We start from the raw sequence: 72,089 nt of genomic DNA, 5'->3' as shown, positions 1-72,089 counted from the left end.
GGCACTTGCAACATTCATCCAGCATTCAAGTAAACTCACCTGTGGTGGTGCATATGCTTGGCAGATGCATTGTGGGGAACTTAACATAGGAACAGGGTAATAATCTATAGCTTTTGACATCCATAAACTGGCAATCGTAAGATTGACTAATAGTCCTTGGGCACACAAGAAATCTGCACCGAGTAGAGGTCGAGCCACCTTAGCCACGACAAAGTCCCATGTGTAAGGCCACCCATTGAAGCATAGCGTCACCCATCGTGTCCTGTGAGAATGGATCCCACTGCCGCTGGCGGGCTCCAGTGAGGTTTTGTCACTCTTTGTCTTCTCATCAATAGGCCATGCCAGTGAGTAGCTATATCACGCCAGAAGGGTCACCCTGAAATGGTGTTTGTAATGAACAGTCGATGCCCCTAGCAATTGGAACCCATGGTGTCACAGATCTCTGATATCCCGATGTGCTGGCACTGTTGGAGTGCAAGGCGATTGGCAACTCCTCGCATTTGTTCCAAAGCAAGTGTGGTAAAAGCACAGACACGGTGTAGTCTATTTCCTGGTGTTGTGGCCTTGCTGACCGGGCTTATTGAGGTAGGGAAAGGAGGAGGAATGATGTACCACTGCCTAGATGACTGGAGATTATCAGCCATTTTAACAAGTTCCCGGTAATCCTTCATGGGTGCATCAGCGGGGGCTATGAGAACTTGGACAGAAATATGCTGCAGGAAGAGTTCTTTAAACATAGTATAAAGATGGTGATTTCGCAGGAGAGACAGGACATGATCCATTAGCCCGGAAGGTCTAACAATGCTCTGAGACTGGGTAGGGAGAGCAATTGTTTGGTGTGCTCGGACTCTGATAGTCCAAAAGTCTGTAAAAGTTGAGTTTTCAGCGATTGGTATTTATGGTGTACAGGTGGGGGTTCAGGCAGACTCACAACTTTCCCAGTCGTGGAATTGCTGAGTGACGCTACCACATCGTAAAATTTGGTGTCACTGGCAGTAATTTCTCACAGAATGAATTAGGCCTCTGCTTGTACAAACCAAGCGATAGCATTTTGCTCCAAAAACTTCGACAATTTCAAAGCAACTTTGATGGCCAACATGTTCAATAACTCTGGAATTGTCCTAGAGCATTGGGGTCACTAATGTAGGTTTCCACAAATAAAATGTAGTGAGGTGTTCTATATTTAATGAAACCCGTAACGCATTTTACTGAACTCCAAAACCTAAACACAAAAGTGCACTAAAAATCCTTACGTAACAATATTATCACCTCAGTGTGGTGAACTACATATACCTGTCTGGACACGCGCCCCCCCCCCCCCACCGCTGACTGCTCCTGTGGCTCCTCCCACTGACCCCGGTATAAAGGCGATTGGAGACACAGCCCCAGTCTTAGTCTCCAGGATGCAGTGTGGTGGTCAATTGCTGCTTGTTCTTTCTTCTAGCCAATAAAAGCCTATATCTCACCTCACGTCTCGGAGAGTTATTGATGGTGCATCAATTTTATTGGCTGGAAGTTTTAAAACATGGAAAGTATTTTACATCCAGAAAAATTAGACTTGGACCCCCAAGCCCCAGAAGCAGCTCTTGCCTTTGAACTCTGGCTTGCATGCTTCCAATCATACTTGGAAGCAATTCCAGTGACGGAGCCTGCCACAATGTACAAAATACTACTATCCAGAGTAAGTCCGAAAGTATTCTCCCTTATCAGAGACCTGCCGACCTACCAAGGGGCACTGGATGCCCTCAAAAGACAGTAACTACAGCCGGTGAATACCGTCAATGCAATACATCGCTTAGCGACGTGGCGACAGCGAACCAGTGAGTTGAGCGGGCAGTTTCTCCGAGCCCTACAGACACTCGTGCGAGCCTGCGACTGCAGAGGGCTGACGGTGGAACAGCATGCGGAGCTGCTAGTATGAGACGCCTTCGTTACAGGGATCAGGTCAGCGTACGAGAGCCAGCGGCTGCTGGAAAATACCGAACTTACCTTACGCTCAGCGATTGAGACGGCCAACACGCTGGAGGCTGCTCTGCACAACGCTGACGCTGTCCAGCCGCGCGATCCCCCGCCGGAATTCACCACCGCCGCTGCCAGTCATGAGTCCACGAACTCCCCGAAACCGACCACAGCTGCTGCCAGTCGCAAGTCCGCGCAGTGTTACTTCTGCAGGCTCGAAAAGCACCCCCAAAAACACTGCCCGGCCCGAGAAGCGACCTGCTCCAGCTGCGGGAAGAAGGGCCATTTCGCCAAGTCTGAATCACGAGCGGGGTCGGGCAGCGCTGCGTGTGAGGCATGGGGGCCGCCATCTTGCCTGCCCGGATGGGGGCGGCCATCTTTGTCGGCGCCACCTCACCCCACCCCTGACCCACCGGTGCTTACCGGGCACCAAGACGGCAGTTCAACTCTGGCCTCCGTAACCCTTGATCAAAGCGCCCCACACCAGCTTGCAAGGTCAATGATGGACATCCTGGTGGAGGGACACAGGACTAGCTGCCTGTTTGACACGGGCAGCACTGACAGTTTTATTGACACGGACACGGTGCAATGCTGCAGACTCATGACATGGCCGGTAAGCCAGAGAGTCACCATGGCTTCTGAGTCAGATTCCACAGACATCTGGGTGGGTTGTGTAGCGACATTGGTGATGCAGGGCACAGAATATCGGAACTTTGCACTACTGGTCATGCTTCAACTGTGTGCCCCTGTGCTATTGGGACTGGACTTCCAGAGCCACCTCAAAAGTGTGACTATGGCATATGACGGGCCCCTCCCACCACTCACTGTCAGGAATCATCAGTTTTGTGGGACTTCGTCATATACCCCGCTAGTGACCACACACACATACCGACCCACACATCCCACCCAGCAACATACTGACATCTGCGCTACTGACACCACTTGCAGCCTCTCCACCCTCAGGATCCCTCCCCCACCGCTGTTTGCCAACCTGACCCCCGACTGTAAACCTGTGGCAACTAAAAGCAGGCGGTACAGCGCGGGGGACAGGGCCTTCATTCAGTTGGAGGTGCAGCGGCTGCTCGGGGAGGGGATCAATGAGCCAAGCACAAGTCCTTGGAGGGCCCAGGTGGTCGTTGTTCAGACCGGGCAGAAAAATAGAATGGTCGTGGACTATAGCCAGACCATCAATAGGTTCACGCAGCTTGACGCGTACACCCTACCCCGCATCGCGGATATGGTCAACCAGATAGCTCAGTACAAGGTGTACTCTACAATAGATCTGAAATCTGTTTATTACCAGCTCCCCATCCACCCAGAGGACCGCCCCTACACCGCCTTCGAGGCGGGCGGCAGGCTCTATCACTTCCTGCGCGTCCCCTTCGGTGTCACAAATGGTGTCTCTGTCTTCCGGAGGGAAATGGACCGGATGGTGGACCAGTACCAACTGAAGGCCACATTTCCCTATCTGGATAACATCACTATCTGTGGTCACGACTGGTCAGATCACAACGCCAACCTCCAATGATTTTTCCAAGTGGCCGAAGCCCTGAACCTTACTTATAACAGGGACAAGTCTGTGTTTGGAACCACCCGACTCGCTATCCTTGGGTATGTCGTGGAGAACGGGGTCATTGGCCCTAATCCCGACCGTATGCGCCCCCTGTTGGAACTCCCTCTTCCCACCACCCTCAAAGCCCTCAGACAGTGCCTGGGCTTCTTTTCCTATTACGCCCAATGGGTTCCCCATTACGCAGATAAGGCCCGCTCCCCTGGTCAAGTCTACCACATTTCCCCTCTCAGCCGAGGCCTGCAGGGCCTTCAGCTGCATTAAAGGGGACATTGCCAAAGCAATGATGCATGCGGTTGGCGAGACTATTCCCTTCCAAGTAGAGAGTGATGTCTCCGATTTCGCGCTGGCTGCTGCCCTCAATCAGGCAGGCAGGCCAGTAGCATTCTTTTCTCGTACCCTTCAAGGCCCTGAAATTCGGCACTCCGTGGTGGAGAAAGAAGCCCAGGCCATAGTGGAAGCTATTAGGCACTGGAGGCACTATCTCGCCGGCAAAAGGTTCACCTTGCTGACTGACCAGCGCTCAGTTGCGTTCAAGTTCAGCAACCAACAGCGGGGCAAAATCAAAAATGATAAAATTTTGCGGTGGAGAATAGAACTCTCCACCTACAACTATGAAATCCTGTACCGACCTGGAAGGCTCAATGAGCCCCCTGATGCCCTATCCCGGGGAGCATGCGCCAGCGCTCAGCTCGACCAGCTATATGCCCTCCATGCGCATCTTTGCCACCCAGGGTCACCCGATTTTACCATTTCGTGAAAGCCCGGAACCTGCCGTACTCCCTTGAGGACATCAGGACGATGACCAGGGACTGTCAAGTCTGCGCTGAGTGCAAACTGCACTTCTACTGTCCTGAAAAGGCACAACTTATCAAGGCCACCCGCCCCTTTGAGCGACTGAGAGTCGACTTTAAGGGCCCCCTTCCCTCCACTGACCACAATGTCTACTTTCTCAACATTATCAACGAGTACTCATGGTTCCCCTTTGCCATCCCGTGCCCCGACACCACTGCCATGTCTGTCATAAAAGCCCTGTGTCAGCTCTTCACTCTGTTCGGATATCCCTGCTATAGCCACAGTGATAGAGGGTCCTCCTTTATGAGTGATGAGCTGCGCCAATACCTGCTGGCTAGGGGCATTGCTACTAGTTGGACCACGAGCTATAATCTCTGGGGAAATGGACAGGTGGAGAGGGAGAATGCCACAGTGTGGAAGGCCACACTTTTAGCCCTTAAGTCAAAAGGGTTGTCAGTCTCTCGATGGCAGGAGGTCCTCCCCGAGGCATTCCACTCTATCCGCTCCCTGTTATGTACGTCCACCAATGCCACCCCTCACGAGCACCCATTTTCTTTTCCCAGGAAGTCTGCCACTGGGACCACCCTACCGGCTTGGCTGACATCCCCAGGGCCAGTGCTGCTCCGGAAACATGCGAGGAGCAATAAATACTCCCCGCTGGTCGAGAGGGTTCACCTACTTCATGCGAACCCCCAGTACGCTTACGTGGTCTTACCTGATGGGCAGGAGGACACGGTCTCCATCCGCGACCTGGCGCCCGCAGGAGCAGCAGACCACTACCCCAAACACTCCACGGTAACTATGAACCTTGTACCCGAGCTGACACCACGCACACCAAGCCCTACACAGACTCCTCATGCCACTCCTATACCGGGCGTCTTGCACGCGCATATACCAGGCGCCTCGCACACACATGAGGGATCACTGACGCCTAGTGGGCTGACACCTCCAGTTAGGCCGGAACCAGCACAACCATCGTCTCTGGCGCGATCACCACCAGCACCTGTGCAATCACAGCCGGTGCTACGTAAATCGCAGCGACAGATTTGACCACCTGATAGACTTAACCTGTAAATATACTTGTAAGAAACTTTGCCCCATGGGGACTCTCTTTTAGAACAAGGTGGGGGGGTGAATGTGGTGAACTACATATATCTGTCTGGACACGCCCCCACCTCCCCGCTGACTGCTCCTGTGCCTCCTCCCACTGACCCCGGTATAAAGGCGATTCGAGACACAGCCCTGGCCTCAGTCTCCAGGATGTAGTATGGTGGTCAACTGCTGCTTGTTCTTTCTTCCAGCCAATAAAAGCCTATATCTCGCCTCACGTCTCGGAGAGTTATTGATGGTGCATCACTGAGACCAGCCTCTTAAACCAAAACCCCAGTGCAATGTCGGTGGTTCTGAATTTTGTACATTCCTCCTAATTACATTACCCCACAATCATACCCGTTATGTGCAATGGCAGCGTTGACACACTGTACTCCATTTTCAAAGCAAAATTCTAATAAATTCCACAGAACTGAACTTTGAAAGTGAAGATCAGCACAGATTTGCTGCTGTCTCCTACACAGGTGTGGACGGATAATCTCCAACTCACTACATCATTGTTTTATAGTCAAAGATTCATATTCCAGGATTCAATGTCAGCACAGAAATCCTTCAATTGGTCCCATCAGCTTTACAGCACCAGGTGCTCCTAGTTTTATTGTGAACTTTCAACAGAGGTTGTATGTTGCACCCTAAAGACCCGATTTACGGGGAAAAACATGGCTCTGAGAAGTATGTGAATGATGTCTGGAACACATTTGTCATATGAAGGTGAATTGTGTACAGAATTGCTAGGGTCATTGTCCCAATGAGTGCCATTTCACCCAGAAATGATCACTATTATAAACTGGCCCAGGTACAGGTGCAAATTTCTCAGCAAATTGTGAATGAGGAATGTCCAGAGAGCTGAAGTACTAAACTCTCCAGCACTTTAAACTTGTTCTGAATCTGTAACGGAATTTATACTGCAATTCCCCTGAACCCCTTTAGCTTGTTTGAAAAACAAATTTCCAACACTCTGGTGTCCAGCTCACAGCAGAAATATAGAGATACCGTAAACAGTCAAACTGAATAAACTAAATGACAGATCCACTGCCCAAGTTCTCACTCTAGGTTACCAGCTGATGGGAAAGAGCTGTAAGCTGAGACCTGACCGAATACCTTGGATCCTCAAATGCAATGGTTCACTCTGTGGTTGCACATCCCCTGTGAAGAGCTGGAAACAAAGCAGCGCCTGGCCGACAGTAAAAATCACACGGGAGTGAATGAGGATTTTGTCCACGCTGTGAGTTGTGATCATCGAGAATGCACTGTTTGAAACTGAGGCTTGTAATGGATTGCTGGTTAGTTTCAAAAGAGAATCATATATCTGCATGAAAAAGAAATGACATTTGCACTCTCGGGGTAAAACATGATCGAAGGTTTCGGAGATATGGAGATGAAGTAGGAGTAGGGGTTGGCAAAGTTGACTGGCAGTGGTGTAGTAATAAAGCTTCCATCACAGCATATGAAATACATTCATATTTTGATTCACCAATGTCCAAGAATAAACAAATCTATAAAATGCTGCCCAAGAGTCTACAAAAATTTGTACTCTTTTGTTGTTTGGCTGGAATTCTTTGCTCCCCTTATGACAATATTGTTGATCATTTCCAAAGCTTTCCTCTGCTTCCCAAATCAGTGTATTGAAGTACGTGCTCAGAGCTATGACTGAAAAAATGTTATATTTTACTAATTTCTATTGTTAGGGTTGATGCACCATCAATAACTCACTCTGAGACGTAAGGCGAGATATCGGCTTTTATTGACTGGAAGAAGGAACCAGCAGTGAGTGACCATCATACTACGTCCTGGAGACTGAGGCCGAGCATTAGGCCTCGATCGCCTTTATACAGGGGCCTGTGGGAGGAGCCACAGGAGCAGTCAGCAGGGGGTGTGTCCAGACAGGCACACGTAGTTCACCACAAGCGTGTATGTTGTGTCGTCAGAGGGTAGTGCCTCTGGTGAAGAGGCTTGCTGTGTCCATTCTGAGGCAGTTCTCTCACCTTAGGTCTCCATTCAGCTCTCAGCACTCACCTGTGGCACCAGGTAGATGTCTGCATGTTCTATACACCTCAGTACATCGCTTCGACGGGCAGACTAAACCAGGTGAGGGCAGCCGGTGGGCCTCATACCCCATCAGATTAAAATCATACCTGTCCAAGCATGCACAGTCTGCTCCAGCAGACAGGACATATGAAATTAATTGAGCGATCAAATGTCCAGGAAGGCAGTTCTGCAGCATGTTGTGGAGAACGAGGAGCATGACGAGGCACAGAAGGAGTCACATTCCCAAGGCACATCATGATATTCTCTGCTTGGCTGGATGAGTGGAGTTCCAACATCTCTCAATAAGTTTAACTCTATCAAAGCATTTTTCTTGGTTGGCAGATTAGCAATCGTCTGAAATGTTCATTCAAAGCTTTGATACATAGTGGTTACAGTGTGTATCATCGACAAAAACACACTGCAGGTACTTGCCCAGGCTGCTCTGATAATATTTCCCAAAGGACAGGGGAACATTTCCATCTGTAGCTTCCCCTCTACATCTCTTAGCTCACTGATTTGGAAACCTATCACTTGTCCTTCATCGCCACTGGGTTTAAATCCTGAAACTCCCTGCCAACAGCTTTGTTGGAGAACGTCACTAGATTGCAGGGATTTGGAAAACTGTTCACCTCCATTTTCTCTAGGGTAGTCAGGGATGGGTATTAAATGCTGGCCTTGCCAATAACACTAAGTCATGAGAAAAGAATACATTTTTAAAAAGTTATTGAATCATCGAAGTGTACAGTGAAATGCATCATTTGCGACAGCAACCAACACAGTCCGAGGATGTGCTGTGGTCTGTCTGCAAACGTTATCATGCTTCCAGTGCCAGCATAGCATGCCCACAACGTACTCACCTGTAGGTCTTTGGAATGTGGGAGGAACCCAGAGAACCAGGAGGAAACCACGATAATGAGAATATACAAGTTTGTTAAAACAGCATGGGTATTGAACCTGAATCACTGGTGCTGTATTGCATTACACTAACACCTATGCTACTGTGCTGCCCCAGAATCTGCAGCTGGATACTAAAAGAAATTTTGTTGAAACATCTCTATGACAGACACAATCTCCCGGTCCCTGCAGAGAGCCCGATTCAAAAGCTCAGGCGTTTGCACCTCCTCTCTCCTCTCTCATCGGTTTCCTCTGGCTGCCTTCATTTCCTCCCACATCACAAAACTGTGCAGATTGGTAAATTGCAAATTGTCCCTGACGTGTAAATTTTGGTAAAACTCAGGACTTATCTTGGGACTACAACTTTTCGAAACTCTAGAATGATCCTTAGTATGGAATGTAAAAGGCTGATTTACTGCTTTGTACAATTAAATTGTCCGCTGTAAAAGAAAAACAATCACTTGGTCACTGACAAGTCTCGTATCCTCAGGTGCTTTTTCAGCATTCACGGGACATATATTGTTTTCTGCTGACCTCAGGTTTGCATCATTTACATTACAAAGGCCTTGCTGGAAAAGTCTTTCTGTCCAGTATATAAATACCCAGTTACAGTTCCATGTAGTCAGTTGGTTATCGACCGTACACTACAATGGGAAAGGCAAGACCACTTCTCATTTTGTGAATTATATTATAAGCATCATTCATCCTCAGTCTGATTTAAGCAATTTATTTCCTCCCACAGATCACCTTCTATGAGGACAGGAACTTCCAGGGTCGGCACTATGAGTGCAGCTCCGACTGTGCCGACCTCTCCCCTTACTTCAGCCGCTGTAACTCCATCCGTGTTGAGAGTGACTGGTGGGTGTTGTACGAGAGACCCAACTACATGGGATACCAGTATGTCCTGAGCAGGGGAGAGTATCCTGACTACCAGCGCTGGATGGGATTCAAAGACTGTGTCAAGTCCTGTCGCAGCTTCCCTTCGGTAAGTTGCTGTTGGTGACTGAGATATTCCAAGTCACTTGACATACTACTAGAAAATGGCTGACGTTTGCAATAATTACACTTGTGCGCATGCTCTTTCTCTGAAATGTTATACCGATGTGAATGCTAGAGTTAGCTGCTGACATTTGGAGCCAAGTTTGGAGACAGTAGATATTTGTTAAAGGAGTCAACAGAGATGAAGCTGTTACAGGAAATGAGTGAATCTGGTGTGAGGGATGCATGTCTGATTGCATTTGACAGAAGGAGCTGTATCTGTGATTGTGAGGGGACTGGATAAAGAATCGGAATCAGAATTAGGTTTATCATCACTGATGTATGTATCACTGGCTTCTTATGCTGAACTGACGTCTACACATGAGATGGTGGAGGAACTCAGCCAGTCAGGCAGCATTTGCCAGTCCTGATAAACAGCCTCAAACTGAAATGTTGTCTCTGTGGATACTGCCTGACCCCTTGAGATCCTCCAGCATCTTGTGTGTTGATCCAGCTTCCAGAAACTGGCCTGCTCTGTGTCTCCTTTATTAAAGTGTATTTGGCCACAGAAAATATTTGGTCAGTTTGTGCTAGTTTTATCGAACATTATGTAGCAGCTGGACGCTGATGACTCAGACCTCAGTAAAACAAAAGTCACAAAATTTGAAAAATGGATCGGAGGGATATGTGTTAAACATAGGAAAATGAGAGATGGACACCTTGGTCAGCATGGACCAGTTGGTGTGAGGAGTCTCTTTCCATGCTGTGTTAGTCTATGATTCACTTCATGTACAGTATTGTAACCCACCAAGAGCAAGGAACATGGAACATAGATTGTGAACATGCACTGCACAGTACAGGTCCTTCAGCCCATGATTTGGTGCCAGTCTTTTAAACTTATCAAATGCTAACCTAATTCTTCCCTCCCACATAGCCCTTCATTTTTCTTTCAATCATGTGTCCATCGAAAAGTCACTTAAATGCCCCTAATCCATCAGCCTCTACCACCAGCCCTGGTAGTGTTGCACCTGCTTACAACTCTCTGTTTAAAGATCCTGTCTGTGACATCCTCGCCCCCCGCATGTCTCCCCAGATTCTTTAAAATTATATGCCCTCTTGTTTGCCATTTCCTTCCTGGGAAGAAGTCTCTGACTGTCCACTTTGTCTATTCCTCTTATCATTTCGTGGTAATAGGGTTTGGACAGAAAAGAATTCCATCTATCAAACCTTCAATGGGACAAATAGCTTCTTTTCATGAATTATGTGATAATTGATTAATAATAAAACAATTATAACAAACCAGGTTTCCTGTGGGCTGCTTTACAAAAATCTGCCTGATATTGCATGATTTCAGAGAACCACAGTGAGGTTAAAGCGTGGAGTGAGGCTGTTTGGCCCATTGAATCCATGTTAGCTCAATGTTGAAACAATCTGCCCTCTTCCATAAGTTAAAAATTCTTTCAAGATCATCTGGTTCACTTTTGTCAGGTAATGAGTTCCAATAAAGTAAGTCAGACTCCAGGTGGTTGAACTGAGAGATGGTGGTGCAATTGTTTCCAACAATCACACACTATGTAGAGTTTTTATGGTTCTGACAGACAGGGAGTGAGGAATGAAGAACTTTAAAATGCTCAGATCAGTTTGTATTATTTTTACATTAGCAAGTCAACTGATTTACAGACACAGACCAGCACCTACTTACTGTAAGTTCATTTACCATGATGCTTTTACACAAGTTTTACGTTAATCACATCATGTTATCTCCAGTGGAACTAAGTCCTGTTAACTGTAGAAACAATGAACTACATCAATCTTAAACATGATTGTCTAACTGCCCTCAATGTAGAGATAAATGTTCTTCTTATTATTTCATTAGGGATAGTCTGGAAATATAATTAATTATCATCATTGCTGAGATTTGGTACTGCTGCATCTATATTTAAAATATACTTTAATTAGATACATTTTTGACGTGATTTTACTATAAAATAAGCAATAAAATCCTCTATTCCAGTACCAAGGAGGCACCTACAGGATGAGAATTTACGAGAGGCCTGATTTTGGAGGGCAGATGATGGAATTCATGGATGACTGTCCCTCTCTCTACGATCGTTTCTGTTACCGTGACATCCACTCCTGTCAGGTGATGGATGGTTACTGGATCTACTATGAACATCCCAACTACAGAGGCCGACAGTACTTCCTGAGACCTGGGGAATACAGGAGATACAGTGACTGGGGAGGCTACAACTCAACCGTTGGGTCCTTCAGGCGAATGAGGGACTTCTAGTTGACTCTCAATAATCAGCATATTATTCTGAGAAGATACTTAAGAAAATAAATAAGCTTTGCAAGACTTTGTCATTGTAATTCATTTATTTTCATGTTGCTAGAACATTATGTTAACTATACAAAATAGCATTAGTACCTGAGTCCTGTGTGGGGACTTTGACCCATATTGACCTTAACTCAGGGCTATTTATCATCTTTTCTGCTATCATTGTGGAGATAATTTTTATCCAGAGGCATGCTGAATATGTAATTCATTATTGATCAGGTCATCTTCTCCTATTGAGAGGATAGTGATAAATTGTCACACCTCTGTGGATTCCTGCTCTTATACAGAGATACAACATGGAAACAGGCCCTTTGGCCCACTGAGTCAGGGCTGAACATTAACTCCCCACTTATACTAATCCTTCATTGATCCCATTTTTACAATCTCCACATATTCTCATCATTTCTCCAAACTGAAGTCACCTACACACAAGGGACAACTTACAGCTCACTGCTCAGATATAGAAGAAAACTAGAACACCTAGAAAGAAAACCCTGGGCTTAAAATGAGAATGTGCAAACCCACATAATCATCACTTTAGGTGCTGACGTTGTGAGACAGTGGTTCCACTAGATGCACCATTGCACTGCCTCTTCCCGCCTGTTGCACAGTAAATGCATACCCTCCATTTTTGCATCAGTGTTTTTAATTTGCAATTTTTAATGAGAATTTTGTCCTAATCTACTAATCAGAGAGACTCCCTTTTCCCTAAAAATGTTTCCTTCCAAACAATTTCCGACCATGTTGCAGGGATAGTTCCAACTCCAAGCAATTTTATTTGGATTACGATTTGTGAGGGATAAATGCAGCTTGGAAGCTTACATTGACAGCTGTCTGTCATGCAAATGACCTTGAACTGTAAGATAGAGGGTATGTAGCCAGTATACAAAAAAGGGGAAGAAGGGATGCAAGATAGATCTATTGAAGGGATGTGAAAGTCTCAAGGACTTCGAGCATTTTGGTGATGGTGAGTTTTTAAAGGAAGTCAGTAAGTTAAAGAGTAAGAAATATAGTTATAGTGATATGGGTAAGATCAGAGTGTGAAAAGGGTAGACCTCCAACCAGAGCAGGGAAAAATGGAAAAAAATGCAAAATTGAAGGTCTGTTATCGGAACGCATAAAATATCTCACCATCATCCCTTGCTTCTCTCCTTTCTTCCACTTCAGGTTCTAGCAGCTGCAGACTTTTGTATCTCCACGTATCACATTTCATCCTCTGTCTCTCCCTCCTGAATCCACATTCCATTACTTGCCTTCTCTCCTTATCTGTTTATATGTTTCACCCACCAGCCACTGTCTCACAGCCTCCACCCTGACCTTCCCCATACATGATTCCATCTACCCATCATCCCTTTTACCACCTGGTTTGTCCTGTTGCCTGCCAGCCCCTGCCTCACCTGTCCCCATCGCATCTATTATTTGCTACCTGTCCTTTACACTCGCTTTACTGGTGCAGTGTCTCGACCCAAAAAACTGGCTACTCTTCTACCTCCACAGGAAAGCCCCAACACCCAACCAGTTAGTGCTAAATCATCCACTTTCCTCTATGAATGTCTAGGTGTTGGACAGGAATTGTGACAGTATTGAATGGACATAGGTGGGTGTACTGGAGACCTGATTACTGTGTCAGTATTTAATGTGAAGACAGAACTAACACGCAGCCTTCACATGCTGAACTACGCAAACCAATTTGCCAGTTCATCAACTAAACCAAGATTCGCCCTACAGAAATCAGTGGACAGAAAGCGAATATATTTATATAGTACAGTAACTGAAGACTCTCATGACCAGCAATCAAATTGCAAATTGTGAAAAACATCATTTCTTTGTCTCTACAGATGCTGCCTGACCGTTTGAGTTCCTTCAGCAATTTGTTGTTCAATGAAGAAAGTGAATGAGTTTGGGAGAAGCGAAGAAAGAGCAGAAACATTGGTGGGAGTCATTTCCAGACCAGTAAATAATAATAACAATGAAAGGCACAGTCTGTCAGAAACACACGGGAAATACAGCAACCATAGGCCACTCTCATCTACAAAGACAGAGAAAATCGAGTTAGCTATTATAGCAGAGAAGCAGAATTTATGGAGAGTAAGTCAGAAGGTTTTCAAGACCAGTACGTGGGGAAACCAATGAGAATGTAGGCTGTTTCAGATCAAAGGTTACAAATCTTGCAGAAAGCTCCCTTCTTGAACTGCTGGAGTTCTTGGGATGTGGGTGTGCTCACTGTGTTATTAAGAGAGAGAGTTCCCAGCTTTTGACCCAGTGACAGTGAAGGAATGGGGATATATTTCCAAGTCAAGACGGTGTGTGGCTTGGAGGGTAACCCCAGTCAGTGTCCTTAAGGTAGAAAGGGAGCAGAACCAATTCACAAGGATGATACTGGGTCTCGAATGTTGAGCTATGAGAAGTGACAGGATTGTTTTCCCCAGAGTGCAGGAAGCTGATGTGTGATATTATAGTGATTATTAAAGTCATCAGGGGCATATGGATTAGGTAGAGGGCCACAATATTTTCCCAGGGTAGAGGAGTCTAAAATTAGAGGGCATGCACAGATTTAGGGTGAGGCAGGAAAGACTTAAAGGCCCTTGTGGGACATGGTGAGAGGGCATGCTTTTGCTGCCCTTGTCCTTTTGAAGGTACTGTACTGTCTAAGGAGTAATACAGTCATAGAATTCTGCAGCTCAGAAACAGTCCCTTCAGTCCAACTCAATTATGTTAACCAACTTTTTCACCGGCACTACTCCAACTCGACTGCATTTGTCCCATATCCCTCCAATCATTTCCTATCCATGTACTTGTCTAGATCATTTTTAAACATTTTAATTGACAGCTGTCCAGTCCAGTTTTACTGCTTCCTCTGGCAGCTCATTCTATATAGCCATTATAAAAATTTGCCCCTCAGGTCCCCTCTTTAAATCTTTCTCCTGTCATCCCAAATCTATGCAAGTCCTTTGATTTCAGGCTCCTGTACTCTGGGAAAAATATTGTGATGCTCCACCTTATCCATTCCCCTCACGATGACTAATCAAGGACAAGTAAGACTTGCTTAGAAAGGGACCTTGGTTGTCATGGACATTGGCTGAATATGCCATTTCTATGTTGTTTTCACCTATACCCTTTGACGCTTTGGCTTTATGTTTAATGATGTTACATCTGAGCTCACTGATTGGTTAGCACTAGGTACTAAAGTGACAACATGTTCTTGGATCTGTATTCACTAGGTATTAAATAGCTCCTTTTTTGTTAAATTTTCTTAGAAAAATACTACAGCTTGAAATCCTTCCACATGGACTTCAACTCAAGTTCCACCCTTCACATTTGGACTCAGTCAGATTTCTATCTGTGTCTTCTTGTTGTGGACCTCTTCTGGGACCAACTTAGGTGACATTCATCATGTTGTATTGATGCACCATCAGTAACTCACTCTGAGACGTAAGGCGAGATATCGGCTTTTATTGATTGAAAGAAGGAACAAGCAGTGAGTGACCACCATACTATATCCTGGAGACTGAGAGGCCGGGCTCAGGCCTCAATCGCCTTTATACCGGGGTCTGTGGGAGGAGCCACAGGAGCAGTCAGCAGGGGGCGTGTCCAGACAGGTATATGTAGTTCACCACATGTATAAATTATTCGACTGATACAGGATAACAAATGGAGGGATAAGGGCTAAACGAGGGCCCATAGGATTAGCTTAGACATGTCTCTCATTCAGCATGGATGAATTGGGTTGTATATGAGAAGTAATTTCAGAAAACTATCAGAACCACTGAGATCATAAATATTGACATTTGTCCTCAGTAGATTGATTGGAAATGAATTTCAGTAAAGGAGCCCTGTGCCACACAATGGACACAGTAACTCTAGAGGCAAACAACTAATTTTCTCATATTTTAGAGGAGGCAACTCACAGGTCAGACAGTGAGATTTAAAAAGGAATGTTTGTGGGCCTTCTCAGAGTTTTCCCGGCAGGTCAATCAAATTATAATTCATTAGCAAGGGTAAGTAAAATTAAGGCATGGACAAGCAGAGAGGCTATTGCATGAGTGGACCAGTGTTAGAGTGGGGAGGCTGTGGATTATCAAGCTTCGGTGACAACAGGCTTGGGCAGGGTTTGTATCTGCAAAGTTTCTTCTTCTTCATTCTTTGTCTTTCAGTACATTGTCAGAGCAGTGAAGTTGGCTCCAGGGCCTTCATTGTCTGCTTTGTGAGAGATGTGGGAAGTCTAGCTTTACGAATAACCAACACTGCACCAGCTGCACCGAACTGCAGCTCCTCAGAGAAAGTCTTGAGGAACTGGAGCTACAGCTCAGTGACCTTTGGCTCCTTCGGGAAACTATGGAGATGGTAGATAGGAGCTACAGTAAGGTAGTCACCCCTAAGACGCGGGATGCAGTTACCTGAGCGGCTTTCAGGAGAGGGAAAGGAAATGGGCAGCCAGTGCAGAGCACCCCTCTGGCATTTCCCCTCAATAGTAAGTATACTATTTTGAATACTGTTGGGGGGATGATTTACCAAGACATGACACAGATAGCACTCCTGAGATCACAACCATAGAGGTCCTGTCCTTTAACTTATCAACTTCCTCCCTGAACTCACTTTGCTGGACCTCATTACCCTTCCTACCCATGTCATTGATACCAATGTGGACCACCACCTCTGACTGCTCACCCTCCCACTTAAGAATTCTGTGGACTCGATATGAGAAGACCCTAACCCCAGCACCCAGGAGACAATAAACCCAGCCTCCTTTCTGTTCCCCTAACCGATGAATCCCCTATCACTACAGCTCACCTGTTCTGCCCCCTTCCCTTTTGAGCAACAGAGCCAGACTCAGTGCCAGAGACCCGACTGCTGATGTTCTGCTCTGCTAAGTCATCAAGAGTATCCAAACTTGTCGTTGAGGGAAACGGCCACAGGGTTACATTACACTGGCTGTATAACCCCTTTCCTCCTCTTCCTAGTCACCCAGGTACCTGTGTCCTGCATCTTGGGTGTAACTATCTCCGTGTATGTCCTGTTTACCAACCCCTCGGCCTCCCAAATGATTCAGAGTTCATTTATTCTGGTCCCAACTACTTAACGCAGTCTTTTAGAAGCTGCAGCTAGGTGCATCTGTTACTGATATAGTTGTCAGGGACCTTCCCACATCCTGTGAAAGGAGCATTCCACTATCCCACCTGGCATCCCCCTTGCTCAAAAATGTGCAATAAGAAAGAAGGAATAAATAATGAAAAAAATCCACCTATGGCCTATGCATCCCCTCTCAAAGCCTAAGCTGCCCACTCTCACAATGGCTGCTCCCACAATGGCCTCTCCACATAACTTCTTTTTATTGGCCCTTGCCAAGTGCCTAATTATGCACAATCCACTGTCTCCTTGGGAACTGTGGTGCGGAAAAAGTGCCGAGTGACCTCCCTCATTTCTTTTAAACTCTCTCTTGCTATGTAATCCGATGTCTCCTCAAGAACACGAGCACACTAAATGTGCTGACTGCATAATAGCAGTGAGAGATTGTGCATTTGATATCCTTTGGGCACCTGCTGAGCAAACGCTCTGTCCATAGAGCTGCAATGTACACAGCATACAAAAGACTAAACCTACAGAGAAAAAAGATAGGAACGTACGTAAGGGAAGCTGCGACAGGACCTGATTGTGTCATTGAATCCCATCCAGCGCTGGTAGTCAGGATACTCTCCCCTGCTCAGGACATACTGGTATCCCATGTAGTTGGGTCTCTCGTACAACACCCACCAGTCACTCTCAACACGGATGGAGTTACAGCGGCTGAAGTAAGGGGAGAGGTCGGCACAGTCGGAGCTGCGCTCATAGTGCCGACCCTGGAAGTTCCTGTCCTCATAGAAAATAATCTGTGGAGAAAACAGACTTTCCATTAAATAATTTTGAAAATCAGTGATTATACAATGTAAAATTCTAATGCAACATATAAATTCTGAGTTGTCCTTGCCTTTCCCATTTTACCCTCAGGGTTATCTTGTTAACAAATGATTCGCGGCATTGTTTAGCTTGGTATTTATGTGCTGGGTAGGAATGCCTTGCTGAATTTTCTTTTGTTACGTTAATGATCCAGGACTAAAAATCAGCAGAAGTCTAAAAACCTATTGTTCTCTACATTGTAGACACTCAGCAGAAAAAGGCCTGATGATGTCATTGGCTCTTACCTTTTTTTGCATTAGTGTCTTTCTACTTTTGTTAGAAAATAGTGAAGTCAACTGTGCATTCAGTTTCAGAAAAATGGAATTGTTCATATGTTTAAGTGCTAGGATTTCTCACCCTGCTCTGCTGGGGGAGAAGCTGACAGTGATGCAGGTGGATGCTTCCCTGGTGTCATGGATTATTGATTACCTGACTGGCAGACCACAGTACATGTGCTTGCAACACTGTGCATCAGACAGAGCGGTCAGCAACACTGGGACTCCACAGGGGACTGTCCTGTTTCCTTTTCTCTTCACCATCTACACCTCAGACTTCAACTACGACACATAGAAGTTTTCTGATGACTCTGCCATAGTTGGATGCATCAGCAAGGGAGATGAGGCTGAGTACAGGGCTACGGTGGGAAACTTTGTCACATGGTGCGAGCAGAATCATCTGCAGCTTAATGTGAAAAAGACTAAGGAGCTGGTGGTGGACCTGAGGAGGGCTAAGGCACCTGTGATCCCTGTTTCTATCCAAGGGGTCAGTGTGGACATGGTGGAGGATTACAGATACCTGGGGATACGAATTGACAATAAACTGGACTGGTTGAAGAACACTGAGGCTGCCTACACGAAGGGTCAGAGCCAGTCTCTATTTCCTGAGGAGACTGAGGTCCTTTAACATCTGCCAGACAATGCTGAGGATGTTCTACGAGACTGTGGTTGCCAGTGCTATCATGTTTGCTGTTGTGTGCTGGGGCAGCAGGCTGAGGGTAGCAGACACCAACAGAATCAACAAACTCATTCGTAAGGCCAGTGATGTTGTGGGGGTGGAGCTGGACTGTCTGACGGTGGTGTCTGAAACGAGGATACTGTCCAAGTTGCATGCTATTTTGGATTATTTCTCCCATCCACTTCATAATGTACTGGTTAGGCACAGGAATAAATTCATCCAGAGACTCATTCCACCGAGATGCAACACTGAGCGTCATAGGAAGTCATTCCTGCCGGTGGCCATCAAACTTTACAACTCCTCCCTCGGAGTGTCAGACACCCTGAGCCAATAGGCTGGTCCTGGACTTATTTCCACTGGGAAATAATATTAACTTATTATTTAATTATTTATGGTTTTATATTGCTATATTTCTACACTATTCTTGGTTGGTGCGACTGTAACGAAACTCAATTTCCTTCGGGATCAATAAAGTATGTCTGTCTGTCTGTCTGTCTAGGATTGAGCAGAACATGGAAAAGGAACTACAACAGTGGATTCCACACCATAATTTTGCTTCCTTTGCAATGGAAGGAAAATCCATTAATTTTGGTGATTGCCCTAGAAATATCTATGACAGATTTTTCTTTGAGTTCTGTCAGTGATTGATTAAAAATGAAGACAAAAGCTAGTGAAAATGCGGGAATTGAGAAAAATCATTAAGCAGATGGAAGTTACAGCATCAGTAGCCTGGGCTTGATTCTGCCACTGTCTATAAGGAGTTTGTACATTCCCTGTGTGACCGTGTGGGTTTCTTCCAGGTGCTCTGGTTTCAAAGACAAAGGTTAATTAGTCACATGAGTATAATCAGGTGGCACAGTCACACAGGGCCTGGTATTGTGAAATAAGTAAAATAAAACTTCGCAGGTAAAGCAGCATCGGTGGAGGCAAGATGTTCAAGTGGATAGATTGGGCCGAGAGGCTGCAATCTTTCCTCTCAGATCACATGCAAGCTCCTGACAGAAGATGTTGGATTATGGCTTTTAACTCCATAGATGCCACTTGACAGCTGCGTTCTTCCAGCGTTCTGTTTTTAAGGATCAAAGTTCCTCATTGGCTTTGCCTTTCGTACTCCTGCTTTCCTCACTCTGTTTCAGAGCTAGGATTCACTAAAAGATGTAATCGTAGGAAAACTAATGAGGAAGGGCAGATTCTAGAAAACACTGAGAAAGTTAAAGTAGACCTTTGAGGGTTGGGGCTAATTATGAGTTTAATATCTTGAGCCAATGATTGTCCAAAGCAGAAGATCAAAACCTGGTGACAGAGCAGTTGTTGGCACTACGCTGAAAATTCAATAGCTTAGTTGTCTTTTAACTCAAGCTAAAATCATGAGGAAGAGGCGTCCCTTTTCAAATTTCAAAGCAGTTTGTTGCACAAACACCCTGAAGCTGATTTTCACGTTTTTAACCTTGTGTTGACTGAGATACAATGACAAGCCTCATGGTTCACACAGGAAGGAAGACAGTATCAGTGTCTGGTGCATAATGAGATATTAAGGGCTATGAAAAGAGCACAGGTTGAGGAGAATCTTCACAGACCCTTATGTCAGACTCCCTCACACGAGGCCACTGCATGAGCACCTGACTGCATACCTCCTGCCATGAAATCATAAATAAGAAGGCACTCAGTACTTTAAGTGTGTCAGCTTGCTGCAAATGCAGCTAGTTCCATTCATATATCCTTTCCCTATAGCAGCCACACCCAGCCATCCCATGACCCAATTGTTTATTTTTCAAGTGCAGATACAGTTTCCCATTGAAAGCCAGGGCAAATGGAGTTCAAACAATAACTCAACATTGCAAAGATATGGTTTGAGTGACAAATGGTTCGTTTGTCATTAATGGTCAAAGTTCAATATCTCTGTTGCCTCCAAGTAGGTCCTCAGCTCATTTGCATGAAACACTTTTTAAACATTTTCAAACCCACATTCTCTTATTCTCAGCCCTTCTGTCAATTTCTGTAGTGACTGCACTTCAACTGTCTGTGAAGCTGGCAAAGTGGATGCCATGATTCTTGTCAACATATTGGATATTGGCACCTTTGATTCAAACTATTGGAGTTTACATCTAAAAACTGGGAAGGCATTACACTCAATGGATGCACCTGGTGGAAATCTGTTCAAGAAGGAGCTGAGAAAGGAGAGACTAAGCAACCAAAAGACCCAACCACAAACCCCAGTCATCACTTACTCATGTCTGCGCTGCACCAGAATTTGTAGATCCCAGATCAGGCTCTGCAGCCACCTGTGGACCCATCAACAGACAACACCTCGGGATAGCATCTTACCTGATTTGAGTGATCTTATTATTACTACTATTGGTTACAGCCCGGCTGTGGGTCAAGGTCATGAAATCACTTTGGTAGTGATTACATGCCAGAGCATCACATCACTCCCTGAAAGTGATATGCATGCAGTCACTGCATCACTGGGAACTTCTAATTCTAACAAAACCACATGCTCTCTCTAACACTAGTCAGAGGCAAGGGAGAATGATATACTGTGAACATTCTTTAACTAGAGAGCCTCAGAGAACTCAATGTACCAGTATGTGGCAAAATGGAAGATTCTGCAAATATCTCTAAATTCTAAATTCTGAAAATCAGAACTGTAAAAGTTCAGTATCTGAGGTGATTGTGAAAGGTACAGACAATGCAGTCCTACGCCTTCTCCACGTGTCTGTTAACAGGAATCTGACATCCATGAGAAAAACCTGCTTCTCACTGAAGTTCAGAATGATAAATTGTTCCCTGTAATGGACTGAGTTTGACAGACCTAAAAGACCAAACCAATCTGAGTGTCTCTCAGATGTGGTAATAAGCATACAAGCACAACAAAGTAACTTAAACATAACATATTATCATAAAATAGAAAGAACAAATAAACCACTCAAAATACTAAGTAGAAAAACAAAATGCTGGCAGAACTCAGCAGGCCAGACAGCATCTATGGGAGGAGGTAGTGACAACGTTTCGGGCCGAAACCCTTCATCAGGAGTATATGCTGTCTATTCTGCATAGACTCCACAGATGCTGTCTGTCCTGCTGAGTTCTGCCAGCATTTTGTTTTTTTATTTATTTCTAGCATCCGCAGATTCACTCGTGTTGCCTCAAAATACTAAGTAGTAAGTTACATAGATTTCCACAAAGATTTTGCGGCACATGATTCATAGTCTCCACTTGATTGTTGCTGTCAATGAAGGAACTCTGAAATCACCCTGGGTCCATGCAAAGCACTGATGATCGGGATTCCACAGTCTAGGTGAAGTCGCAAGAACAGAGCAAAAGGTCCCTCAATAAATAGGTGTTCGATCCTCAAGCACAGCAAGACACACAGAGACCAAGAAACTCTTTGGTCTTTTGTTCTCATGCCACTGGTGCCTTGAGGCCAAGGAAGAATCCAGTCACTATTAGCAAACATTTTAACAAACCTACAGTGTTGAATTTTTACGGACACCTTAAATGCTGCATGCTCACAAAGTGTTATAGTGTCACTTGGAATAAGAAACATTGAAACATAGAAAACCTACAACACAATACAGGACCTTTGGCCCACAAAGCTGTGCAGAATATGTCCCTACCTTAGAACTGCCTAGACTTTACCCATAGCCCTCTATTTTTCTAAGCTCCATGTAGCCATCCAAGAGTCTCTTAAAAGACTCTATCGTTTCTGCCTCCACCACCGCTGCCGGCAGCCCATTCCACGCACTCTCTGCGTAAAAAAAACTTACCCCCGACATCTCCTCTGTACCTACTTCCAAGCACCTTAAAACTATGCCCTCTCACATTAGAAATTTCAGCCCCGGGAAAAAGCCTCTGACTATCCACGCAATCAATGCCTCTCATCATCTTATATACCTCTATCAGGTCACCTCTCGTCCTCTGTCGCTCCAAGGAGAAAAGGCCGAGTTCACTCAACCAGTTTTCATAAGGCATGCTCCCCAATCCAGGCAACATCCTTGTAAATCTTCTCTTCACCCTTTCTATGGTTTCCACGTCCTTCCTGTCATGAGGCGACCAGAACTGAGCACAGTACTCCAAGTGGGGTACGACCAGGGTCCTATATAGCTGCAACATTTCCTCTTGGCTCTAAAACTCAATCCCACGATTGATAAAGTCTAATTGTTCAGACTTTCATCTAATGCTTTTACAAAATTGAATACACCACAACATTTACTCAGTAAAGTGAAGTTTATGGTCATGCTCACGTGTACAGGTACAATACAAATAAAATTGCCAGGGCATTACAGTCAAATGTAATGTAATTTACACAAAAATGGACCATACAATGAAAACAATCTTTGCTAAAGCAACAAAAAGAAAGACCCAATCAAAGACTAGTCCATGGCAGTGCAAGAGTTGGTCAGTAGTGTTCTGAGGTAGGGCTAGGTTTGTGCAGATCTGTTCAAGGACCTGATGTGTACAGTAAGCTTAATGTCAGTGTGACGCTTCCCATCACTCCCTTAAAGATGATCACAACTTGTAGGATGAGGCACCTTAGAATGCAAAAAAAAAAACTAAGAGCATGAACAGTTGGATAAAAAGGAAAGCAGAAAGAGTCTCTGGCCTTCTCAATGAGACTCATAGATAAGGTGGAAGATGACAGTCTTTTCTCCAGGCTAGGGGAATCCAAATCCTGGGGGTATAGGTTTAGGGTGAGAGGGGAAAGATTTAAGTAGGACCTGAGGGGTGGTGAGTATATGTATAGAGCCACTAGAAGCAGGTACTATGATATCCTATAGGAAACACTTGGCTAGCTACATGGAGGGACAAGTACATTTGAGAGGAATTTGTACTGAACAGAGGAAACAGAGCTGTGTGTTGTGGGCATCATGTCAGAATGGGGTGAAGGGCCTGCATCGGTGCTATATCTCTGGGTTCTCTGACTAATCAACATCACTTGCTGATTGGCAGCAGAGTCTTTCAGTGCTCATTCCTTGTATGTGCATTAGCACTATCAAGGTTTTAACATCTGTGATAGTTCACCTTAAAAGTGTCCAAATGCACATCGGGCAATGATTAGTACATCCAAAAAAATGGTGTTAACAACTCCACCGATGTTATTTATGAATTTCCAAGTACTCTGATTTTGACAGCAGGTATAACTTTTCACTTTAGAGCCCTGACCTTTGGAGAAAGTATGATTCAGTTCATAACATGCATTGAAATTTTGATAATCACACTGGGAGAGCACAAAAATCCATGACATAAATTCAAGTTTGCTGTACATACTGCATCTTCTTAATTTGCTTCCATTGCTTCTAGGAGTCCTGTGAATATCTTAAATTTCTAAGAGATGATTTGCACAATAGTTTTAGCCTATATCACACCTTGAACAGCACCAATTATTCACAGATGTTAACTTCTCGATGAAGGCAATACCAGAGAAACAAGTCAACATTTAAATAATGAAGCTGTCATATTCCATTGTAACATGAATGTGCAGGACGCCATTAGTAATCAGAATCAGTTTTCTTATCACTATTATATTACATGAAATTTGTCGCTTTTCAGAAGCAGTGCAGTGCAAGACATAAAAATTACTATAATTTTTATAATCAGATTCATTATGTCCCATTAGCATCCCTTTGCATAACATGAAAAGAAATTTCTCGATGACCTCTCTTCAGTGGATCAGCTGACTAGACTTAAGCTTGATAGCTTCTAACATCATGTTTTTTGTAACCTGTTCACCTTAATGAGCAAAGCTCTCTTCTTAATAAGCCTCTTCATATTCTCTGATGCAGGCTTATGTTCTCATCTTTGTCTGGTATTCCACCATCCTCAACTATGAAAACTTACCAGTATAACTGATGGGTTGAGTTTATGAAACAGAAAGTCAGTTACTTCTTGCCAACATTAAGAGAGAATTATCATGATTTGTTTACATCTTAACTAATTATCACTTATCTTTAGACCTTATCTGCTCAAGTTAAGATTTTGAAAAGGCTGCCTCTCTTTTTTTGTCGGAACCTGACAAGAAATCCCATATTTTGTAGTTAGTTTCAATTCTGTATCACAAATGCAACCAGCTCCGCAAAGCATAATCCCAGTGTTACCTCAAGATTTTTCACTGTGGTTTCAGTTATGAAAACCTGATGACTTGCCAATTTTCACACAGTATGATTGGTGATGGATGAACAAATATTAATGTGTTAAAGAGGCGATAAGCAGAAACACTGTTATTGTTTCTGGTGATAATTGATACTACCAACTCTTTTGCAATGTCAGTCTCATGCTACAGAGACACAGCAGATTGTGCATCTCTCTCACAGCTTTACCCAACCAAGTTCAGTCCTGACTTCCAATGCGGCAACCTGCAATTCTAATGTAAGATTTGAAGACAATGATGAAAATAATAATAATAATAATAATAATAATAATAAAAATACTTTATTGATTCTGACTGGGAAATACTTTTGTTACAGAAGCAACATTTAAACACACTAAACAGTGTGCAGACTTAACTAATAATAAAGTACAGATTAATAATATGTGCAATAATAATGTACAAAATAATAAAACAGAAACTATTTTACTATGTTGTGTGCTCTCTTGTCACACAGAGATGAACTGTTATATATGATTATTGCATTTGGAAGGTAAGATTTTCTGTAACGATCCTTATGACAGTGGAGCTCAATGAGTCTTTTTGAAAGGGTGCTTATTCATTAGGTCGTGGAGAGGATGTGCCAGGTTGTCCATAATGGATAACAGTTTGTTGAGTGACTTCCTGAAAAGATTCTCCCAGTAACCAAGTTTGCTCCAGCTGGTTGGGTTTCCTCCAACATTCCACTATCGTGCTGAATGTTAGGTTGACTAGCTACTGTAAATTATCAACAGTGTTACTAATGTGGGAGAATCGGGTGGGAGGGGGAGGTTGTTAAAGTTGATGTGTGGGACAATGGGTTGTAGGGAAATAAGTAAACATTAGACAGAGTCATAGAGTTATACATCACAGAATTTGCCTTTCAGCTCAATGGAATCTCAGTTCACTCAGCAAATTAATGCTCGCCCCTTTGATGAATGTTATTAATTCCCTTCAGCACATCCTCACTGTAGCTGCAGTGGGTCCTATCTACAAAATGTAGAGCAGTTACTACTCGGACAGCACTCACAATCCCAGGCCCTCTATCACCAGGAAGAACAAGGAGCACAATCAAAATATTAGATGATATTACAGGAACTCCCTTCCAACAGCAAAATGGGATTCTCGTCATTGGAAGAACTGCAATGGTTCAAGGAGACAGCTCACAACGTCCCCCAAAGGCAATGGGGTGGCCAATAAATACCGCCTTTACTCTCATCACAAAAATGAACTAAAAGGAATGGGATATTGCTAGGATGGTGAGCAAATCCAGAATGTGGAGTTAATGGAAACATTGAGTGCAAGTGTACAGTCCTTCTCTAGAAAGCTGTGACTGTTGCATCATGCTCAATAAGAGAAGTGGAGCGAATGTAAGAGTGCAGGCCCATTGGTCAAACACTGGAAAAAACTGAGAAGGGGCCACTGTAAAGTAGCATATTATAGTAATCCTGACTTAGAAAGTCAAGTGAGTTATGAATGGAGAGGCAGCAGAGATTATTGAAGACAAATCACCTTTGATTAATATGCTGAGTTTGGTGATGAGTGTTTAAAAGGAGCACTGCCATAAGGAAACAGCAGCCATCATCAAGGGCCCCACCATCCAAGGCATGTTCTCTTCACACTACCACCATTGACAAGGAGGTACAGAAGCCTTAGGTCCTATGCCATCAGGTTCAGGAAAAGTTGCCACCCTTCAGCCATCAGATGCGGATAACTTCATTCACCTCAACTCTGAACTGACACCACAACCCACGGACTCAATTTCACAGACTCTGCAACTCATGTTCTCAGTATTGCTTATTTTTAAAAATTTGCACTATTTGTCTTTTGTGTATTGCTTGATTGTCAGTCTTTCTGTATAATTTTTTAAAATAAATTCTATTGTATATCTTTACTGCAAGAAGATGAATCTCAGGTTAGTATATGGTAACGTATACAGTACATACTTTCATAATAAATTTATTTTGACTTTGAAAGAAAAGGAGGCTGATCAATGATGCTGTTTCTATGGATTTTCAAAATACGTTTGACAATTTTATCAGGTGCATTTACAATTTAGCCAGCTTGGGAAAGAGAACCGAACAGCTCCTTTGAACTAGGTTAAGGGACATGGGTAATATGGAGCTGCGACTGTTCCCAAACCGTTCATTTTAAACAACAATCAAAGTGACAATAAAGCACAACTGAAAGAATCCAAGATGCAGCAAATGTCTTTCTGCTCTTTTTCCACAATAAATGAAAAAGTAGGATTTGGATGCTTTTTGCTGATGTTCAATGCTGAGTCACCAGATTAGCAAGAACCTGCCTAGTGAGGTCTTCCTGTCTTGCATATAAATACCAGTCAATGTCAGGCAGTGAAACATTCACTTGGTTATCAGACTGTGTTCATCATGGGAAAGGCAAGAACCACCTTGTATATGAACTAAATGAGAATTTTCCATGAACACCTGAGAAACTATTAACACAGATATGTTTCTTCCCACAGATCATCTTCTATGAGGACAGGAACTTCCAGGGTCGGCACTATGAGTGCAGCTCCGACTGTGCCGACCTCTCCCCTTACTTCAGCCGCTGTAACTCCATCCGTGTTGAGAGTGACTGGTGGGTGTTGTACGAGAGACCCAACTACATGGGATACCAGTATGTCCTGAGCAGGGGGGAGTATCCTGACTACCAGCGCTGGATGGGATTCAATGACACAATCAGGTCCTGTCGCACTTACCCTTACGTAAGTTCCAATATTTTGTCTGGCAATAAGTTTAGGGAGAGGATTTCATAAAATCCTTGAAAAATCCCCCTCTTCTGGTATGTTAAGCAGGCATGGAAAAACTTTTAACAGTGGAAAAGGTGAGCTATCTAATTGTGAGTTGCTATGTAGCTTGGGGATTGTAACTTAAAATGAACTATAAATTCATTTGTATTCTAAAGGTTATGAGACAGAATGTTCAGCCATGTCTAGGCGTCTATCCCTTGGAGAATGAAAGGTGGCCTTATAGAAATGTTTAGAATAGTTAAGATGGACAATAATGGTCTTTTCCACAGAGTAGGGGAGTCCAAAACTAGAGGGCATAGATATAGGAGAGGGATTTGAAATGCAGCTGAAGGAGAACTTCTTCACCAGAAGATGGTAAGCATATAGAACAAGCTGAAAGAAGAAGTGTTTGAGACACGTACAATTTCCGCATTTAAGAGGCACATGGAGGGGTGGGCTCAGAGGGATATGGGCTGAGTACAGGAAGTTGCTGCAAGCTGGGCTTGCATCGTAGTTGGCATGGCCTCATTGCTCTATAACTCCATTTCCCATTGACGTCTATGAATTGATGTTCAGACGTTGTGTACAATGAGTGAACAACCCAGTATAAGCCATTCCTGCCATAGAAATTGAAATTATTTTCAAAACAAAATGGCTAAAGCTGCTCTTTTTCTATTTCAGTACCAAGGAGGAAACTACAGGATGAGGATTTACGAGAGGCCTGACTTTCTGGGGCAGATGATGGAATTCATGGACGACTGTCCCTCTGTCTACGATCGTTTCCGTTACCGTGACATCCACTCCTGTCAGGTGATGGATGGTTACTGGATCTTCTATGAACATCCCAACTACAGAGGCCGACAGTACTTCCTGAGACCCGGGGAATACAGGAGATACAGTGACTGGGGTGGCTACAACTCAATGATCAGTTCTTTCAGACGCATGAGGGACTTCTAAAAGTTGCTCTTGAAAATCATTGTATCCTGTTTAAGTACTTATGGAGATAATAAAATACTGTTGATGATATTATCAGCTCATCTGATTTATTTTTATTGGCCTTCAACGGAAATCAAACAGAAAAGTAATTTGAAATTTTATATAATAAGATAGAAACATAAGTTTTGTAATGAATGATGATTCTCTGGATTCTCTATTCTAGAAGATTGTTCAGGCTATATCATTGAGATATTTAAAGAGGAGGACGAAACATTTTTGGAAGATTGGGGAATCAAGGAATGGGAGGTTGGCACAGAAGAGTTCCCAAGGCTAGGAATAGATCAGCCTTCTAAGAGAACTTTGAGGGCCAACTGACCAACTCCTATTCCTATATTCAAAGTTCCAAATCAAAGGAGAGACGTACACCCAGTTCACTTATACTTACCCTTTGATAAATGACCACATGAAGTCTACTAATGATGATATCTGCTTCTGCTTTGAGATAAATAGGAGATTAAGGAACAAAATTGAGTTAAGTATTAGTATTAAGATAAGCACTTTGAATGTTAGGAAGGGATGGTTTTGTTGAAACCCATAGCAGTTGGAAGGGGTGGGAAGGATTATAGAATTCTTGGAGAATGAAGAGTACAAGGTGAATTTGGTTTTGGTCTGAATATCAGTGGGAGGTCATGAAGAGGGAAGAGCGGGTGGTTTTAGGTAGTTTAGTTTATCCTTTAGCTATTTGTTCAATGCAAAGCAGTCTCAATGGGAAACTTAGATATGACTCAGGACTCTTCTTAAACAGTTTATTAAAGCCTTGATCTTATGGGTCAAACACAGCAAAGTAACAGGTCCTTTCAGCTCAATGGGCCCACAGTGGCCAGTTCCTCCCACATGATTTACTAACCTCTACTGCTTTAGAATGTGGGAGAAAACCAGCAGGAACCCACGCTGTCATGATGATAACATAAAAACTCTTTATCAGTACTTACTCTTTACCTTTAACGCTGTGTTACTGTGTCACCCCAATACTAACAAGCCCTATAAATAATACTAGATATGATCTTTCAGGAAATTGCTGGAGGTATATATAAAATATTGCAAACTATTGCACTTTAATATGACTTCTATATGCTGTTCCCTGCTATCCCTCTGATGCAGTTTCTGGCATCTCCCTCAGTACTTCTTACTCATCATCCAAAATTCAGACCGATAATAAGCAGATTAACGCTACCTTCCCTTTTGATATAAATCATGTGAAGTCAAATCAAGCTTATTGTGAGATACAGAAATACATTGAGGTACAGGTGCAATGAAAAAAATTTATTGCAGTAGCATCATGGCTCATAGGTACAGACAACACACCAAATATAAATTGCACATAAATGGTAAATAAAATTATATCATACTACACTGAATAACAAGACTGTGCCAAAGCAAAATATTTTGCAATCAATGACAAATGCTTGCTTGTACAATAAGTGACCCCCAAAGTTCTATTGCTGATATAGGGTAAGGGTTGTGTAGGTCAGTTCAAGAACCTGATAATTGTAGGAAAGTCGTTGTTCCTGAACCTGTTGGTGTAGAATTTCAGACTTCTGTACCTCCTGCTTGATAGTACCAACAAGAAAAAGGCAAGATACAGATGCTGGAGATCTTTGTGGAGATCAATGTCACCTTCTAGAGGACACCATCAGCCTCTTGTGTTTCTCTACCACCTCCCAATCCTATATGTCCCATGTGGAAATGTCTGCTACCCAACCATTAGTACAACAAAGTTTAAAAGTGATCATTAAAATGTGCTAATGGACATTTCTACTGTTGCAAATGCTGACTGAATGATGAACTGAATAAGAATTTTGCATCAGTCTTCACTGTGGAAGACACTAGCAGAATGGAGAACGTCCCAATGTGTTGGGGGCATGTTACATATGAAGTTACCATTACCAGAGAGATGGTTCATGGGAAAGTAAAAGGTCTGAAGGTAGATAAGTCACCTGGACCAGATGGTGTAAACACCAGTGTTCTGAAAGAGGTGGCTCAAGAGAATATGGAGGGTTTAGTAATGATCTTTCAAGAATCACTGGATTCTGGAATGTTTCTGAAAGACTGGAAAATTGCAAATGTCACTCCACTTTTTAAGGTGGGAGAGAAGCAGAAGAAAGGAAACTGTATGGTAGTTAGTCTGACCTCAGTGGTTGGGAAGGTGTTGGAGTTGATTATTAAGGATGAGGTCTCAGGGTACATGGAAGCACATGATAAAATAGGCCATAGTCAGCATGGTTTCCTCAAGGAAAATCTTGCCTTACAAATTTGTTGAAGTTCTTTGAAGAAATAACATACAGGATAGACAAGGAGGACCAGTAGATGTTGTGTACATGTATTTTCAGAAGAGCTTTGACAAGTGCCACACATGAGGATGCTCAACAAGCTATGAGCCCATGGTATTGCAGAAATGATTCTAGAACGGATAAAGCTGTGGCTGATAGGTAGGAGACAAAGCCGGGGAATCAAGGGAGCCTTTTCTGGTTGGCAGTCAGTGACTAGTGGTTTTCTACAGGCATCTGTGTTGGGACCAATTCTTTTTACGTTATATGTCAATAATTTGGATGATGGAATTAATGGCTTTGTTTTCAGACAACATGAAGACAGGTGTATGTGCAGGTAATTTTGAATATGTAGAGAGACTACAGAAGGACAGACTGATTAGGAAAATGGGCAAATAAATGGCAGATGGAATATAGTGTTTGGAATTGATTGGTAGAAGAAAGGGTCGACTATTTTCTGAATGGAGAGAAAATACTGAAAACTAAGGCACAAAGGTACTTGGGAGTCCTTGTCCAGAATGTGTTTGATAAGGTGTGGCATAAAACATTTATCCATAAGATAACGATGCATAGAGTTGGGGGTGATGTGTTAGCATGGATAGGGGATTTCTGCTAACGGAAAGCAGAGAGTTGGGATACATGGGTGTTACTCTGGTTTGCAATTAGTGGTGAGCAATGGCCCACAGGGGTTGGTGTTGGGCCTGCCACTGTTCACAATGTACATTAATGATCTGGAAGAGGGGACCGAGTGTAGTGTAGTTTGCGATGATACTAAATTGAGTGGAAAAGCAAATTGTGCAGAATATATGTAGAGTCTGCGGAGAGATTATAGGTAAGTTAATTGAGTGGACAAGAGTCTGGCAGATAGAATACAATGTTGGTAAACATGAGGTCGTCCACATTGAAAGGAAAACGGAAGAGCAGATTATTATTTAGATGGTAAAAAAAATCTGCAGCATGCTGCTCTGCAGAGGGACTTGGGAGTGCTTGTGTATGAATTACAGAAGACTGATTTGCAGGTGCAGCAGGCTATCAAGAAGGCAAATTAAATATTGGCTCTCATTGCTAGAGCGATTGAATTTAAGAGCAGGGAGGTTATGCTGCAATTGTACAGGGTACTGGTGAGGCCACACCTGGAGTACTGCATGAGGTTCTGGTCTCTTTACTTGAGAAAGGATATACAGTACTGGCTTTAGAGGCACTGCAGAGAAGGTTCACCAGGTTGCTTCTAGAGATGAAGGGGTTAGACTATGAGGAGAGATTGAATTGCTTGGGTCTGTACTCACTGAAATTCAGAAGAATGAGAGATCTTACACAAACATTTAAAATTATGAATGGGATCAATAGGATAGAGGCAGGAAAGTTATTTCCACAGGTAGGTGAGACAAAAACTAGGGGACATAGCCTCAAGGTTTGGGGAGTAGATTTAGGACAGAGATGAGGAGGGATTGCATTTTCCAGAGACTGGTGAATCTGCAGAATTTTCTGCCCAATGAAGCAGTAGAGGCTACCTCAGTAAATAAATTTAAGACAAGTTTGGATACATTTTTGCATAGTAGGGGAATTACGGTTCTGGGGAAAAGGCAGGTAGATGGAGAGGATTCCATGGCCAGATCAGCCACGATCCTATTGAAAGGTGGAGCAGGCTCGATGGGCCAGATGGTCTACTCCTGCTCCTAATTCTTATGTTCCTGTGTTCTTATCCCCTAAAGGTTAATTTGCAGGTTTAGTCTGTGGTGAGGGAAATCAAATGTGATGTTAGCATGTATTTCAGAGGACAAGGATATAAAAGCAAGGATGTAATTTTGAAAATTTATAAGGCACTGGTGAGGCTTCACTTGGAGCATAAGGAGCAATTTTGGGCCCCTTATTTTAAAAAGGATGTGCTGAAGCTGGAGAGGGTTCGAAGTGGTTCACAAAAGTTATTCCAGGATTGAACAGTTTGTTATATGAAGAGCGTTTGATGGCTCTGGGCCAGTATTTACTGGAATTCAGAAAAATGAGGGGTGACCTCATTGAAGCCTATTGATTGGTGAAAGGCCTTGACTGAGTGGATGCGGAGATGTTTCCTATGTTAGGAGAGTCAAAAGCTAGTGGATGCTAGCTCAGTATAAAGGGGTGTCCTTTTAGAACGGTGATGAGGAGAAATTTCTTTAGCCAGAGTGGGAAATCTGTGGAATTCTTTGCTATAAGCAGCTGTGGAGGCCAAGACTTTATGCATATTTAAGGCAGAGGTTGATTGGTCAGGGAATGAAGGAATATGGGGAGAAGGCAGGAAATTAGGCTTAGGGAGAAAATTGGATCAGCCATAATAAAATGGTGAAGCACACTCTATGGGCCAAAAGGCATAATTCTGCTCCTATATTTTATTGTCTAAGAGGACAGGGTCAGGTTCTGATGGTTTAGCAATAACTTCTTGATACTATAATATTATGAAAGGTATATGGAAAGTGTATCGTAGTTCAACATAGAAGCAGAATCTGAGGTAAAGTTGAAGCTCCTCAAATCCATATATTTTTGGTGGTTTTCAGTTAATCTGGAATTAAATTAAAGCAGAGCGCTGTGCAGGGATTTGCTTCTAAAAGTGGATGTAACAGGTATTAGAGCAGCAATTACCATTAGCTTGGGAACTTTTCCTCATGGCTTGTTGAGGGATACTAATGTTAGGACAGAAGGACCTTTCCAGATTTAAGTCACATTTCTGTGTTCTTTGAAGTAGAGTGAAGGATGATCTTATTGAAACAAATTATGCACTAAATCACACTACCAGGTTGATGTCAAAATCTTTCCACCACTAGAGTCCTTGGACTAGTTGCCATAGCTGCAAGATAAAGTAGTAATTACTTATTACTGCGCTGTTGAGAACTGAAACTGGCAAGCCAATGACCCAAAAAAGTCATAGCTAAAGACTGGGATAATCTCAGACGTAACCTCATTAAACAGAAAGATTTGTCCAGAGTGAAGGAATCTGATGGTTGACATTAGAGAGGTTTTTAAAATCATGAGAAGATGGATAAAGTGGAGGGTGAGAGTATTTTACACAGGGTATAGGAGTCTAACATTAGAGGACATAGGTTTAGGATGAGAGGGGAAAGTCGGGACCTGAGAAGCATGTTTTTCACAGAGTGTGGTAGGTATTTGGAACAAGTGACCAGAGGCAGGGAACATTTCAATGCTTACAGACACTGACACAGGTACACATGCGTTGACAACTGTTTTTATGAACCAACAAATTATCAGAGATAATCATTGATTTATTGGCCTTATTCACATCAGAAAAATGAATTAAAAGGAATGGGATATCACAAGGATGGAGAGGAAATCCAGAATGAGGAGGTAGTTGAAATGCTGAGTGTATGTGTACAGTTCTTCAGTGACAGGAGAGTGGAAGGCTTGGACTGTTCAACGTGTTCAACAAGAGAAGTGGAGCAAACATAATGAACGTCAGAGGTGGGAAAACTACAAGGAACCACTGCAAATGGCAATATTAACTCTACTTGGAGGATCAAATGGGTTATGAAGCGAGAGGCAGAAGAGATTATTGAAGATAAATCACATTTTTCTCATCTGGATGAATTTATTGATGAAAGAATAGAGGTGGCTGATCGGTGCTGTGGAGCAAACGCTTTGTTGATGGATTTTCAAAAGAAATATTTCAGTTTAGTCGGTCATGTCCTCAATGTAGGCAGTTTGGGAAAGAGAATGAAAACACTACCTTGACCATTGTGAATGGACCTGGGTGATACGCAGCTATGAATGTTCCTGAACTGTTTGGTTGAAACAACAATTGAAATGATAAGAAAGCACAACTGAAAGAATCCACGATGCAACAAATGTCTTTCTGTTGTTTTTCTACAATAAATGAAAAAAAGGATTTTGCTGCATTTTGCTGATGTCACCAGAACAACAAGAAACTGCCTAGTGAGGCCTTTCGACCCTGCATATAAATACCAGCTTGTGTTCGGCAGTGAAACATTCAGTTGGTTACCAGACTTACTGTGTTCAAAATGGGAAAGGCAAGGGCTACTCAGTAAATGAACTAAATGAGAATTCTCCATGAACACCTGAGCAACTATTAACACAGATATGCTTCTTCCCACAGATCATCTTCTACGAGGACAGGAACTTCCAGGGTCGGCACTATGAGTGCAGCTCCGACTGCGCTGACCTCTCCCCTTACTTCAGCCGCTGTAACTCCATCCGTGTTGACAGTGACTGGTGGGTGTTGTACGAGAGACCCAACTACATGGGATACCAGTATGTCCTGAGAAGGGGGGAGTATCCTGACTACCAGCGCTGGATGGGATTCAATGACACAATCAGGTCATGTCGCAGTTACCCATATGTAAGTTACAATTTTTTTTAGGGGATTTGATCCTTTACCGTTTGGCTCTGAAAATGGAGAAATTACCCAACAAGTGCCTAATCGACATGAAATATGCTCGAGTGTGTTAATAGGCAAGAGCATTTCGAGGTGAAGGAGGAGGTGGTCTGAGTTTCTTCAGCAGCATTAAGGTGGATAAGTCCCCAGGGCCTGGTGGAAAATACCTCTGGTTATTGACAGAGGCAAGGGATGGGATAGCTGGGACCTTGACCAACATCTCCACGTTTTTTCTACCCACCTGGAATATTGCATGCAGATTTGGTCACACCATTATACAAATGATGTTGTGAGTTTGGAGAGGGTGCAGGGTGCAGGCTGCAGGCGGCAGGGAGCTTTTCAGGATGTTGTCTGGATTACAGAGCATGTGCTGTAATGAGAGGCTGGACAAACTTGAATTACTTTTCCCTGGAGCAGCAGAGTTTGAGGGGAGATCTGATAGAGGTTTATAAGATTATAAGAGGCATAGATGTAGCAGACAGACAGCATCTTTTTTTCCCAAGTTTAAAATATCTCATACCAGAGGACATACATTTAATGTGAGAGGGTGTAAGTTCAAAGGAGATGTGAGGGGCAAGTTTTTCACAGTGGTGGGTGCCTGGAATAAGAGGCAGGTACATCAGGGACTTTTAAGAGATGTTTAGTTAGTTGCACGAATGTGAGGGAAATAGGAGGATATGGACAGAAGGGATTAGTTAAGTTGTCCTTCTAATTTAAATGATCAACTAAATTTAAATTTACCAATTTAATTGGTTATGTACAACATTGCAGGGCAAAGGGCCTATTCCTGTACACTACTTTTCCATGTTTTATGTTCGAAATGCAGAAATTCTCATATATTCTTCTGTGTTTTCCTTCCAGCATCAATGCCAGTTGGAAGCACTGTTGAGACAAATTGCTAGTTAAATGATCAATTTGCACAGACTTTAATTCCCACTGAAGTCAATATCCAGCTGATGAATTAGCGTTTAGATGTCGTGTACAATGACTGAATGATCTGCAAAATATCATTACTAAAAATGTATTTTTCCTATTCCAGTACCGAGGTGGAAACTACAGGATGAGGATTTACGAGAGGCCTGATTTTGCAGGGCAAATGATGGAATTCATGGACGATTGTCCCTCTGTCTACGATCATTTCCGTTACCGTGACATCCACTCCTGTCAGGTGATGGATGGTTACTGGATCTTCTATGAACAACCCAACTACAGAGGCCGACAGTACTTCCTGAGACCCGGGGAATACAGGAGATACAGTGACTGGGGTGGCTACAACTCAACTGTTGGGTCTTTCAGGCGCATGAGGGACTTCTAAAAGTTGCTCTTGAAAGATCTGATTTTATCTTGTTAAAATATTTATGGAGGCAATAAAATACCTTTGACAATCAACTCATTTGATTCATTTACTCTGATTCCACTGGAAATTCAGTCAAACAGTAATCATAAGCTAAGGATCACATTAAATTGTTTTACCACAGTTGGTTCCAGCTAACAGATAACTTCATGATGATTCATAGGAGGCAGAAAAATATAAAATTAATAGAAAGTTGTTCTTTGCCTCTTGTGTTATTGTGTTCATTGTGAGGCGTTGAGCTCCATTTCTGAATTTATTTCCAGTGAATTTAATGAGTACAAATATCTATCTTTATGATTTCCATGATTCTGATGGTTTTGTGAAATCACTTTACAAAAAGTATGAGCATCATAAATTAAGTCATGGAGTTAAACAGCACAGAAAGCAGCACTTTTACAAAACATGATGAATTCTACCAAAGTTGAGACCAGTGTAAACAGCAGGAAGACATGTCTGAAATCTGCTGGATAGATTAAACATATCTATGGTTCTGTGTGGGTGGAAGTTGAGTTGAAATTGATGTAGAATTACTGTATTTGTAGCTGTAGAATCTTTTGAGGAAAGTTAACTAAAAAAGAAATAAGAATTATTTTATCCTCAGTAAGCATGGATACATAAAAATGTAATAGACAGAAACATAAAGACAGATATTGAACGGCAAGTGGAAACACTTTTGGGAAACCAGGATATGGGGAAATGACTCAGAATTAAATCAAATCATTAGAAAGAGGAGACATAGGGTCTTGAATCATTATGGATAAAGCAAAGGATCTGCAAGGGTACAAAGACCCTGATGGATTTTGTATTGAGACCCCCACCCCAAACAGTAGTAAGGATGTGGTCTACAAATTACAATGGGAGATAGAAAATGCATGCTGGAAGGGCAATGCTACAATTGTCATGGGGGGTTTCAATATGCACTTAGATTGGGAAAATTAGTTTGGTGCCGATTTCTAAGAGGGGGAGTTTCTAGAAAGCCTTTGAGGAGGCTTTTTAAAGCAGCTTGTGGTTGAGTCCATTAGGAGAATAACCTATTCTTGATTGGGTGTTGTGCAATGAACCAGAATTTTGATTAGAGAGTTTAAGGAAAAAGAATCCACAGGGGAACTAAGCATAATACGATTGATTTCACCCTGAAATTTGGGAAGGAGAAGCTAAAGCAGATGTATTAGCATTCCAGTGGATTAAAGGGTATTACAGAGGAATGAAGTGGTTGAAAAAGTTTGGTATGAGTCCCCAACTCCTAAGAACTTTCTACAGGGGCACAATTGAGAGCATCCTGACTGGTTGTATCACTGCCTGGTATGGGAACTGTACCTCCCTCAATCGCAGGACTCTGCAGAGAGTGGTGTGGACAGCCCAGCACATCTGTAGATGTGAACTTCCCACTATTCAGGATATTTGCAGGTGTGTAAAAAGGACCCAAAGGATCACTGGGGACCCAAGTCACCCCAGCCACAAACTGCTCCAGCTGCTACCATCTGGGAAATGGTACCGCAGCATTAAAGCCAGGACCAACAGGCTCCAGGACAGCTTCTTCCACCAGGCCATCAGACTGATTATTTTATACTGATACAATTGTATTTCTATGTTATATTGACTGTCCTGTTGCTCGTACTATTTATTACAAATTACTATAAATTGCACATCACACATTTACACGGAGACATAATTTTTACACCTCATGTATGTGAAAGGTGTAAGAAATAAAGTCAAGTCAATTCAGTTCATCACCAGAAGCAGGATGCAGTGCTCCATGCAAGCATATGCAATTCTGATAAGAAGTACAAACTACGAAACTTAAATGAAAGCACAGCCCAGATAAATGAAGAAACTAATAACAAATTCTTTAATTCTGAAGAAGAACATGTTAACCAACGGATAAGCATGACCTGTCATGGAAGACATCCTCACGATCTGGGAGGAAAAGATGTGGAGAAGGAGACACGTAACATCTGGCTCAGAGTTGCAGACCTCTTCTCAGAATCATAGAAACATGGAAACATAGAAAACCTACAGCATAGTACAGGCCCTGTGGCCCACAAAGCTGTGCTGAACATGTCCTTATCCTAGAACTACCTAGGCTTATCCATAGCCCTCAATTTTTCTAAGCTCGCTTACTGAAGCAAAGTACCTCTTAAAGAATGCCTTGTGGTTTTCTTTAGTCCTGTCCTCCAAGGCCTTCTCATGGCCTCTTAATTCTTAAGCTCCTTCCTGCTAGCCTTATAATCTTCTAGATCTGTATCATTACCTAGTTTTTTGAACCTTTCGTAAGCTCTTCTTTTCTTCTTGACTAGATTTTCAACAGCCTCTGTACACCCTCGTTCCTGTACCCTGCCATCCTTTCCCTGTCTCATTGGAATGCACCTATGCAGAACCCCATGGAAATATCCCCTGAACATCTGCCACATTTCTTCCGTACATTTCCCTGAGAACATCTGTTTCCAATCTATGCTTCCAAGTTCCTGCCTGATAGCCTCATCTTTCCCCTTAGTCCAATTAAATGTTTCCCTAACTTGACTGTTTCTATCCCTCTCCAATACTGTGGCAAAGGAGATAGAATTGTGATCACTATCTCCAAAATGCTCTCCCACTGAGAGACCTGACACCTGACCAGGTTCATTTCCCAATACCAGATCAAGTACAGCCTCTCCTCTTGTAGGCTTATCTACATATTGTGTCATGAAACCTTCCTGAATACACCTAACAAACTCCACCCCACCTAAACCCCTCACTCTAGGGAGATGCCAATCAAGATTTGGGAAATTAAAATCTCCCATCACAACAAGTTATTATTACACTTTTACAGAATCTCTCTCCCTATCTGCCTCCTTGATGTCCCAGTTACTATTGGGTGGTCTATAAAAAACACCCAGTAGAGTTATAGACACCTTCCTATTCCTAACTTCTACCCACAGAAACTCCTTAGACAACCCCTCCATGACTTCCTTTTCTGCAGCCAGGACACTATCCCTGATCAACAGTGCCACGCCCCAACCTCTTTTGCCTCCCTCCCTGTCCTTTCTGAAACATCTAAAACCTGGCACTTGTAGTAGCCATTCCTGCTCCTGCACCATCTCAGTCTCTGTAATGGCCACAACATCATAGCTCCAAGTGCTAATCCACACTCTAAGCTCATCCACTTTGTTCATAATACTCCTCACATTAAAAAAGACATATCTGAAACCACCAGTCTGAGCTTGTCCCTTCTCTATCACCTGCCTATCCTCCCTTTCACACTGTCTCCAGGCTTTCTCTATTTGTGAGCCAACCTCCCTTTCCTCCATCACTTCAGTTCAGTTCCCACCACCCCCCCCCCCCCCAAGCAATTCTAGTTTAAACTCTCCCCAATAACCTTAGCAAACCTTCCGCCAGGATATTCGTCCCCCCTGGGATTCAAGTGCAACCCGTCCTTTTTGTACAGGTCACACCTATCTCAAAAGAGGTCCCAATGATCCAGAAATCTGAATCCCTGCCCCCACTCCAATCCCTCAGCCATGCATTTATTCTCTACCTCATTCCATTCCTATACTCACCGTCACGCAGCACAGGCAGTAATCCCGAGATTACTACCTTTGAGTTCCTGCTTCTCAACTACCTTCCTAACCCCCTGTAGATTGTTTTCAGGACTTCCTCCCTTTTCCTACCTATGTCATTGGTACCAATATGTACCATGACTTCTGGCTGTGTTCCTTCCCACTTCAAGATATTGTAGACGCATTCAGAAACATCCTGGACCCTGGCACCTGGGAGGCAAACTACCATCCGAGTTTCTTTCCTGTGAGAGGTTCCACGTGGCAATACAGCACCAGGTCATTAACGCACTAGAGATGATCAAAAATGCATAATAAATTACCAATAAATTTAGGACGATAAATGCAGAAAATGCCAAGGGAAACCGGAAGCAATCCAGCACATTATAAGATCCTGCAGCAGTTTAACTCAATTTAATTACTTCCACAGGTACAGACAAATGGCAGGCATCATTCACCAAAATCTTGCTTTAAAATGCAAACTCATAAAAGACAACATACCTCACTATAAATAGAAGCCTGCTTCAGTTTTAGAGTCAAAATCATACAAGTTATTTTACAAGCAAGAACAACCTATTTAATGGACATCAGTAAGTGAAAAACACCAGAAATATGCAGAATTGAAAGAGAAATTCGGAAGACTATGGAACATGAGCAGATTATCCATTGTTCCAACAGTAATATCTACAACTGAGCCATTCCAAAGTCAGTACATAATAGCATTGAATTAGCCTACACATCAATAAGATCTTCAGAGAGCCACATTACTAAACACCACTAATATCTGGTAATTAAGTTTGATGATCTCAGAGCTAGGGTGCTGTATCAGAGGGTCATTAGGATAGCACGCATCCTCGACTTCACAAAATCCCGGTTAAAGCCTTCAGCAATTCAGGTTGATGGGTTCACTAGAAACCATTAAGATAGAACTGTCAACAATGAAATCTTTTCAAACTCCTGATGAAATACAGCTTGCCTTCTTTATAGTTGCTTTGATATGTTGGGAACAGGTTAGATCCTCAGAGATCTTGACACCCAGGAACTTGAAATTGCTCACGTTCTCCACTCCTCATCACTCTATGAGAATTGGTTTGTTTTCCCTCATTGTACCATTCCTGAAGTCCACAATTAGCTCTTTTATCTTACTGGTGTTGAGTACAAGGTTGTTGCTGAGACACCACTCAACTAGCTGGTATATATCACTCCTATACACCCTCTCATCTCCACCTGAGCTTCTACCAATGCTGGTTTTGTCATCAGCAAACTTATATGAGCTATACCTAGCCACACATTGAGCTTTACCTAGCCACACAGTCAAAGGTATAGAGGGAGAAGAGCAATGGGCTAAGCACATACCTGAGGTGCATCAGTTTTGATTGTCAGCAAGGAGGAGGTGTTATTACTAATCTGCAGAGCTTGTGATCTTCCGGTTAGGAAGTTTTGGATCCAACTGTAGAAGGAGATACAGAGGCCCAGGTACTGTAGCTTATCGAATGGGGCTGTGGGAATAATGCTGTTAAATGCTGAGCTATAGTCAACAAACAGCATCCTAACGTAGGTGTTTGTATTGTCCAGGTAATCTAAGGCATTGTGAAGAGCCATTGAGATTGTATCTGCTGTAGACCTATTGAGGTGATACGCAATTTGCAGTGGGTCCTGATCTTTGCTGAGTTTAATCATCAGCCTCTCAAAACACTTCATTATTGTGGAAGACCCAGTGGGATGCCAACTCATCCCATTTATTAAGGTTGGTAGGAGTACTGAATGCATCCGCCTTGGTGCTCCTTCAGACTCCTCTCCACAGGCAAGGAGTGGAACATGAGGGCAGATCTCAGCAGACAGCTACAGCTGCCCTCAGAAATAAGCAAAACCTGTTTCCGGCCAGACATTGTACTGTGGTCTATGGCTGCCAAGGCAGTCCTCCTCACTGAGTTGACCACCCCTTGGGAGGAAGAGGTTGATGTGCTCTGACCTGGCAGCTGAGTGTAAGGAGGTAGGATGCCAGGCTTTGTCAGTGCATCAACGACAAAGTCAATCTGTGACATGGCAGTGACTGGAACGAGGCACAGGAGAACCACCAGGGAGTTGGCCGAAGAGGCAGAAAAGGACAACTTTTGGCTGTGTCTGAAGGGGAAGTTGGGGGAAATTGGGGGACTGATTAACCCCATTGGAAGCTGCAGAGGGTGGCAAAGAGATCTCCCTGTCACTGCTCTGCCACCAGGGGAGTACCAGTGTTAAGGGAGTGAAACATCAATGGGTGGTGGAACACGGCTGAGGACCCTGCAGTTGACCTAAGGCCAATGTGGAGGTGTGGCATGCAGCCCTGCCCAGCAGGAAACAATATCTTCCTGTAAATCTGATTAAGTGTGACTGGGTGATAGTCATTGGGGCAGGTTAGCATGTTCTTCTTCGGCATCAGTATAACTGAAGCCTGCTTGACGCAGGTTGGTAGCTCAGACTGCTGAAGTGAGAGGTTAAAGATTGCAGTGAATTCTCCAGCCAGTTGATCTGCACAGGTCTCAGGTACTCAACCAGGAATTCCATCGGAGGCTGATGATTTCCATGGGTTCACCCTCCGGACTGATGCTGTCATTTTGGCCTCAGAAACTAATATCACAGGATCATCAGGAGTTGTGGGAGTTTGTGATGGTTCCTCCATGTTTTGATGGACCAAGTGAGCATAGAAGACATTGAACTCACCTGAAAGTGAATTCTTGTTGTCATCTCTGCCACTTGATTTCACTTTGTTACAAGTGATATCAATGAAGCCCTGCCAAAGCTGAAGAGCAACCTTTATTGATTCAAGTTTATTCCAGAATTGCCACTTCGCTTGTGAGATGGCTTTTTGGAGATTGTACCTGGACCTCCTGGTCACCAGACATGAATGCCTCTGATCTGGTCCTCAACAGATAGCAGATCTCATGGTTCATCCAGGACTCCTGTCTGGAGAAGACACTGAATGATTTTGTGGGGACACACTCATCAATGGCTATTTTATAAACCAACAACTTATTTGGAGGTCTATCAAAGACTTCCTGCTCATTTCTTGTACCCAAGAAGGTGACTCCATCTGGACTTAATGACTACAGACCAACTTCTTTCACATCTCATCTGATGGAGGTCCTGGAGAGGTTGGTCCTGACTTACCTTAGACTACAAGTGAGATCTTCTTTGGACCCTCTACACTTTGCCTACCAACCTCGTGTGGGAGTGGATGACGCTATTGTCTGCCTGTTGCAGAGAGATCACTCCCACCTTGATGATTCTGGTGGCATTGTGAGATTCATAGTGTTTCATTTCTCTGGTGTCTTCAATACAATCCAAACACTTCTACTGAGCAACGTTGCAAAGGATGGGTGCAGACAAATCCACTATCTCCTGGATTACTGCCTTCCTGACAGATAGACCCCAGTTTGAATGGCTGGGTAGTTCTAGAAACATAGAAACATAGAAAATAGGTGCCGGAGTAGGCCATTCAGCCCTTCAAGCTTGCACTGCCATTCAGTATGATCATGGCTGATCATCCAACTCAGAACCCTGTACTTGCATTCTCTCCATACTCCCTGATCCCTTTAGCCACAAGGGCCATATCTAACTTCCTCTTAAATATAGCCAATGAACCAACCTCAACTGTTTCCTGTGGCAGAGAATTCCACAGATTCACCACTCTCTGTGTGAAGAAGTTTTTCCTCATCTCGGTCCTAAAAGGCTTCCCCTTTATCCTTAAACTGTGACCACTCGCTCTGGACTTCCCCAACATTGGAAACAATCTTCCTGCATCTAACCTGTCCAATCCCTTTAGAATTTTATACGTTTCAATAAGATCCCCCCTCAATCTTCTAAATTCCAGTGAGTATAAGCCGAGTCGATCCTGACTTTCTTCATATGAAAGTCCTGCCATCCCAGGAATCAATCTAGTGAACCTTCTCTGTACTCCCTCTATGGCAAGAATGTCTTTCTTCAGATTAGGGGACCAAAACTGTACACAATACTCTAGGTGCGGTCTCACCAAGGCCTTGTACAACTGCAGTAGAACCTCCCTGCTCCTGTACTCGAATCCTTTTGCTATGAATGCCAACATACCACTTGCCTTTTTCACCGCCTGCTGTACCTGCATGCCCACCTTCAATGACTGGTATACAATGACACCCAGGTCTCGTATCACCTCCCCTTTTCCTAATCGGCCACCGTTCAGATAATAATCTGTTTTCCTGTTCTTGCAACCAAAGTGGATAACCTCACATTTAGCCACATTAAATTGCATCTGCCATGAATTTGCCCACTCACCTAACCTATCCAAGTCACCCTGCATCCTCTTAGCATCCTCCTCACAGCTAACACTGCTGCCCAGCTTCGTGTCATCTGCAAACTTGGAGATGCTGCAGTTAATTCCCTCGTCTAAATCATTAATATATATTGTAAACAACTGGGGTCCCAGCACTGAGCCTTGCGGTACCCTACTAGTTATTGCCTGCCATTCTGAAAAGGTCCCGTTTACTTCCACTCTTTGCTTCCTGTCTGCCAACCACTTCTCTATCCACATCAATACCATACCCCCAATACCATGTGCTTTAAGTTTGCACATTAATCTCCTGTGTGAGATCTTGTCAAAAGCCTTTTGAAAATCTAAATATACCACATCCACTGGCTCTCCCCTATCCACTCTACTAGTTACATCTTCAAAAAATTCTATAAGATTCATCAGACATGATTTTCCTTTCACAAATCCATGCTGACTTTGTCCGATGATTTCACATCTTTCCAAATGTGCTGTTATCACATCTTTGATAACCGACTCTAGCATTTTCCCCACCATTGATGTCAGGCTAACCGGTCTATAATTCCCCGGTTTCTCTCTCCCTACTTTTTAAAAAAGTGGGGTTACATTAGCCACCCTCCAATCCTCAGGAACTAATCCAGAATCTAAGGAGTTTTGAAAAATTATCACTAATGCATCCACTCTATCTTGGGCTATTTTCTTAAGCACTCTGGGATGTAGACCATCTGGCCCTGGGGATTTATCTGCCTTTAATCCCTTCTATTTACCTAATACCACTTCCCTACGAACATGTATTTCCCTCAGTTCCTCCATCTCACTAGACCCTTGGTCCCTTACTATTTCCAGAAGATTATTTATGTCCTCTTTAGTGAAGACAGAACCAAAGTAGTTATTCAATTGGTCTGCCATGTCTTTGTTCCCTATGATCAATTCACCTGTTTCTGACTGTAAAGGACCTACATTTGTCTTGACCAATCTTTTTCTTTTCCCATATCTATAAAAGCATTTACAGTCAGTTTTTATGTTCCCTGCCAGCTTTCTCTCATAATCTTTTTTCCCTTTCCTAATTAATCCCTTTGTCCTCCTTTGCTGGTCTCTGAATTTCTCCCAGTCCTCAGGTGTGCTGCTTTTTTTTTTTGCTAATTTATATGTTTCTTCTTTGGACTTGATACTATCCTTGATTTCCCTTGTCAGCCATGGGTGCACTACCTTCCCTGGTTTATTCTTTTGCCAAACTGGGATGAACAATTGTTGTAGTTCATCCATGCAATCTTTAAATGCTTGCCATTGCATATCCACTGTCAACCCTTTAAGTATCATTTGCCAGTCTATCTTAGCTAATTCACGTCTCATACCTTCAAAGTTACCTTTCTTTAAGTTCAGAACCTTTGTTTCGGAATTAACTATGTCACTCTACATCTTAATGAAGAATTCCAGCATATTATGGTCACTCTTACCCAAGTGGCCTCACACGACAAGATTGCTAACTAACCCTTCCTCATTGCTCAATACCCAATCTAGAATGGCCTGCTCTCTAGTTGGTTCCTCGACATGTTGGTTCAGAAAACCATCCCGCATACATTCCAAGAAATCCTCTTCCTCAGCACCCTTACCAATCTGGTTCACCCAATCTATATGTAGATTGAAGTCACCCATTATAAGTACTGTTCCTTTATTGCACGCATTTCTAATTTCCTGTTTAATGCCATCCCCAACCTCACTACTACTGTTCGGTGGCCTGTACACAACTCCCACCAGTGTTTTCTGCCCCTTAGTGTTATGCAGCTCTACCCATATCGATTCCACATCCTCCAGGTGAATGTCCTTCTTTTCTATTGCATTAATCTCCTCTCCAACCAGCAATGCTACCCCACCTCCTTTTCTTTCCTGTCTATCCCTCCTGAATATTGAATATCCCTGGATGTTGAGCTCCCATCCTTGGTCACCCTGGAGCCATGTCTCTGTGATCCCAATCATATTCATTAATAACTATCTGCACATTCAGTTCATCCACCTTGTTACAAATGCTCCTCGCATTGACACACAAAGCCTTCAGGCTTGTTTTTACAACACTCTTAGCCCTTATACAATTATGTTGAAAAGTGGCTCTTTTTGCTTTTTGCCCTGAATTTGTCTGCCTGCCACTTTTACTTTTCACCTTACTACTTTTTGCTTCTACCCTCATTTTACACCCCTCTGTCTCTCTGCACTTGTTCCCATCCCCCTGCCACTTCTCTGTCTGAAGTGGTAGTAAGTGGCACTGGAGTGGCATAAGCGACTATCCAGTCTCCATTTCTGTTCATACTGTACACCTTGGACTTTCAGTGCAAATCTCAGTCTTGCCATTTGCCACTCTGCGGTAGTTGGGTGCATCAGAAATGAGCAGGAGTCAGAGTCCAGAGGTCTGGTGGACAGCTTTGTGGAGAAGTGAGAGAGGAATTACCTGCTCCTGAATGTGGCCAAAACCAGGGAGATGATGATTGAGTTTAGGAGGAAGAGGACTGTGACCATTCCTGTGCACATTCTGAGAGAAGAGGTTGCGCTGGTGGAGAGTACAAATACTTGGGTGTTCACTTTGACAACAGACTTGACTGGAAAGCCAACCCCAAGGCTGCTTACAAGAAGGGGATGAGTAGACTCTACTTTCTAAGGAAGCTGAGATGTTGGAGATCTTTCATCAGTCTGTCGTAGTGTGTGCAGTCTTCCTTGCGGCTTTACGTTAGGGGAACAGCATCAGTGTTGGTGATGCAAAATAAACTCATTAAAAGGCTGGATACATACTTGGCTCTTTTGAGATATTGATGGAGAGGAGCTCACTAAGCAAATGGTTATCCCTCATGGGCAATCTGGCACATGCTCTCCATGACCTAATGAATCAGCAGTGGAGCACCCTCTAGAACAGGCTAATTCAGCTCAAGGATCATTACAGAAAATCTTTCCTACCAAGTACATAAGCTTATAGAACAGTTCATCTCTGTGTGGCAGGAGAACACACATCATCATACAATAGTCTCTGTTTTATTATTTCATGCATTATTATTGTCACTGTGGATTGTCACCTTGTCGTGATGAAGAAGCTTGTGTGGTCCTGAGATCCTGAGATCGATGCCGTCTGGAACTCTTCTCCTGGTAGGGTCACTCATGGCCATAAGGTTGAGGGTCAGTTCCCTGACAAAGGACAATCCAACCAAAACCTCAATGGTGGAACAGGCGGACAAAGTTACTTTGAACTTAACAGCTGTGAAGGTGGATGAAGGTTGCAACAAATCCATCAGCTCCAATCATTGTAGCTTCTGTGCTACTGGAATCAGTTGGTTGATTTGTGAATTATCGTGTGCTTCTTGGAGTGCAACATCAAGTACATGTTGAACAAATACACGCACAGGAATCTTCACTCTGTGGAAATGGAACAAAGACCATCATCCTTGATCTCAAGGGATAGCCACGACGATTGCACATTGGTAAATTATTATCGTGTGTATTATTCTGTACTGTTAAGTGTGTTTTTAAATGCTGCTGCTGTAACAAATGTATTTCCTACTCAGGATCAATAAAATATGTATTATTATTATTATTGATTATTGGCCTTTCTCACATCAGAAAAGGAATGAGGTATCACAGGGATGGTGAGGAAATCCAGAATGTGGAGGTAATTGAAATGCTGAGTGTATGTGTACAGTTCTTCAGTGACAGGAGAGTGGAAGGCTTGGACTGTTCAACGTCTTCAACAAGAGAAGTGGAGCAAGCGTAATGAATACCAGAGGTGGGAAAACTACAAGGAACCACTGCGAAAGGCAATATTAACTCTCACTTGGAGGATCAAGGGGGTTATGAACGGAGAGGCAGCAGAGATTATTGAAGGTAAATTACATCTGACTCATCTGGCTGAATTTGCTGATTGAGGTGGCTGATCAGTGTTGTGCAGCAGAAGCTGTACAGATGGATTTTCAGAAGAAGTTTCACATTTTAATAAGGTATGTTTAGGAAAGAGCACCAGAATGCTACTTTGACCTAGGTGAATGGACCTGGGTGATATGTAGCTGTGAATGTTCCTGAACCGTTTGGTTTATACAACAATTAAAATGATAAGAAAGCACAACTGAAAGAATCCACAATGCAACAAATGTCTTTCTGTTGTTTTTCTACAATAAATGAAAAAAAGGATTTTGCTGTGTTTTGCTGATGTCATCAGAACAACAAGAAACTGCCTAGTGAGGCCTTTCTACCTGCATATAAATACCAGCTTGTGTTCGGCAGTGAATCATTCAGCTAGTTACCAGACTCACTGTGTTCAAAATGGGAAAGGCAAGGGTTACTCAGTAAACGAACTAAATGAGAATTCTCCATGAACACCTGAGCAACTGTTAACACAGATATGCTTCTTCCCACAGATCATCTTCTATGAGGACAGGAACTTCCAGGGTCGGCACTATGAGTGCAGCTCCGACTGTGCCGACCTCTCCCCTTACTTCAGCCGATGTAACTCCATCCGTGTTGAGAGTGACTGGTGGGTGTTGTACGAGAGACCCAACTACATGGGATACCAGTATGTCCTGAGCAGGGGAGAGTATCCTGACTACCAGTGCTGGTTGGGATTCAATGACACAATCAGATCCTGTCGCAGTTACCCATATGTAAGTTTTAATTTTTTTTTTAGGGAATTTGATCTTTTGCAGATTGGCTCTGAAAATGAGAATTTGCCTAGCAAGTGCCTAATAGGTATTAAATATGTCCGAGTGTAATAATGTGCACAGGTATTTCGAGGTTAAGCTGGAGGTAGAGTTGGGTTTCTCACTGAGTATTAGGGTAAATAAGCCCCAGGGCATGATGGAATATACCCCAGCTTGTTGTGAGAGGCACGAGATGAGATTGCTGGCATTTGAACCAACATCTTCATGTCTTTTCTCACAGGCCAAAGTTTTGCATACAGTTTTGGTCACACCATTATATGAACGATGTTGAGAATGGAGAGGATGCAGCAGAAGCTTATCAGGATGCTGCCTGGTTTAGAGGGCATGAGCTATAATGAGAGATCAGACAAACTTGAGTTGTCTTCCCTGGAGGTTGAGGGGACATCAGATAGAGTTTTATAAGTTTGATGAGCGGCACGGATAGAGTAAACAGAAAGTATATTTTTCCCATGGCTAAAATATCTCCTGTCACAAGACATGTTGAAATATTTAAGGTGAAAGGGTGTGAGTTCAAAGGAGGAGTGAGGGACAAGTTTTTTACACAGAGTGAGGTAGGTGCCTGGAATGCACTGCCCAGGGTGATGTTAGGGACAGGTTCATCGATGGCTTTTAAGAGATTCTTAAATAGGCACATGAATGTAAGGGAGGTGGAATGATATGGACATTGTTCGCACAGAAGGAATTAGTTTAGTTGCCATTTAATTTAAATAGCCAACTAAATATATTGTTAAGCACAATATTATGGGCCAAAGAGCCCTTTCCTGTGCACTGATGTTCTATGTTCTAAATGCAGAATTTGTCATATTTCTGCTTGTGGTTTCCTTTAAATTATGTTTGAACCAGCAGCAATGCCGGTTCAAGACATCGTTCAGGCAGATAATAAATAAAATGATCAAATTGCATCTGACTTTATTTCCATTGAAGTCAATCCCCAGTCTATGAATTGATTTTCAGATGTAGTGTGTACTGAGTGAATACCCTGCAAAACGTCATTACTAAAATTTTGTGTTTCTTATTCCAGTACTGAGGTGGAAACTACAGGATGAGGATTTACGAGAGGCCTGACTTTGCAGGGAAGATGATGGAATTCATGGATGACTGTCCCTCCGTCTACGATCGTTTCCGTTACTGTGACATCCACTCCTGTCAGGTGATGGATGGTTACTGGATCTTCTATGAACATCCCAACTACAGAGGCCGACAGTACTTCCTGAGACCTGGGGAATACAGGAAGTACAGTGACTGGGGCGGCTACAACTCAATGATCGGGTCCTTCAGGCACATGAGGAACTTCTAAAAATCACTCTTAAAAATCTGATTTTATTTTGTTGAAATATTTATAGAGGCAATAAAGTACCTCTGATGACATTATCAGCTCATTTGATTGATTTACCCTGATTCTACTGGAGATCACAGTAGAACAGTAATCATAATTTGAGGACAACATTAAATTGCTTTACAACAGTTGGTTCTAATTAGCATTATGATAATTCATAGGATGCAGAAAAATATAAAATTAATAGAAAGTTGTCCTTTGCCTCTTATGTAATTGTGTCCATTCTGATGGTTTTGTGAAATGACTTCACAAAAGTGTGAACAACATAAATAGAGACATGGAAACACTTCCTCTTGAACAACCAAGTGAATTACACCTTGACACACCTCTATATATACTCCTTCATCCAAAACACTAAAGCAATTAATTCAAATAGCAGAAGTACTTTCAGAATACATAAATATAAACTTTGGACCAGATAAGTGCAGAATATTAAACATAAAGAAAGGGCACTAGAGCTAATTGAATACAAAACAGAGCAGCAGGGTACAATATAACTGATGGAAAATTATGAAATATGTAAATATCTAGGATATCAACAATCCAAGGAAATAGAAAGGGAAACCTTTCAAAAGAATTTACTCCTGGACTCAAGAAAATCTACCAAACAGAGCTGAATAGTAAAAATATAACAACGGCAATAAACTCTTTAGCTACAGGCATTTTAACGTACTGCTTTGGCACGGAATATTAGTATAAAACTGATCTGGAAAATTTACAAAGAAAAATAAGAACTGTATTGAGAAATTTTGGAAAACACCATGTACAATTGAATACACTTCGACTAACACTCACTAGGAGCAGAGGAAAATGAGGAATAACAGATGTAATGAATTTACGCAAAAGTTAGATAAAACTTCTAACAATATAGTTTCATCAATTAAAATAAGATTCAGCATTGCATGTTAGCATATACAATTTTGAAAAGAAATACACACAACTAAACTTAAATGAATGTCGAACCCAGATAAGTGAAGAAAATATCACTTTTTTTTACATTTAATCGGATGATTTAAACCATTAGTATTCCAGGAGATAAAGTTAACAGATTTATCCATCATACTAATATTAGTTGTGTGTATCATAAAAGGTTAAAAAGTCACATAACCCACAATTCAGGAAGGAGGAAAATTGATTCAGGAGCAACCGGAGAACATGACACCTCAACAATATTAATAATTTAAAGTCGGCCCATAAACTAAAAGCAAAAAAATAAAGAGCAAAAGCGTGAAAAAAGATCCCTTCCCCCTCCCCCCACCCTTCGAAAAAAAGCCAAGCGGCAAGCGCATAATCTAATACTAACATTACCCCCATTTCAAGATGGCAGCTCTATAAAAAGATTAAAAGAAAACTATATAACACCCAGATTAAGATATAGAGTTGCAAAAAGAAAATATACATCAATCAGAATAAAAAAAAACTAATATAATAAAACAATCATTAATAAAAAAAGTATAAACATCAAAATTTAAGTGTAATATACCTTTAAAAAAAAATCCCGCGTACAAATACAAGATGACGTTTCAAAAGCAAAGACTTATGGGAAGAAGAAACGCCATTTTGAAAAAGCCATATTACTAAATACAAATGTGAGTTCAGCAATCTGTTAAAAGACAAAATAAGATTAAAAAAAGGGATGTAATAAACAGTGCAATATATATAAAAAAAAGACCAAAAATCCAAAACATTCGTCCCATTTCTGAGTACAGGCAAACAAATAAATGCTTACAAAAAACATAATCTTACGGGAAAAAGAAACGACATCTTAAAAAAAAAGTAAATCATTATTGCAAAATATAAATGTATATAACCAAAACAGAAAGAAAAAAAAGATATTATAAAAATTAAAAGGAACGTCTATAAACAATGATGATAGTAAAAAAAACCAGACCCATAGATCAAAATAAGAAGTTATAACCCAGCTTCATAGGTTAAAACTTAAAATAGAAAGATATCCTCTCTCCGAAAAATCTTCCACATAACACATAGTTCAAGTTGCAGTAGAAGATTGAAATTCTTCAACAAATTTCTTCGCTTCTTCCGGAGTGTTGAAAATTTGCTGACTGTTGTCGTTCAGCGTAATTCTAAGCTTCGCTGGATACATTAAAGCTTGTTTAAGTCCAATCGAATAAATCTCTGCCATCACTGGTTTAAAAGCGATTCTGGCTCTCATAACCTCATAAGAATAATCCTCAACAATTCGAAATTTGAAGTTATTGTAAGAAATCATACCTTTTTTACGAGCTAATCGAATTAAAAGCTCTTTCTCACGAGGATAATGAAGGCGAACAATCACCGCTCGTGGTTTATCAGTCGTAGACGAAAACCTCGCAACTCTGTGAGCACGGTCAATAACAGGTTTAGTTTGCAAACCTTCATCACCTAAAATTTCCCACAGTAATTTAGAGAAAAATTCAGTTAAATCACTGGACTCAACTCTTTCGGAAAACCCGATAATTCGCAAATTCTGTCTGCGAGATCGATTTTCGAGATCAGTAATTTTAAACATACTGATCTACAGCTTTAAGAGTCGATTGTACCTTCTTATCCAACACCTCAAGTGTACGTGCTTTTTCAACAATTAATTTTTCAAGAGTCTCCAACTTATCTTCATGCCGCTGAATATCCGTTGCCTGCGACTGAAGCTTAGTATCAAGCGATCTAACAGCTCCTTCAAGTTCAGACATTTTCGTGGTGAGCTTGTTTTCCAAACTTGCAATTTTACTTTCCAAACTTGCCATTTTACTTTCCATCTTGCTTTCCAAACTTGTAAGTTTAGTGTCCAGAAGATTAGAAATTGCATCGATAGATAAAGGCTCCTTAGACGATTTCTTACTTGTAGCCATTTTAAGTTCAGCAAAGTTAGATCAAATATAGTTTTAGGGAAAAAAAAAGTCAATCGAAAATATCAACTCATTTGATTAAATTCGAAAAGATTTGATTAAAGGGTGATTATAGTCAGAAAAGTGAAGAGCGCCTAAAAGGCAGATGTTTACGTCGCCAACTTGAAACTATTTAACCATTTAAAGTATTCCATAGACTGAATGCTAATATTATCTTTGCACAGGAGACCCATATCAGGAGGGAGGATAATCAATGACTATTTTCTTATTGATCATCGGTTATTAATGGATGTTATTGATTGTAAATATGATTCTATTACTATTTCGGATCATGCACCTTTGAAGTTATCTATTAAGATTTCGGACTATTCCAATAATATCAGATCTTGGAGGCTTAATGCTACTTTGCTTCAAGACCCAGAATTTATCACCTACATAAAACAGCAAATTGACTTGTTTTTCTCAACAAACTGTACTGAAGAAATTGACAGAGGAATACTTTGGGACTCTTTTAAGGCTTTTATCCGTGGACAAATTATCTCATATTCTGTTCGTAAAAGAAAACAAAGATATTTAGATATTGCTTTATTAGTGGATAAAATCAAGGAAATTGATAAGATTTATTCCGTGACTCCTACCAAAGAACTTTATAAGAAGAGAGTTGAGCTTCAAATGGAACATAGTTTACTATTATCTTCTTCAACTGAAAATCAATTAATTAGGACCAGGGCTCAATTCTATATTCACAGTGATCAAACTGGCAAACTGTTAGCTAATCAATTAAAAGCTATTTCGACTAAGCGACAAATTATTAAAATTCGCAAACAAGACGGTAATTTAACTACTGATCATAAAGAAATTAATCATACTTTTCAAGATTTTTATAAATCTTTATATCAATCAGAATTTGATGGTGACCAGTCCATGATAGATAATTTTTTTAACAATTTGAATATTCCTAAACTGATTGATGAAGACCATAGCCTGTTAGATGCTCCTATCTCTATGGTGGAAATAGGAGAGGCTATCTCATCAATGAATTCAGGGAAAGCTCCTGGTCCTGATGGTTATATAGTAGAATTTTTTAAAACTTTTTCTTCTTTGCTCTCTCCTTGGTTATGTGAAATTTTTAATGATGCGTTTGCTAAGAAGAGATTACCTCAATCTTTTTATGAAGCTAATATCTCTCTAATTCTTAAAAAAGATAAAGATCCTACTTTATGTACATCTTATCACCCTATATCACTATTAAATGTAGATTCTAAGATTCTTACAAAAATTTTAGCCATTAGATTAGAAAAAGTACTATCACAGATTATTTCAGAAGATCAAACTGGTTTTATGAGGAATCGGTATTCCTTTTTTAATGTTAGAAAATTGATTAATATAATTCATACTTCACCACCCACAATCCCAGAATGTGTTATTTCATTAGATGCTGAAAAAGCTTTTGATAGAGTTGAATGGATATATTTATTTAATACATTGAGAAATTTTAATTTTAGTCCTAACTTTATATCATGGATTAAATTAATATATCATAAACCTGTTGCTTCTGTTCTTACAAATAACTATAGATCCACTTTTTTTCAATTATCTCGTGGTACGAGACAAGGCTGTCCCTTAAGTCCTTTATTATTTAATATTGCATTAGAACCTTTAGCTATTGCTATTCGTGAATCTCCTAATATTTTTGGTATTACCCGTAATGAGAAGTTATACAAATTATCACTTTATGCTGATGATTTGCTGTTATATATTTCTGACCCTGATAGGTCTATTCCCGCTATTTTATCCTTGTTGGTTCAATTTGGTACTTTTTCTGGTTATAAATTAAATTTAGATAAGAGTGTATTATTTCCTTTAAATGCACAAACTTTATTGAGTGATAGGATACCATTTAAAGTTGTTACTGATAACTTTACCTATTTAGGTATAAAAATTACCAAGAAATATAAAGATTTATTTAGACTGAATTTTTTACCTATGCTTCATCAAATTCATTAACTTACTACAAGATGGTCTCCTTCATTTTTATCATTAATTGGTCGGATTAATGCTATTAAAATGATGATTTTACCGAAAATTTTATACTTATTTCAAGCCTTACCAATTTTTATTTCTAAATCTTTTTTTGATAACATTGATTCAAAAATTTCCTCATTTGTGTGGCAAAATAAAAACCCTAGGTTAAGTAAAAAGCAATTACAAAAATCTAAAAAAAGATGGTGGTTTAGCTTTACCTAACTTCAGATTTTATTATTGAGCAAATAATATTCGTAATTTAATGTATTGGAAACTAGATTTGGATTCACCATTGTGCCCACAGTGGGTAAATTTGGAATGTAATGAGGTAAAGGGATATTCTCTATTTTCTGTTCTCGGTTCTTGTCTTCCTGCTGATTTAGTTAAATTTAATAAACAAATATCTAATCCTGTTATTAAACATACATTACGAATTTGGTTTCAATTTCGTAAGTTTTTTACTTTGAAAAACTTTGTTCTTGATAGCCCTATCTTACTTAATTTCTTTTTCAAACCCCCTTGGACAGATCAAGCTTTTAACATATGGAAAAGGAAAGGTATAAAATGTTTTCGTGATCTTTTCTTTGAAGATACTTTGATGTCATTTGACCAACTTTCCAACAAATTTGAATTACCTAAATCTAATTTTTTCAGATATTTACAAATTAGAAATTTCTTACATAAAGTTTTACCATCTTTTCCTAATTCAACTTTGGTGGATTTTACAGATTTGATTTTTACCTTAAACCCTTGTCAGAAGGGATTAGTAGCTTTTATTTATAATATGATTATGAAGATACAACCAGAAATATCAGTTAGAATTAAACAAGAATGGGAAAAAGAACTTCGATATAATATATTAACAGATAAATGGGAAAAAATTTTGCAAATGGTTAATTCCTCTTCTAAAGCTAAACATGCTTTAATACAATTTAAAATTGTACATAGAGCTCATATGTCTAAAGATAAGCTTGCTCGATTCTATTCTCATATTAACCCTCAATGTGACAGATGTCATTCAGAAGTGGCCTCATTGACCCATATGTTTTGGTCATGTCCCACTTTACATAATTACTGGAAGGACGTATTTACTACTATTTCCTCAATTTGGAATATAGATTTACAACCTCATTTTATTACTGCAATTTTTGGCATACCAAATGAAGATGGTAATCAGTTTTCCCCTTCAATCAGACGAATGATTGCTTTTGTAACATTAATGGCCAGAAGGTCTATATTACAAAATTGGAGAGAAGTAAATCCTCCTACCACGTTTCAGTGGCTTTCTCAAACTATTTCTTATCTGAGCCTGGAAAAAATTAGAAGCACTATTTTTGACTCATCAATTAAATTTGAAGAAACTTGGAGACCGTTTATTCGACATTTTCATATGAATTAATTTGGCCTTTTCCAGACCTTCTTTCTGCTTATTCATGTTCAGGTATGGAGTTCCAGAGTTCTTTGACACTATCATATACTTGTAAACTATTATTATTGCCCATGTTAGTTTAGTTTAGTGTTTTATTTTTCTTAATATATACTTTTTTCACATATTTTCAAATTTTTTCTTCTTTTAATGGTTATTTTTGTTTTTTTCATATATAATCATATGGACTTGATTGATTAAGGTATTTTTTTTCTGCTGATGTTTAATAGGATATTGTTATCTTATTATCAACGTGACTTCAAGTCTATTGTATTCATAATTTACTCACTATTATGTTATGTTTTTTTATATGTATATATGAAAATCAATAAAAAAAATTGAAAAATTGAAAAAAGAAAATATCACTATTGAAGAAAAAGTTAACCAATGGAAGAGCATGACCCTCCATGGAAGACCTCCTCACATTCTGAACAGACTAGATATTGACAAGAAAGCATTGAATGCCTGGCTCAGAGCTGGAGACAGAAACAGAAGGATTCTTGTGACAAAACAAGACCAGATGGTTAACACAAAAAAATTATCAAAAATACCTAATTAAAAAAATAATAAATTCAAGGCAATAAAAGCAGAAAATGCCAAGTGAAAACAAAAACAATCCAATACGTTACAGGACTCTGAAGCTGTTTAACTCAATCTGATTACTCATCTAGGCATAATCAAATGGAAAACATCATTCACCAAAATCAAAAGTTCAAAAGTTCAAAAGTTCATTTTATTTTCAAAGTATATAACTCTGAAATTCTTCATTTTTCCATGTAGCCACAAAAAAAGAAAAGAAAGGTAGCAGGATCATCAGCCCTCAAATCCCACCTCTCTGCAATAAAATGAAGAAAAACAAAACAGGCACATTGACATCCTCAAAATCCCTCCTCCTGCACAAGCACTGAGCTAAACGGATCAGGAACATCGACCCCCAAATCCCTCCTCCCACACAGAAAGTGAATAAAATGGATCAGGCCCATTGATCCCCAAAATACCTCCTCTTGCACGTAAAAAACAAAACTTGCTTTAAAGTACAAACTCGCAAAAGACACCACACTTTACTATAAATCAAGCTTTATCCAGTTTTAGATTCAGAGTCCTACAAATTACATTTGGCTTGATTTGTTATTACTGATCAGACAATCCATCTTAATCGCCTGTACATAATAGTACAAGATTAGTACAATAGTAAATTAATGGAAATTATTCTTAGAGATGGTATATATAATTATCTGGACAGATAGGGTCTGATTAGGAACAGTCGACATGTATTTGTGCGTGGAAGGTCATGTTTGACAAATCTTATTGAATTTTTTGAAGAGGTTATGAGGAAAGCTGACAAGGGTAAAGCAGTGGATGCTGTCTATATGGACTTCAGTAAGGCCTTTGACAAGGTTCTGCATGGAAGGTTAGTTAGGAAGATTCAATTGTTAGGTATTAATATTGAAGTAGTAAAATGGATTCAACAGTAGCTGGATGGGAGATGCCAGAGAGTAGTGGTGGATAACTGTGTGTCATTTTGGAGGCCGGTGACTAGTGGTGTGCTTCAGGGATCTGTACTGGGTCCAATGTTGTTTGTCATATACATTAATGATCTGGATGATGGGGTGGTAAATTGGATTAGTAAGAATGCAGATGATACTAAGGTAGGTGGTGTTGTGGATAATGAAGTAGGTTTTCAAAGTTTGCAAAGAGATTTAGATCAGTTAGAAGAGTGGGCTGAACGATGGCAGATGGAGATTAATGCTGATAAGTGTGAGGTGCTAAATTTTGTTTTCTTTCTTTTTCAATCATTTTTAATCTTATAGAAGGGCTCTGAACGTATCTTCATAATTATATTGTAAAGTTTTGATATTAGCCCTTTCTGAGAAGGATTTAGTTCAAACAAATTCTCCAAAATACCTGAAGAGACAAGATTTGGAAAGGTAGGAAGTACAGTATTTATGAAATTCCTAATCTGTAAATATATAAAAAAATGAAATCTAGGCAAATTATATTTATTAGATCATTGTTCAAAAGCCATAAAAGAATTATCCAAAAACAAATCGGAAAATCATAGTAATCCTTTAGTCTTCCAAGCTGAATAAGCTTGGTCTATAATAGAAGGATAAAAAAAGCAATCGGATACAATAGGAATATTTAAAACAAACTGAGTCAACCCAGAAATCTCCGAAATTGAAACCATATGTAAAGTATGTTTAACTATCAGATTGTCAATTCATTTCTGTAATTTAGAAAGAGCAAAAGGAAGAGAAGACCCTAAAATAGAACCCAATGCAAATCCTTGTACAGATTTAATTTTCAGGTTCACCCAATGAGGGCTAAAAGATATATCCCAATCCTTTAACCAACATATCAAATATCGGATATTGACTGCCCAATAATAAAATCTAAAATTAGGCAATGCCAATCCACCTTCCTTCCTTGCCTTCTGTAAATATTTTTTACCTAATCTAGGATTTTTATTCTGCCATATATATGAGGAAATTTGTGAATCAACATTAGCAAACAAAGATTTCAGAATAAAAATTGGTACCGCTTGAAATATATATAAAAATTTGGGTAAAATAGCTGTCTTAATAGCATTAATCCAACCTATCAGAGATAAAGATACTGGTGACCATTTAGTAAACAAACATTTAATCTGATCGATTAGGGGTAAAAAATTAACCTTAAATAAGTCCTTATAGTTTTTTGTGATTTTAATCCCTAGGTAAATAAAAGAGTCATTAAATAATTTAAAAGGTAAATTTCCATTAATTGGAACCTGTCTATTTAAAGGAAACAATTCTCTCTTATTAAGATTTAATTTATACCCGGAAAATTACTAAATTGAGCCAACAATGATATAACTGCAGGAATGGATTTCTCAGGATCAGAAATAAATAATAATAAATCATCTGCATATAATGATAGCTTATGTATATCCATCCCACGATTAATGCCAAAAATTCATTAATTGATTTTCAATCGAGAATGTAAGTAATAAGCTATGTTCCATTTGAAGTTCAATCATTTGTTTGTAAAGCTCCTTACTATGAGTAGTTGAATATTTCTTGTCAATCTCTTTAATTTTATCAACCAATAAAAGAGATTCCTTCTTAATGCATTTTCTCAGACCAATGGAGTAGGAGATAATCTGTCCACGTATATATGCTTTAGAAGTGTCCCAAAGTGTTCCGCAAGGAATATCATCTGTGGAATTAGTTGAAAAGAAGAAATTGATCTGTTCCTTCATAAATTTAATAAAATCCGGATCTTACAGTAAGGTAGAATCAAATCGCCATTGTCTAGCACTAGAAGCTGTATCCGTAAATTTAATAGAAAGTTTTAATGGAGCATGGTCAGAGATGGCCATAATATCATAATTACAACCAATTACTGATGGAATAAAACAAGAGTCAATAAAAAAATAATCAATTCTCGAGTAGGAATGATAAACATGTGAGAAAAATGAAAACTTTTTGTCCTTAGAATGCTGAAATCTCCAAATATCAAAAATTCAATTATCAGTCAAAAAAGAGTTAATATAAGTGACAAACTTATTAAGTAATGTCTGAGTAGATATAGATCTGTCCAACAAAGGATTTAAACAACAATTAAAGTCATCACACATTATTAACTTATATTCATTTAGATTAGGTAGAGAAGTAAATAAGGACTTAAAAAAATCGGGATAATCCACATTTGGAGCATAAACATTAACCATAGCAACCTTTTTGTTAAAAGGTAGGCCAGTAATGAACAAAAATCTACCATTCGGATCCGAAAAAATATAGTGTTGGACAAATGCAATAGAGGAGTCAATAAAAATTGAATCTCCCTTTACTTTAGCATTTGAATTCGAATGTTACTGTTGACCCCTCCAAAATCTGAAAAAGTGATAATTATCCTCTTTCTTGACATGACTTTCTTGTGCAATAATAATATGTGCATTCAGTCTTTGGAATACTTTGAAAATCTTTTTCCATTTAATCGGATGGTTTAAGCCACTAGTATTCCAAGAGACAAAAATAATGGTCTGAGCCATATTTCTGAAATCAACCCTTTGGTATATAAAGGGTTAACCAAATTATGAACTCATGCACCCGGAAGAGGAACGAAAATAAGGAGCGGACCCTGAAGTGACAACATCACGGACATTTTAGTAGTTTAAAATCAGGCCAAATGAAAAAACTAAAAAAAACTGGTGTAAAGAACATAAGATTTAGAAAAAGATCCCCCACCCTCCACCCAAGAGGAGAAAAGTACTCCCCAGCCAGGAAAAGGCTGGGAAAAAAGAGAAATGAAACTAAATCTATCCTCATATCAGCAGAAGGCAACTCCATATATAAAGGATAAAAAAGATCCACCCAAACTCTAAAGAAATAATAATCACTATACTAAAACCAAATTTGTTAATATAATTGCTAGTAAAAAAAACAAAGAATATAATCACTAGTAACTTATAAATTGGGTTAAAACCCAAACAAACCATAAAAAATTTAAACTGTGATAAGAAATACATTATAGGAAGAAGATGAAAGAAAAAAAATGGCGAAATAAAAAAAAGCCAAAAATATTTTAGAAAAGAAACCGCCATCTTAGTAAAAAAAAAATTCGCTTTCGAAGGATTAATAATAATGACCAAAGATAAAGTACAGTGATTAAAGTAAGTAAAATAAAAAGATTAGTACATCAAAAAAAACTTTAACTAGAGTATAAAATATAGAGTAAACCTACACCAATAGCCAGAAACAAAATCTGGTTTTGGTAACAAAAACCATCTTGCAACGATCAAAATCACTCATTTATTGGAGATGAGAATCGGCAGCAGTAGGGAAGTTCTCATTCAGAAAGCTTCTCACTTCAGATGTAGAAAAGAAAATACGCCGAGATGCATTGTGAGGTGAGATTCTGAGCTTCGCAGGGTATAAGAGCGCAGGTTTTAGATTTTTCTCATAACATTCGGACATCAGAGGTTTAAAAATAAGCCTTGCCTTCATTATTCCTGGACTAAAATCCTCCACTAATCGAAAATTGAATTCTTGGAATTTGACCATCCCTACACGGCGAGCCACACAAATAAGTTGCTCTTTAACATGCACATAATGAAATCGGACAATTACAACCGGTGGTTTAGCTGAAGCACTTGGTGATCGACGCATAATTTTGTGAGCGCAATCGAGTAACGGAGGACTGTCTGGGAATACAGAAGGGAACACATCCTTTAAAAGTTGAGCAAAGTGCTTCAAGGAGTGCCCTTGTTCAATACCTTCCAGGAGACCAAGTATGCGTAAGCTCTGTCTTCTGGGCCGATTCTCAAAGTTGACACTCTTGGCTTTAAGTGTTTCTACCTGTTTAATCATCGAAGATAATTTCTGCTCCAGTTTTTCGATTATCAAGTCTCGCTTCCGAGCATCCTCTTGCAAAGTTGTGATTAGACCTTGCTGCTGGTTAACTACTGAATCAGTCTTATCTATATAATCCTGAAAGGCCTTTATATCTTGTTTGAAAATTTGTCGTTGTTCTTCAAATTTTTCATTTAAAACCTCCAATAACATTTCATAAGTCAATTCAGTGCGCTTAGGATCAGTCTTTTTCTTCTTCCCGTTCCCGTTAGAATCTTTCCCAGGTTCTCGCCCTTTAGATCTCAGAGCCATTTCTGTATTCATTTCTTCAAAATTCACAATAAACTCTTAAAGATAAGTCCAAAAAAGTAGCAAGAATCTTTTGTTGTAGGTAAAAGTAAGTTAAATAAGGGTGTGTTGCCCTTATGGCATTTATTTAGTTTATAATATTTTCGCTTAGTAATTCATTTGTTAGTATTTCTAGTTAGAATTAGAAGTGTTTAAAGTATATTCATTGCCTGTAAAATAAATCGGCATGTGATGACGTCACACCTGGTTTCGCCGCGTCTTGTGGGAAAATACCGGTTTGAGATCAACGCGAGGGTGGTGGCTCACCACGAGGCAGACCCGAGCAGAGGTTGTTTGCAAGCATTAGAAATCACAGTGAGAGCAACGCTGTAAGTTAATAGATAATCGATATGTTGAACTAAGATGTTAACGCCGATCCTTTTAAAAGTAACGACGGTCGATAATGTTTATGCTTTCGTTAGTTAAAGAGTCGCAGATAGTTTGCATTGAAGTGTATTTAAAGTAGTCAATGGTGTAGGTAAATTCTGCTTGTATGCTACACTTTAATGTAATGTATTTATAGTTACTTTTAGAAGTATTTACAATGTAAATGTAATATCAAGAAGGGAACAAATACTGTATCAATCTTGTATTGTTTTATCAACAGTTTTCACCATATGTTAATGTGAAGAGTGAACAGTAAATGGTTAATCTTACTGCGCTGCAATGTCATCTCGATCCAGCATCAAGTCGATGCCGCCCAGCGACAAGGGCAGTAGGGCATCATCAAGTAAGGCCGCCCAGGCAAGAGCTAAAGCAGATGCCGCCCATGTGCGGGTGGACTACGCCAAGCGACTAGCAAAATTGAAAATGGAACAGGCTGCCAAAGAAGCCGAAGACCAGAAGGAAAAGGCTGCCAGAGAAGCCAGAATCCAGAAAGAAAAGGCTGCCAGAGAAATGGAAGCGGCCGCCAGAGAAGCCGAAATCCAGTTGGAAATGACAAGGATATCAGCAGAGTTGCAAGTGCTGCAGCTAGAAGGAGAAGAAGAAGCTGCCGAGGTGGAAGCAGAGTACATAGAAGAAGCTGAAGGAATGCATGATCTGGCCGAAGTAAGATCTACTTCAGAAAGGACCAGATTGGAACGCACAAGCGACTATGTCCGATCTCAAATAGACAGGAGGGCTCGTCCTTCCTCTCCATACATATTCGATAACATCCCATGTCACCAGGAACCTCAGGGAGGCCTGATTGCATCACTTCCATATGAGGAAGACAATTTACCCTCGCAAACTCCGCGATGAAGTCAAGAATGAAAGAGCTGACGACCAATACTTCTCGACATCAAACTTACAAGATTTGGGGAGAAGAGATGCAGAGGTCGAATTCAGGACAGCAAATTCCATAAGAAATGTACTCCCTCAGTCATATACGTGCCAACGTATTTCCCCAGCCCGCATGCCACTTACAGTTGATCCCATGATGCAGTATTTAGCACGACGGGATCTCGTCACTTTGGGACTGTACCAGTTTGATGATAAACCTGAAAATTACCGTGCATGGTACTCCACATTCACCAACGCTATTGACGGAGTCCAGCTCAGAGCAACCCAAGAGTTAGATCTTATGACGAAATGGCTGGGAAAAGAATCAGGCAAACAGGTGAGACGCATATGTTCAATGTACATCAACAAACCCGAGCTAGCCTTAAGCAAAGCATGGGAGAGACTTTGAGAGGGCTATGGGGCCCCCGAAATTATTGAAGCGGCGCTATATCGACGTCGGGAAAACTTTCCTAAGGTGTCAGCCAAAGATCACATTAAGTTAAGAGAACTCGGAGATTTACTCATGGAGATCCAAGGCGCCAAAGAAGATGGCTACTTAGCTGGACTAGTATACCTAGACACTCCATGTGGGATTAGACAAATCGTGGACAAACTTCCATTTGGGCTGCAGGACAGGTGGCTGCCTGTTGCCTCAGAGTACAACGAAGGCCACGGTGGTCGATTTCCTCCCTTTAAGCACTTTGCTAAGTTTGTGTGCAAGGGGGCGAAGATGCGAAACGACCCTAGCCTCATGGGTCCAGGAAGCAGTACGATTGATACCAAGCCAGGTAGATCCTCTTCGAATACTTTCAACACCAATAAATCCGTCTCAGTGCTCATGACTGAAGCCTTTACAACTAACAATGACCCTAGCAATTATTGTCCATTGCATAACAAACCTCACCCCCGCAAAGGATGCAGAACGTTTAGGGAAAAACCCCTTGAAGAGAGGATGGCCCTTCTCAAGGAGAAAAGAATGTTTTAAATGCTGTTCCTCAACCTCTCACCTCGCCAGACAGTGTACGATCGCCGTGAAGTGTCCGGAATGTGATAGCACTAATCACGTTGGGGCCATGCATCCCAGCCTGTCACCACAAACCGACAACGCTCCTTCACCCCCACAACAGGACGGCGGGGAGGGAGAGGCTCACTCCAGGACAACAGTTGTCAGCTCGAGCTGTACAGAAGTTTGCGGTCAAGCTCAGTCAAGCCGTTCTTGTTCAAAGATCTGCCTCACTAAGGTGTACCCTAAAGGAGCCAAAGACAAGGCCATCAAAGCCTATGTGATTCTGGATGATCAGAGCAATCGCTCACTCGTCAGTCCAGAGTTCTTTAAATTGTTCAACATTGAGAGTGAGCAGTTCTCATACTACCTTAGAACTTGCTCAGGCAACATGGAAACTCAAGGAAGGAAGGCAGAAAGCGTCCAGATCGAGTCCCTGGATGGTAAAGTTGTCATCTGTCTCCCTCCACTCTTAGAGTGCGATGGAATCATGAATAACCGCACTGAGATCCCGACACCAAGTGCGGCGCTACACCAGCCACATCTCCACCACATCGCCAAACACATCCCAGAACTGGATCCAAAAGCGGAAATACTCCTGCTTTTAGGAAGAGATGTTATCCAGGTGCACAAGGTTAGGCAGCAGGTCAATGGACTACACGACGGCCCCTTTGCGCAACGCCTGGATCTAGGCTGGGTGGTAATAGGAGAGGTGTGCCCTGGCAATGTACACAAACCGACAGTTAGCACACTCAAGACCAATGTGCTAGAGAGTGGCCGCCATTCAATTTTTCAAACCTGCGCCAGTGTCCCGTGTATCAAGGAAGCATAACAAGGCGTTAACAAGTGCAAAGTAACTGACGAGACGCTGGGCCAGTCAGTCTTTGCTCAAAATGAGCACGGTAATAAACTTGCTCAATCAGCTCAAGATGCCACTTTCTTAAAAACAAAGGACACCAAGGTCTTCAGAGATGAAGCAAATAATGGGGTCGCCCCATTGCCTTTCAGAGAACCACACCAGCGCTTGCCAAACAACAAAGAGCAGGCGGTCCAGTGATTCATGTCCTTACAAAAAACCCTGAAAAGGAAACCTGAGATGCAGCAACACACCCGATTGACCCACGAGGTACTGTGCACACTAATGGCAGAGGTCACAGCCATTATAAACGCATGACCACTCCTACTTGTGTCTTCTGACCCAGAAAAACCCTTCATACTCTTGCCATCAATGCTCCTTACGCAGAAGGCAGGAGCTCCCCCTCCACCAGGAGACTTCTCAGACAAGGATTTGTACACAAAGCAATGGAGACAGGTCCAAGCTCTGGCAAATCGGTTCTGGTCTCGCTGGAGACAGGAATATCTACCTTTGTTGCAACAGAGACAGAAGTGGACAGAACCCCACAAGAATCTTCAAGTTGGAGACCTAGTCCTGCTCAGGGACAAACAAATCACCCGCAACAGCTGGCCAATGGCTAGAATCACTGCTACATACCCTAGTGGGGATGGACATGTCAGGAAGGTCGCGTTGAAGACTACCGACCAAGACGATGTGAAAATTTACCAAAGGCCAGTTACAGAAGTCATTCTACTTCTACCTAATGACTGATTTAGAGACTAAGTTTTGTATTCTGTTCATTGTGACCTTACGAAGGTCAAGCGGGGAGTGTGTTGCCCTTATGGCAGTTATTTAGATTATAATATTTTCGCTTAGTAATTCATTTGTTAGTATTTTCTAGTTAGAATTAGAAGTGTTTAAAGTATATTCATTGCCTGTAAAATAAATCGGCATGCGATGATGTCACACCTGGTTTCGCCGTGTCTTGTGGGAAAATACCGGTTTGAGATCAACATGAGGGCGGGGGCTCGCACGAGGCAGACCCAAGCAGCGGTTGTTTGCAAGCATTAGAAATCACAGTGAGAGCAACGCTGTAAGTTAATAGATAATCGATATGTTGAATTAAAATGTTAACGCCGATCCTGTTAAAAGTAACGACGGTCGATAATGTTTATGTTTTCGTTAGTTAAAGAGTTGCGGATTCTTTGCATTGAAGTGTATTTAAAGTAGTCAATGGCGTAGGTAAATTCTGCCTGTATGCTACACTTTAATGTAATGTATTTATAGTTACGTTTAGAAGTATTTACAATGTAAATGTGATATCAAGAAGGGAACAAATACTGTATCAATCTTGTATTATTTTATCAATAGTTTTCACCATATGTTAATGTGAAGAGTGAACAGTAAATGGTTAATCTTACTGCAACCTTGTTCTCATTGACTACGGTTTATCTCGGCATTTAATTCGGCGTTTCAGTTACACCCGAGCGAGAACGCTAAAAAGGGTGATCATAGATTAAAAAAAGTAAAGGTTATGGAGCAAATCTGAAACAGTGCTCACTCCATGAGCATCTCCTGCTGACTCAGCGGCGCTAAATTTTGGTGGGAATAATCCAAATAGGACGCACATGGTAAATGGTAGGGCATTGAAGAATGCAGTAGAACAGAGAGATCCAGGAATAATGGTGCATAGTTCCCTGAAGGTGGAATCCCATGTGGTTAGGGTGGTGAAGAAAGCTGTTGGTACGTTGGCCTTTATAAATCACTGCATTGAGTATAGGAGTTGGGATGTAATGTTAAAATTGTACAAGGCATTGGTAAGGCCAAATTTGGAGCATTGTGTACAGTTCTGCTCACCGAATTATAGGAACAATATAGAGAGAGTACAGAGAAGATTTACTAGAATGTTACCTGGGGTTCAGCACCTAAGTTACAGGGAAAGATTGAACAAGTTAGGTCTTTATTCTTTGGAGTGTAGAAGGTTGAGGGGGGAACTTGATAGAGGTATTTAAAATTACGAAGAGGATAGATAGAGTTGACGTGGATAGGCCTTTTCCAATGAGAGTAGGGGAGATTCAAACAAGAGGACATGAGTTGAAAGTTCGGGGGCAGGTTTAAGGGTAACACAAGGGGGAATTTCTTGACTCAGTGAGTGGTAGCTGTGTGGAATGAGCTTCCAATAGAAGTGATAGAGGCAGGTTCGGTATTGTCATTTAAAGTAAAATTCATAGGTACATGGACAGGAAAGGAACAGAGAGTTATGGGCTGAGTGCGGGTCAGTGGGACTAGGTGAGAGTAAGCATTCAGCACGGACTAGAAGGGCCGAGATGGCCTGTTCCTGTGCTGTAATTGTTACATGGTTATAAGATAAACAAGCTAGAACAATTTACTTAATATGGCAGATATTGCCATTCCAAACACTGACAACATACAAAACTCAACAAGTGAAGAACATCAGAAATATGCTGAATTAAAAAAGGAAAATGGATGTCTGTAGATCATGAACAAGTTATACATTGTCCCATTAGTAATTTCTACAGTTGGTATCATCCCAAAGCCACTACAGAATTGCGTTAAGCAATTTGGGCAGATGCTTCTGAAATCCACAATACTAAACAGCAATAGAATAGTCTGAAAAGTTCTGTGCAATTGAGAAATGAGCGTGCTTGCCTCTGACTGTAACTCAGGCTTTACCAGCTTGAGCTGAGTGAAAAGATAGTATTTAGTAAATAAGCAATAAATTTTGAGAACATGAGATAATGAGACCTTGAAAGTGAGTCCCATAGGTTGTGGGAACAGTTCAGTGATGAGACAAGTGCAATTGAGTGAAATCTTGCCCTCTTGTTCAAGACATGAGGATTAATAACTGCTCCTAAAACTAGTGGTGTGAATCCTGAGTCTCCAGTACCTTCTTTCTGATAGCAGCAGTAAGAAGAGAGCAAGACTTGGGTGGTGGGGGGTCTCAAATGATAGATGCTGCTTTCCTGTGACATCGGTGCGTGTAAATGTGCTCAGTGGTGGGGAGGGCCATATCCACTACTTGTTGTGGGTTTTCTACAAACCCACTGACTCCCATAACTATCTTGACTATACCTCTTCCCACCCTGCCCAATGCAAAAATGCCATTCCCTATTCCCAGTTCCTCCGTCTCTGCCGCATCTGCTCCCAGGATGAGGCTTTCCATTCCAGGACTTCTCAAATGTCTTCTTTCTTTCAGAATTGTGGTTTCCCTTCGGGCATCATCAAAGATGTCCTCACCCACATCTCCTCCACTTCCCGCACTTCAGCCCTCAACCCATCCTTCTATCACCACAACAAGGACAGGGTTCCACTTGTCCTCACCTACCACCCCACCAGCCTCCGGATCCAACATATTATCCTCCGCAACTTCCGCCACCTTCAACAGGACCCCACCACCCAGCGCATCTTTCCCTCCCTGCCACTCTCAGCTTTTCGCAGGGATCGTTCTCTCTGTGACTACCTGGTCCACATGTCCCTCCCCACAGAACTCCCACCTGGCACTTATCTCTGCACGCATAAGTGCTACACCTGTCCCCACACCTCCCCCCTTGCCATTATTCCGGGCCCCAGACGGTCCCTCCAGGTGAGGCAACCCTTCACCTGTGAGTCTGCTGGAGTTGTCTATTGCATCCGGTGCTCCTGGTGCAGCTTCCTCTACATCGGCGAGACCCGATGCAGATTGGGGGACTGCTTCGTCAAGCACCTCCGCTCCATCTGTCACAATAGACAGGACCTCCAGTTGCCACCCACTTCAACTCTGCCTCTCATTCCCATCTAGATATGTCCATACATGGCCTCCTTTACTGCCATGATGAGGCCAAACTCAGGTTGGAGGAGCAAAATCTCATCTACCATCTGGGTATCCTCCAGCCTGGTGGTATGAACATTGAATTCTTCGATTTCCGGTAATTTCCTCCCCCTCCCCCTTCCCCTATCCCAGGTCCCTCTCTGCCTCTCTCCCCTTTCAACTTTCTGCTTCTTTATCTCTACAGTTCTTTCATGCTTATCCCCTCTCCCTCCCCACTTTATCTTTCCTCTGATTGGTTTTCCACCTGTCGCCTCTAGGCCTTACCCCCTCCCTTATCTCTATTACTGGGCTTCGGTCCTCTCTTCCCCCCCATTCCTGATGAAGGGTCTCAGCCTGAAACATTGGCAACTCTTTTCTCATGGATGCTGCCTGACCTATTGAGTTCTTCCAGCATTGTGTTCATATTCCACTACTTTTTGTAGTACTTCCCTTGAAGAGCATTGGTGTTTCCATACAAAGCTGTGATACAACTAGTCAATACACTCTCTACCACACAACTATAGAAATTTGATAAGGTTTTGGATGTCAGCCTGAATTTTCATAATCAAGTAGTGCAAGGGGCTGGACACACAGACTTGTGGTGGACTTGTGCTGATGGAGGTTGTGGAGGAGAATTTTTTGCCAATCCAAACAGATTGAGGTCAGCTGCTTTCCTGCAACAATGCTCCATGTAGATGCGTGCAAGAGTGGGGAGAGCTTTATCTGTGATGGAGTGGGCCTTATCCAGTACTTTTTGTAGTATTTTCCCTTTGAGTGAGGAGATTGAGGATCCAATTATACAAGGATGAATTGAGGCCAATGTCTTAAAGCTTATTGATTAGAGGGGATGATACAATTGAATGATGACCTGTGGTCAATAAAGAGCATCCTGTTGTACGGATCTTTGCTCTCCAGATAGTCCAGGATGGAGTGAAGTAGCAAAGGAATGGAATCTGCTTTGGAACTGTTGGAGCAGATCCAAGTTGCTTCTCAGGCAGGGGCAGATAGGTTTCATAACCAACCTCTCAAAACATTTCATCACTGTTGATGTAAGTGCTAATGGATAATGGCCATTGAAGCAGGTTACCATGTTCTCCTTAAATACTATCATCATTGTGTTCTGCTTGAAGCAAATAGGTACTTCAGACAATGGTTAAATATCTCAGTGAACACTCAGCACTAGTTTGTAGTATTTGGCCAGGAGCCTCATTTGGGCTAGATGATTGCTGTGTGTTCACCCTCCTGAAGGATGCTCTCACATTAGCCTCAAAGACTGAAATCACAGGTTCATTTGGACTTGAGGCACTTTGTGATGGTTCTTCCATATGTTGATGGCCAAAGTGAGCTTGATTTCATTTTGTAAGAAGTGATGGTATTCAAGCCCTGCCACAGTTGTAAAGCATCCTTCATTGATTCAAGTTTAGCCCAGAATTGTTACTTTGCTCATGAGGTGGTTTTCTGGAGATTGTAGTTGGACCTCTTGTAACTTTCATTGTCACCAGAAAAGAATGGCACTGACCTGGCCCTCAGCAGGTTGTAGGTCTCATGGTTTATTCAGTGGTTCTATTTGGGGAAATGAATGATCTTGTAGGGACATACTCATTTAAGACTAGTATTGATTGATTGACTTTTTTCACATCAGAAAAATGAACTAAAAGGAATGGGATATCACAAATGTGGTGAGGAAAACCAGAATGTGGAGGTCATTGAAATGCTGAGTGTATGTGTATATTTCTTCAATGACAGGAGAGTGGAAGGCTTTGACTGTTCAACATGGTCACCAAGAGAAGAGAAGTAAGTGGAGGAAACTACAAGAAACCACTGCGAAAGGCAATCTTTACTCTCACCAGGAAGGATCAAGGGGGTTATGAAGGGAGAAGCAGCAAATATTATTGAAGACAAAATACGTTTGACTCATCTGGCTGAATGTGCTCATGAAAGAATGGAGGTGGCTGATCAGTGTTGTGTAACAGAAATTATACAGATGGATTTTCAAAAGATGTTTGTCAGCTTAATAAGATGTCTCCTCAAAGTAGGCAGTTTGGGAAAGTGATTCAGAATGTTACTTTGATCTTTGTGAATGGACCTGGGTGAAATGTAGCTGTGAATGTTCCTGAACTGTTTGGTTTAACAAACAATTAAAATGATAAGAAAGCACAACTGAAAGAATCCACGATGCAACAAATGTCTTTCTGTTGTTTTTCTACAATAAATGAAAAAAAGGATTTTGCTGTGTTTTGCTGATGTCATCTGAACAACAAGAAACTGCCTAGTGAGGCCTTTCTACCTGCATATAAATACCAGCTTGTGTTCGGCAGTGAATCATTCAGCTAGTTACCAGACTCACTGTGTTCAAAATGGGAAAGGCAAGGGTTACTCAGTAAATGAACTAAATGAGAATTCTCCATGAACACCTGAGCAACTATTAACACAGATATGCTTCTTCTCACAGATCATCTTCTACGAGGACAGGAACTTCCAGGGTCGGCACTATGAGTGCAGCACTGACTGTGCCGATCTCTCCCCTTACTTCAGCCGCTGTAACTCCATCCGTGTTGAGAGTGACTGGTGGGTGTTGTACGAGAGACCCAACTACATGGGATACCAGTATGTCCTGAGAAGGGGAGAGTATCCTGACTACCAGCGCTGGATGGGATTCAATGACACAATTAGGTCCTGTCACAGTTACCCATATGTAAGTTTCAATTTTTTTTCAGGGCATTTGACTTTTTTCAGTTTGTCTCTGAAAATGGGGAATTGGCCTATCAAGTGCCTAATGGATGAGTTTATTCAAATACTTGGGCATCTTGAGATGAAGGAGGAAGTAGTGTTGAGTTTCATAAAGAGCAGTAAGGTGGTTAAGTCCCCAGGGCCTAATGGAATATATCCCTGATTGTTGAGAGAGCCAAGAGAAATGATAGCTGAAAACTTG

At 41.5% G+C, this 72,089-nt stretch overlaps 4 protein-coding genes and 1 pseudogene across 4 annotated transcripts in view; all 5 read left to right on the top strand.

The window, feature by feature from the left end:
• Positions 1-2,565: 2,565 nt before the first annotated feature.
• Positions 2,566-19,204, top strand: LOC132392106 (gamma-crystallin S-1-like). Its single transcript, XM_059965955.1, has 4 exons — positions 2,566-2,572; positions 9,079-9,341; positions 11,349-11,605; positions 19,165-19,204. Exons 1-4 carry the CDS (start codon positions 2,566-2,568, stop codon positions 19,202-19,204), a joined length of 567 nt encoding a protein of 188 aa, XP_059821938.1.
• A 4,449-nt stretch (positions 19,205-23,653) lies between these two features.
• Positions 23,654-28,393, top strand: LOC132392736 (gamma-crystallin S-1-like). Its single transcript, XM_059967033.1, has 3 exons — positions 23,654-23,674; positions 27,170-27,416; positions 28,125-28,393. The coding sequence occupies exons 1-3, from the start codon at positions 23,654-23,656 to the stop codon at positions 28,391-28,393; spliced, it is 537 nt and encodes a 178-aa protein (XP_059823016.1).
• A 6,313-nt stretch (positions 28,394-34,706) lies between these two features.
• LOC132392105 (gamma-crystallin S-1-like) lies at positions 34,707-36,395 on the top strand. Its single transcript, XM_059965954.1, has 3 exons — positions 34,707-34,715; positions 34,802-35,044; positions 36,120-36,395. The coding sequence occupies exons 1-3, from the start codon at positions 34,707-34,709 to the stop codon at positions 36,393-36,395; spliced, it is 528 nt and encodes a 175-aa protein (XP_059821937.1).
• Positions 36,396-42,366: 5,971 nt separating this feature from the next.
• LOC132392104 (gamma-crystallin S-1-like) lies at positions 42,367-50,234 on the top strand (annotated as a pseudogene).
• Positions 50,235-70,930: 20,696 nt separating this feature from the next.
• LOC132392103 (gamma-crystallin S-1-like) overlaps positions 70,931-72,089 on the top strand; it is a 2,282-nt gene continuing 1,123 nt past the window's right edge. The window contains exons 1-2 of the mRNA XM_059965953.1: positions 70,931-70,951; positions 71,592-71,852. Coding sequence (XP_059821936.1) covers positions 70,931-70,951; positions 71,592-71,852 — 282 coding nt within the window. The remainder of the gene's footprint in view (positions 70,952-71,591; positions 71,853-72,089) is intronic.

The sequence above is a fragment of the Hypanus sabinus genome, chromosome 4, assembly GCF_030144855.1.
Source record: "Hypanus sabinus isolate sHypSab1 chromosome 4, sHypSab1.hap1, whole genome shotgun sequence".
NCBI classification, from domain to species: Eukaryota; Metazoa; Chordata; class Chondrichthyes; order Myliobatiformes; family Dasyatidae; genus Hypanus; species Hypanus sabinus.
Note: the sequence above shows the minus strand (reverse complement) of the source record. Positions and strands in the feature narration are given on the sequence as shown.

Coding starts and splice junctions, on each gene's coding strand:
- LOC132392736 (XM_059967033.1), top strand. CDS start 23,654: ATGTTATTTATGAATTTCCAA. Junction 23,675..27,169: donor TGTTATTTATGAATTTCCAA/GTACTCTGATTT, acceptor TTCTTCCCACAG/ATCATCTTCTATGAGGACAG. Junction 27,417..28,124: donor TCGCACTTACCCTTACGTAA/GTTCCAATATTT, acceptor TTCAGTACCAAG/GAGGAAACTACAGGATGAGG.
- LOC132392106 (XM_059965955.1), top strand. Junction 9,342..11,348: donor CCTGTCGCAGCTTCCCTTCG/GTAAGTTGCTGT, acceptor CCTCTATTCCAG/TACCAAGGAGGCACCTACAG. Junction 11,606..19,164: donor TCAACCGTTGGGTCCTTCAG/GCGAATGAGGGA, acceptor TGATTGCCCTAG/AAATATCTATGACAGATTTT.
- LOC132392105 (XM_059965954.1), top strand. Junction 35,045..36,119: donor CATGTCGCAGTTACCCATAT/GTAAGTTACAAT, acceptor TTCCTATTCCAG/TACCGAGGTGGAAACTACAG.